Source organism: Amphibalanus amphitrite, unplaced genomic scaffold (genome assembly GCF_019059575.1).
Source record: "Amphibalanus amphitrite isolate SeventyFive unplaced genomic scaffold, NRLGWU_Aamphi_draft 000945F_arrow, whole genome shotgun sequence".
NCBI lineage: Eukaryota > Metazoa > Arthropoda > Thecostraca > Balanomorpha > Balanidae > Amphibalanus > Amphibalanus amphitrite.
Genome location: NW_024882439.1, coordinates 1 through 55,201, shown reverse-complemented (window position 1 = coordinate 55,201; position 55,201 = coordinate 1). Strand labels below are relative to the sequence as shown.

The 55,201-nt window shown below is 51.4% G+C and overlaps 3 protein-coding genes, 1 long non-coding RNA gene and 1 other non-coding gene across 13 annotated transcripts; 2 read left to right on the top strand and 3 right to left on the bottom strand.

The window, feature by feature from the left end:
- Positions 1-246: 246 nt before the first annotated feature.
- On the bottom strand, positions 247-319 carry Trnaa-agc. The gene has a single exon. It is a non-coding gene; the product is annotated as a tRNA-Ala (tRNA).
- A 15,474-nt stretch (positions 320-15,793) lies between these two features.
- LOC122368397 (serine/arginine repetitive matrix protein 1-like) lies at positions 15,794-36,139 on the top strand. Of its 2 annotated transcripts, none has more exons than XM_043342299.1 (3): positions 15,794-15,894; positions 29,010-32,713; positions 35,050-36,139. In XM_043342299.1, the coding sequence occupies exons 1-3, from the start codon at positions 15,881-15,883 to the stop codon at positions 35,265-35,267; spliced, it is 3,936 nt and encodes a 1,311-aa protein (XP_043198234.1). In that variant the 5' UTR covers positions 15,794-15,880; the 3' UTR covers positions 35,268-36,139. The 2 variants fall into 2 exon arrangements, with proteins under 2 accessions (XP_043198234.1, XP_043198233.1); XM_043342298.1 differs by having other exon boundaries at positions 29,010-33,025.
- A 498-nt stretch (positions 36,140-36,637) lies between these two features.
- Positions 36,638-43,941, bottom strand: LOC122368400 (pre-mRNA-processing factor 19-like). Of its 2 annotated transcripts, none has more exons than XM_043342309.1 (8): positions 43,668-43,941; positions 40,558-40,707; positions 39,755-40,251; positions 39,335-39,520; positions 38,729-38,929; positions 38,240-38,375; positions 37,829-38,033; positions 36,638-37,509 (listed from the first exon to the last, which is right to left on the bottom strand). In XM_043342309.1, the coding sequence occupies exons 3-8, from the start codon at positions 40,163-40,165 to the stop codon at positions 37,368-37,370; spliced, it is 1,281 nt and encodes a 426-aa protein (XP_043198244.1). In that variant the 5' UTR covers positions 40,166-40,251; positions 40,558-40,707; positions 43,668-43,941; the 3' UTR covers positions 36,638-37,367. The 2 variants fall into 2 exon arrangements, with proteins under 2 accessions (XP_043198244.1, XP_043198243.1); XM_043342308.1 differs by lacking the exon at positions 43,668-43,941 and adding an exon at positions 42,497-42,615.
- LOC122368399 (telomerase Cajal body protein 1-like) lies at positions 42,877-49,114 on the top strand. 7 transcript variants are annotated; one of them, XM_043342303.1, is made up of 9 exons: positions 42,877-42,936; positions 43,821-43,847; positions 44,567-45,039; positions 45,377-45,592; positions 45,818-45,904; positions 46,167-46,303; positions 46,686-47,030; positions 47,357-47,483; positions 47,680-49,114. In XM_043342303.1, exons 3-9 carry the CDS (start codon positions 44,570-44,572, stop codon positions 47,843-47,845), a joined length of 1,548 nt encoding a protein of 515 aa, XP_043198238.1. In that variant the 5' UTR covers positions 42,877-42,936; positions 43,821-43,847; positions 44,567-44,569; the 3' UTR covers positions 47,846-49,114. The 7 variants fall into 7 exon arrangements, with proteins under 7 accessions (XP_043198238.1, XP_043198236.1, XP_043198241.1 ...); XM_043342301.1 differs by lacking the exons at positions 42,877-42,936; positions 43,821-43,847 and adding an exon at positions 44,066-44,258; XM_043342306.1 differs by lacking the exons at positions 42,877-42,936; positions 43,821-43,847 and adding an exon at positions 44,248-44,298.
- A 67-nt stretch (positions 49,115-49,181) lies between these two features.
- On the bottom strand, positions 49,182-51,595 carry LOC122368402. Its single transcript, XR_006254237.1, has 2 exons — positions 51,250-51,595; positions 49,182-50,819 (listed from the first exon to the last, which is right to left on the bottom strand). It is a non-coding gene; the product is annotated as an uncharacterized LOC122368402 (long non-coding RNA).
- Positions 51,596-55,201: the final 3,606 nt, after the last annotated feature.

The following is a 55,201-nucleotide window of genomic DNA, read 5'->3' as shown; positions in this document are numbered from 1 at the left end:
AGCTATTTGAAGTTTGCGTCTGTGACGCCGAAGTTTGCCGTGCAGGGGTCTAGAAAAATGGACCTTGTGACGTCATAAAGGGGGCTAGGTCCAAATTTTTTACTTCGGAAGATGTCAAATTGATGGGAGAAAAGGTACTGAAAGTTTCGCTTTCCTATCCCTAAGCGTTCGGGAGCTATCGCAAATATTCGCCAGGGGGGGGGCGAAAAACGCCCCCCCGGGCCCGCGAGGGTTAAACCAAAGGGTTGGAGCTGCGGGGCATCGATCCCCGTACCTCTCACATGCTAAGCGAGCGCTCTACCACTTGAGCTACAGCCCCGCGTCTTGGTGCCACACTTTCACTTGGTTCCTTGCGCCCTGCCTTTAAGTTGGACGGGTGGGAACGCCCTTCAATGGGTCATTCAACGTCATACGAAGCCAGGTGCGCGCGCTGGGCGAGGTATAGGGCTACTATCTTTTGTTGTGTTCCAGTCGCACTTCCTAACACCTCTAAACTCCTCCAAGATTGCTTCCCTGTTCCAGTGGCAGCTCTTAGCTCTAGCCCCTACAAAGCCAAGGAGGGCCGTGCTCCAACCTCCTCTATCGTGCTCTTGGAGGAGTTTAGAGGTGTTAGGAAGTGCGACTGGAACAGACCCTATCTGAACCAACGCACCTGACTAAGCCTGCTTTAGCGACTCACTTGTCGGTATTATGTATTCTCGGAAGGTTCTATGAAATGAGTAGAGTGCCTTAACGTTTGTCATTCACCCTAGCTTTTTTAGACGACTACGAAGCGCACGGAGGCAAGTGCAGTTCGGCTAACGTGGGGATAAACTCAACGCAGAGGATTAGAAAGGCGCTTTTAATGCGTAAATGTCAAAAGTCTCCAATTTATAGTATACTTATTGGAGACGTTTGACATGATTATTGGAGCGCTGCAGTCAAGCGTTTACATTTAATTGTCGCGGTTCGGCCTCCTGAGTTTCCCGCTATATGACGACTGTAAATTAAGGCAAGGAATGTTGCAAAGGAATTATCAGTGCGCAATGTTGGGATTGTTTTGTCCTTTTGCTCTCGGCTGATCATTTAACTAAAGGTAGTTTTGGGCTATCTCAAAGGAAGGCCGAAGGATGCCTATATTTTCGCCAATTGCTAAATGCTAGTCACATTAAGGGGAGAGCGGGGAGAGTTGTATCATGTCCAAGTTGTATCAGGGCGAATTGTGCCAAACTTATCCAATAGATAGCGCTCGTGACACGACCAGCCGAAGAGGTTTTCCGGGCGCCATCTTTCCCTGTTCTGTCGTGTGGCTGGGTGGACGCGTCTCGAGGTGAGAACCGATTTTATGTTTTTTTAATGTCATTCTAAAAAAATAAGTTGCAAGAAAATGTGTGTTTTGGGCATTTAGATGTGCACGAATTTGAAAGATCTCCGTAGCGGTGGTGAGGGTAGGTTCTAAGGCTGCGTGAGTGAAAATGGATTTATCTAGCTGTCCGCTGTTTTTGAGCACGAGGATGTTTTTTTCCAAGATGGCGGCGAGGTACATGTTGTATCAGAGCCGGGTGGGGTATGTTGTAACATGTAGGTATATATGTATGTATGGGTATGTTGCTTTTGATCGCGAAAGCTAAGCCCTGGCTCGCGTTTGTAGGTAGCTAGTCAATACTCGTTCCATTTCGGCACAATGTGTTGGCTTCTTTGCTCTTAACGGGCCACTTTTGCGTCTAGTGTGTCGATGTTTCGTTCGGATTGCATGACCTAAGTTTGGTCAAATAAAAGTGAAGCCTTTGAGCATATACATTGTATTAACCTCATTTAATGTTGTTGTTATGTTCAAAACCAGTAGCAAGCACACTCCCTGAAACGTGAAATAGTGATACAAATTACCCCACCAATGTGATACAACTCACCCAAGCCACGGGGCAAGTTGTATCAAAAACATTGTTCTTTTCGGCAGACCGTAGAAAAAAAAACTGGTAGAGGTAGCGGAAAAGTTACTTTGCACAAAAAAGCAGAAGAATCAAGGAAGGAGATAGTATGGAAATAATGAGTTTATCACGGATAGTTACGAGGTTATGGGTCTCGGAGTAAAAACTGATACAACCCACCCCACTCTCCCCAATACCTTGTCGGTTTTATTTCCTTAGTAGGTAAGTGCACATCTAGATTTGTATTATAATTTCATCCATAAACCTCTGTATACCGAGACCTATGTTTAAAAGTTTATTTCATAGATGTTGATTGCAATTAATCAAGTGTTTGCACTTTGCACACATTTACAGTTGAAGCCTTATTACGGGTAACGTCAAATGTCACTGTCAGATCATCTTTTTCACTTCTCCTTGTTTGATTCATGGCGCTTAAATCAAGCTTCTTTTAGAGCGAAGAAATAGAGCTAAGAGTTTTTTTAAGAGCAAACATGTTGTGGGCGATTTAGGGAGGTGCCAAACTTATTGCTTATCTTTGACTCAAAATAACAAATATTTTTCACTGGTCTACTCCCCTTGCCTGACAAATTAGCACGAACGTAGTCTGTGTTTTAAGTCCATACTTTCCACCTCCTCGCGCCTTTGCGATTGCCCAATTTTCACAGAACCCTGCGACCGTCCCCAGCTCGCGTCTGGCTGATATTGTATGACGGTGCTAACGTTTTTAAACCGCTCCCGGTTTCCTTGGGGACGTGTGACCGCGCCACTTTCGTCACCGTCTGACCCTCAATCAGCGCGTGTTACTCCACTGGACTGGCGCCGTCCACCCGTATAGCTATCTCTCTGTCCTGAGAAGGGAGGGGCCGGGTGATCCCTGCCGAGCGACGGCCGGCGCACACTGTCCCCCGGCAAGGTCGTCAGGTTAGGTCAGAAAGGCGGTGGTTCGGTGGAGGGAGGTGGGAAAGGGTAGGGGGAGTGGGTTACGTCCTGACGATGTCGCTGGAGTAAATTGTAGGTTGTTGGGATCGGTCTTTCACCATTTACGATATATCTTAGCATTAGCCAAGCTACTCATTTAGCTTTGTCATCGAAAGGTTTACTGTTCCATGCTCGTCAGCATGTATTTTAATGATCAGCCACCCACGTCCTGTGTATCAGTTACCCACCAGCTCACCAGCTCAATCACTTCGACTGACGAGGAAAATTGCAAACACCATTCCATCTGTGTGAAAATCTCAGCAGTCCGCATGTCAAGGCCGCATTGACGGGATCGGAATGATTCAGGGAGCCACAGTTGTGTGTCGCTCCAAATATTTTGTGCCTTGCTGCCTTCCACTGTATTTCTCTCCTTCCCACTGTCTTTTCATTATGTGTAGGTATCTCTCTCACCACTCGGCTTATCTAGACCAACCTCCACTATACTGCTGCTGTTCATTTCCCTTGCCTATATAACAAACAGAAGAAAAAAACATGAGACCTGACGCCCAGGCCATGGCAGTCCCACCTCAATCCGATCAATCCCCTCAACCTCCCCCCCCCCCCTCGACCCCTACCCCCGTGCCCTCGCCGCCCTGCTCACGACGACACGCGCCAGTGGTCACGGCGGCCGGCGCTCAGCCATGATGACGTCACGGGCGCCTCATTGTTGTCGGCACGACTTTTCTCGGTTGCACAAGGTTCCACTCGCTGTGGATGGACAGGCTTCTCATCCGCGGTCTGGGCAGGCGGGAAATTCAGGCAGAAAGAGAATGGAAGCAGGTCTGACAGGGATGGATCAGGATGCTGCTGCTGCTGCTGCTGCTGCTATACTTATGCAGCAGCATCTCAATGATCTCAATGATAATATCACAAGAAAAATTGTTAAGTGGGAATACTGGTTTCGACGGTAAAAAGTGTTTATCGCTTACCGCAGGGGGCACACTAGAACTGCAAAATGCTTCATGCATGACTTTTGTATTAATTTGCGGTGTGCTTTCGTAAGATCTCTGCAAAATGCTCCTTCTGTTTTCCTCTACCCTCCGTCGATATCCGCGTCTCAGTTGGGTAACAGCTGAAAAGTTGCAAAGGAACGGTTGAATGACAATCTCCACTATTCAATCATCCGACATTTAAAGGTCAGAATCTTACCTTGCAAGAAATCGCGTCTCACATACTTGCCTCAAGACTTTAAGCCTATCTACCTGCAGCCTGCAGCAGTGAAACCCACGTCCCCTGCCTATCGGCGACTGCGACGCCGTATCTGACGGTAGCACTTAGACTATAGAGACTGCAATAGGGCATACGACAATAGCACCAATATTTATGGAGACTGCAGCAGCGAGCAACAAGCACACAACAGTAGCACCGCGGTCCGGAGACGCGGCTATATGGCCACTTACTGTGGTTTGAATACTATCACAGTGATACCAAAGCACCATACCAAGTACTGAGTCCCAAATACCACATCTGCTCGTCACGCATACCTAAAACCTTATCGCTCATCGCTCACGATTAACGTATATTTCAATTGCATAGTGTTGGCACCAATGGTCGTACCATATAGCCTAACAAGCTTAAAAAAGTGATCAATATAAGCTCCCAGTGACTCAACTTTCTCTGTTTCTCTCCCCCTCTCCCTTCTCATTATTCCCCTCGCTCCCCGTATCCCCACCTCTCCCCTGCACCCCTGCACCGCTGATCAACCTATTGAATCCCCTGAGTGCCAGCCCGGAACTCCATCGCCCTCCTCCCTGCCGCCCTTCCCCTCACACCACGCCTATGGCAGCATTCCTTGGCACTGCTGCAGTGGGCGAACCCCTCCCCCTGCAGTGAGCCTCCCCCTCCACCCAGCTAGCCAATCGAAATCCCGCGGAAGTTGCCTAGAGAGTGAAACCGGTGGGGCGACAAGCGGCGACGCAACTGATTTCGTCAGATGTCGTCAGCTGGTGACGCTGGTGTCATCTGGTGTCATTGATGTCGCCTGGTGTCATTGGTGTTACTTGACGTTGTCTGGTGTTATTGGTGTCGTCTGGTGTCGGTTGTTTTCGCTTGGTGTTGCTCGGTATCATCGGAGTCGGTAATGAAACGGCGGTGACTGCGCCTGTCGTGTTAACTTCCTTCCTGGTCCAACTTCCTCTTGCCAATTGCTGGTCTTGATGACCTTACGACCGGACCAGTCTGTCTGCACTTTGGGTCGTTTGCACAGCCTCCCTCTCTAATTCCGGCTAACTACAGCCACGGCATTGCTCGGCGTATGGTGACTCTGGAAAGGACTCTCTTTCTGGTGGCTTTAGAAGCCTAAAGGCTAAAATGGTGATGCTAGTTTGCCGTGGCCTTAGAAACGGTGCTCTGCTATGCAGTAGCATTCCAATTTGCGATGTCCTTGCCCATGACTTGACACCAAAGAAGCCTTGGCGCAGCCTTTAATACCATTAGTAACAAATCGTGACTGTGTGCATGACTCTAGGAACAGTGATTGTCTCAGTCGTGACGCCGATACTCGTGATACTCGGAACCGTGATTAAACTGAGCTTTGACGCCACTAGCCGACACTACTAACCATGCAGGCCAGGCGTCCATGACAGGGCGCCAATGATTTCAACTACCATCATCACACTGCACCAAACTAACGATCATATATGAACCAGAAAGCCCCCGCCTGTGAGATGACTCCACTCGTGACCCGAGCGATTACCCCTCCGTACGGTCAGGTCAGTATCGATGACAGGCTGTCATTAAGACGTCAATCACTACCCACCACCCCTCCGTCTGTCAATAAGCCATCTATCCCTCCTCTCTCCCTAGAGCAATCATCACGTATGTCACGAACACTCTGCGGCCGAACAAAAAGGCACCGGGCCGCGCGGGGCCGGCCCGCAGCTGGGGCTTGGTGAGACGGTGACGCGCGTGGTTGCGCCACGAGGGGAGGGGGAGGGAGGGGATGAGCGGCGCCGGTCTCTCGGCGACCCCCTGGAGACGGGCTGGTTCGGCTGCAGGGGGGGGGGGAGGGGGCAGGCGCGGCGCCGACGCATACGAATGCAGGGACGGAGGCACAGTAGCGCCGTGATGTATGACCAGCTGGCTGGGCTGAATGGGTGACCATAATCGGTCATGATGAGCAGTTGCGTGAGGTCCATAAAATCACACGAGTGATACTGCTTGAAGCAAATGGTGGGTATTACCCGACGCTCCTGAGGCTACATTGAGCATTAGTGATCCTCTTGTGCAATACGAAGCGAAGCATCATGAACTGAACGCCACATCAGAATGATAGGGCCGAGTGCGTGATTATTGAGAGAGAAATAATGCAATGCGCATATATCATCACATCAACAGGGCACGGTTCGCCGCTCTGGGCTGGTCGACTCCACCCTGGCCAACAACGGGCGGCCCGGAGATGGGGTAACGGAGGGTCAGCCGCCGGGTCAAACAGCCGGGGGCGCCGCTGCTGACCTCTGACCTCGCCGACCCCGCCCCGCCCTGCCCGGTGGCCCATGGAGGTCAGAGACTGGCAAGGTCACGGCTGGAAATATGAATATTTCAGTGTTTCGAAACTGGCTCGATTGTAATCTTGTGAAGGCGAGAATGAGATAGATATAGCTCACTCCCTGCGGCGACAGGGACTGCTTTGTTGGGACTGAAAAAAACTACGATTGCTGTGCTTGACTATAACGCCTGATTGACTGAAAAATACGTGTTCTACTGAAAAATAAATGTTCTCACGGCCCACGCAGTGTAGGGAAAACATCGTCGACACATTGCACGCGGTAATCGATCAACACGTCAGCCTCAGTTGCCATGCCCCCAATCCACAACACCCAACTTGGACCACATACTGCAGGTCACTCGACCACCATCGTAACCAAACTGGACCACAAGTGACCAACCCCCACCGCTCCTATGCGCGGCTGGCGGACACGGGCGCTCATATCCCGCCTATCCCAGACAGCTGACGCCCCCCCCCCCACCGAGCGCCGGGGGCGGGTGGTGCCGTTTACCAGGTGCCCTTGCCGGTGGCGGCGGCCCGGCGTCGACTGCATACTGACTAGTGATGTCAATTACGGAAAATCGGAATACTGATACCAAACCAAATACCAACCAAAACCACGGGAAAATACCGAAACCAAGCCAACTTGGGAAACTGAGGGAAATACCAACTTTTTACCGATTTCTTAGCCTCTTATACATTAGTGAGGGATGGTGAGGGCTTATGATACCAACAAAATACCAAACACATTACGATTGAAATACCAAATACCAAGTTGGTATCGGTTTGGTATCGGTATACCAAAAAGTTGGTATCCGATTGACATCTCTAATACTGACCCAGACTGGCGACCGGGGAGCCGTCGGTTCCGCCGCACAGACGGCCGCTCGGCCGACCGACTCCGGCCTTGCGGTCGGTCGGGCGGTCGGGCGGTCGGGCGGTCGGCCGACACCACGCTCCGGACTGGATAGTTCCAGCTGCGGTCCGGATATATCCAGCTCGACGACCGGACCGCGGCTCTCCATAGAGGTGCAGCCTCATCGGGCCGCTCACGTTCACTGTGGCTGCTGAAATGCTGTTGCTTATGTTTATGTGTTTTGATTATTCAGTTGGTGATGCAATCCGCTGTTTGCAACCACGTGAGCTAAGGCTCATGGAAAATACAATCGCGAATGTGAACATAGTTCAGGAATCGAGTTTCCTATCCAAGTGGGATTTTGACGGCGAATTTGTATTTCCTGGTCCACGCCCAGTTGTACCGCCCTGCCCTGCAATGAAATGTTTGCACCGTTCTCACGTGATTCAAGAGCACAGTGAAACAACGAAGGGAGTGTAGGAGGGCGTGTGCCGTGGTGGAAACGAGATATGCAGTAATCCGGTTCCGACAGACAGGAAAAGTGGAAATGCAGGAATATCAAAGTTAATTATAAAACGTCCGAAACGGCTGAAGTAATGGGAAACTGTCTGAATTGAAAAGAAAGCGCGATACTGATGAAACACAAATGGCATTGGGTTGTCAGTCAAGCACGTAATTTATATTTTAATCACGATCCGAGCAGTCGCAACACGACGCATTACCTATTCATGATTCATGTTTTTCTCGGCTACTCGTGAAGCTTTTAAGGGAGCGTCGTGACAAAAACTATGACAGTCGTGGAGCCGGTAAACGGGCTGTGATGCACGGATATACCCTTCAGTACCGACATAATGCCTTATGTAAATGCCCGTCGTGGCTAGGGATTTCGTATTATGTAAATACCGCATGATCTTGCGGTAAGGCGGTTCTGAAAGATGCGTTTTGGGGGGCTTTATGCTAAATCACCATGCAGAACCCTGAGAAGTGTTATTGCTCTTCCAGCCTGGTACTTTGAGGTGACCTTTTGCCTGTGATCCCTCTAGCAAAACAAGCGTGTCGAGTGTATTGTAAAAGTTTCCCCGGCTTGAAGACTGGAACCTTTGCTTTTGCCTTGTAGCATTTTCAGCTGCCGCGAAAAGCTCACAGCTCAATCTAATGCACACCCAGCTACCCGTTAAGCTTTCCGTCTCAGTCTGCACTTGTATGCCAACCAAAGCCAGCATCTGGGACCCTCCCGGGAGCCCCGAGCCCCCGCCGCCGGCAGCGACTACATCGTCCTCTCGTGTTCGACGTGGCCGAGCGGCAGCGAGATAGCCGAGCGGTCGCGGCGTCTTAGGACAGGCGTTGAGCCACCGGCGTGGGGCAACCAACCGGCTCCGGTGGAGGTCAGGCGGTGACTGGTGGGCAGGCCCGCTGTCTGACCGTCCAGCGCTGCTGAAGGCGGCACCTGGCGACCGCCCGGCACCCGGCACCGGCGACCCCCGGCACCCGGCACGGCGACCGCCCCGGAGGCACGGGGCCCGCTGGAGATGCGGGACAGTCGGACGGAGTTGTAACCAACGGGACCGATGGTGCTGCGGGATCTAAAATACCGGGTGGATCCCGGTCGATCACGACAATGAACATTTCGGGTGGATGCTGAATATCGTGAATGCAGACCTGATTTCTCTAAATTATGAAGTCATGGTGCTGATGACTCAAATGAGCTGACGACGCGATGGGTTTGAATTGTTGGCGGTGGTATAAGTAACAGTTTTAACCCATGGTTAGCAGACTATCTTGTAATGAAATTTGATACGATATTCGGCAAACAACATGACCTGTGCATGTCAAATGGAAAACACGGATACGCTAGTCAATTATTGAGGCTGTGAATGAATGCATTTTTTAACCAATTTACCTATAAAAATGGTATTGTTCATTGTGTTATTGTTTGAATAACCTTCAAACGTAACCCGTAACTTTCAATGAAAATATTGACGCACCGAACAAACCATTTTTGCCCTATCTGATCCCTGCCATCAAATTATTCACCATCCGCAACTCGGTCCTGTTGTGCTCAGAGTTGGCCGATGACCCTGAGGGAAGCTGCAATGTCACAGACCGCTTTCACTCGGCCTGTCCGGGAGGACACCGGTTATCAGACCAGCGGAGCCCGGCCTTTCAGTTTACTCGGCGGCGGATCTTGAGAAGGTCGAGGCATAGTGCAGAGGTATTCCGCTATTTTCCATATGAGGCGAACGAACGGTATTATTTATTTTGCAACAAGTTTGCAAGCAAATGAGTAAATACATAAAAGCGTTCGAGCTATGAATAATAAGCAGGTCTATTTCTTGACGCTTTCTTCGCAAAGAAAAAAAAATATTCGAGGAGCATTTTATCACATCAGGGGATCACAACGTCCAGTGACATCCCAACGCCAAGTGAATGATTCATCCATCTTTTTTTATTGAATACTTTAGGAACAGTTGATTTTATTTACTTCATGTAGCTCAACAGAATGCCTAAGGGCGAAGTTCCACAGATTACTACAGATTATAATTCCTGGGCGAGGCGATGTATGTAAGTAGGTATACACGAGATGCGTTAAGCCTACATCATCACCTATCCTTCGGAAGCGGCTGAAATTTCTCCACCACACCTTGCACGGCGAGATAAGAGCAGGACAACGCTGTTCTTCGCTGACAACCATTCCTCCCGGGCACACCTGCATGCTTTCTGTGAAAAATTATCCGTCCAGGGAGCGTCCGGAACCGCCGTGGCGCGACTCTAACCGAACGATACACCCCGAGGAAATGGTCGACGCGCCGCGGGCAGCAACTTTCCATCTCGTTCAAGGCCGGCCGGTCGGGGCTGAAGTGCCCCCGCCCGATCCGCCTGGTACGGCCGTCGACGGGCGCAGTGAATGGATGTCCTGTTCATTGTTCGCCCAACTCAAAAGTGTTCCATTGATTGGTGAACACTGACCGGACATCAGATGGGGTAAATGGAAGGCGGAGAGCGGCCGTGGCATGCCGGCAGGGCGGGTCGGGACTCCGAGGGGCAAGCAGTCACGATCTCACACCGATGAGAAACAAAGGATATTTCGTAAGCTCAGTGCATGCGTTCTGAGAAGTAGAAGAATGTCTAATATAAGTGTCGTCCAACTAATAAATGGATGGGGCTACGTTTATCAACATAACCGGGTGAATTTGAATGTAGTTACTGTGTGTTCACGCAGCAGAGTATAATGGCTCCAGTCCAGTCCAAATATGGCAATATGTATGGTGAATTTTAACCACTCCCGGATCCCAGACCCACATCTTGTCATGCCTTCCCGGCGGCAATGTCGGCCTGTGACCTGCGTTTGACCCGACCTGACCTGGCTGGCCGACCGTCACCCCGTGACGCAACCGTGACCGTCACGGCAAACAGCGATCGCGTCGTCACGGTCGCTCAGTCGTGACGCGCGTTACGATATAGTACCGTGCGCGGGCATAGATAGTAGATACGTCTGGATGAATGGAGCCCAAGGGCCATAGCACTAGGACAGAGTGACTTCCTGAATTGCCCTGGAGATCAGATGAAAGTGAGATGGTGAAGTGAGCTGGAATGTTGTTTTGACTGCTGAGAGATAAAGACACTCTAGATGCCGGATATAGAGACGGTGATTGGGGAAATAGAGTGATAACATAATGCATCCAGATGTGCTCACTATCATATCCTGATAGCATGAGCATTTGTGGTTGAATTGAAATGAATACCTATTGGGCAAGGCATTTGACGATGGAAGGAATTGCAACTGTCTGCGGGTTACTCAATTTATGCGTTTACTCACTCACGTAAGTGTCGGGTGCCGATTCCTCTGCTTGGCACATAGATTTCGATGACGAATCTCTCCAACATTGATCCTAAGTAATCTCAACCGGGTGCCAAGTGCCCCTCCCACCCCAATAGTGGCTTATCTCCATCAGTGCAGCGGGTGGGGACTTTCGCTGTCTGTCGGCGGGTCTCGTGAGGCAGCGGTCTGAGCTAAGCCGCCCGGATGTGTGGGGTAAGACCCGCAACACTCGTTCGATGGATGTTCCTTGCCATACTGGCGGCTCGATGGCAGACAATGCCGGCAGCGAGACGCACTAGCTACCCCATTTGCGTTTTCAGGCGGCCGCTGATGCCAACAGCGTCGTGGGTGGCGAAACAGCAGTGTTGTGAAATGTTGCCAGCTGACTGTGATGCTGGATATTTTGCACAGAAAATTATATAGATTTTAGGATTGATCGATTGTCGTGTCATTATTCAGCGGAAGGGTATTTTCCCAATTTGGGCTTACTTATGATTCATTTATATTTATTAACATCATATAAGTGGTCTATGCTATTTTATATAATTCATCACAAACCTGCACAGCTAAATGATATGTTCTCGTACGACAACTGCCACTTTTTATATCATGTCTAATGAACAAACTCCCGTGTCGGTGTCCTTCAGAAGGAATCATATCCCCTCAGCGCTGCACCATCCATCCGTGAGGGCACCTGTTCGATGCCCTCCGCCTGGCACGCGCTCACACCCGAGCTTCCACAGCACACCACCTCAGCCCGTGATACTCCCTGATTCATCTTTGTTTGCGGCTTCCGTGTGCACTGTGCGCGGAGATCAGGGTTTTTGTGGGCGGGACCGGCCTTCGCGGCGGGTCATTGTAGCGGAACTGATTCCACGATATGAGCTGATGATGGGAGGCGCAGTGCCGCTCTTTGAAGACTCGGGTCTTGTTATTGGCTGCAGGGACCGGAACAGTCTGAGCTAGGGTAGAACCGGAATCAGGGAAAAAAGAGTTACTTGCTGATGCTGATGATAGTGATGCCTCAAGTCCAGTCATTTTGCAAAATCATTACAATCATACAAAATCAGTCATTTTCATTTTACCCCTGCCCACCTGGCACCTACCGTCGATCAACAGAACGACTCGATCGCCACTCATTCTTCTTGCACATCCCGTCATTCCCATTTACCCGTGACCATGATGTCCAACGCTGTGGAACGTGCCGCCACCTGGTCTGATTCGGTAACCAGGCACGACTCACAGCTCAGCCGGAGTACGACTGGCAGCGACGTGTGTTCAATGCTTCGCTTGGTACATACTTGCCCAGTGTGCACCTACGGCCAAACACAATTGTGCACGCAATGCATATTTTCTTACTTTTGTTTCGCATGCTTCTGAACATCACTGGAGTAGCGTTGTATTTAATTTTGTTGTCTTCAAGGTAGGGAGTGTAAATTGAATGACCTGGTGTGAGTATTTCAGTGCCGTTCGGTCTTCGGTCGCTCGCTTTACGATCTCTCGTAAAGAGATGTCGTAAAGACGCGATGAAGCGGCGGTGATTGCTGAACGCTGATACGTCCTTTGATCGCAACTCTATTCCCTTATCTCCAGATTAGAGTGAATCGTTTGCTGAGGCTATCCTGCAGTCTCCGACGTGGGACAAGAAGAGGGGACAATGAAGCCGCCTCCCGTAAGAAGCTCGACAGGCTGGTAGCTTTTTCTCGACTTCGTGGCAGATTACGTGTAGGGGTCCTTGGAGCAAACTTACTTGTAGCTGGCGATCCGGCCTGAGGCTGCCGTGGCGGATTTTCTGATTACGTCGGGTCATGATGGGCTTAAGGCTCATGGATTAGTGTGCCGGGAAAACGAAAATAGCTCACGGCTGACTTTAGAGGCACACTCAACTTAAGTTATGGACGAAGGGCTACTGGTCTCCAAACATATGTCGCTTATCTTTAGCATTGATAATTGTTTTGATTGTCTTATAACAAACCATTTATATGGTGTGCTAACAGTAGTTTGTTTATCTATTGAAGTCTTGATAAAATGATTGTAAATTTTTACGATGTCTTTATGCAAGGGCAGTGCGCGGCGATGTTCGTGTCTCGTCGATTACATCTGTTCATGACGGTGGTAAATTTCACGCTATAGCTACTGGAGCCTAACACGCGACATTTACACCGTCCCATACAAGTCTTAACGATGTCAACCAAACGCCGCACACGCAATCGAACCTAATGGCGGCAGCCAGACTTTGCCACCACAGCCGCTCTGCAATCGGCCGCAGACCGCGCTCGCGTGCGTTCTGACCCCTGACACCTCCTGGGCGCCGGTCGGCGTGTCTCAGACCTGTAGCAATCGCCTCCCACGCCGTCGGCCCGCAGGGCTCGCCCAGCTAACGGCCGAGCCGACTCGGATGGGCAACACGTAGCTGCCCGAGGCGGGACCACCACAAAGGTCAGGGACAGCACGGCTGTGGCGCCCGCGGCTGTCGGCGGGCACGCTGACGGTTTGACGCCGCTCTGGCCTCTGCCGGCCCCGGGTCAGCCGGGTGACCGACTGCCTGCACGCTCGGGGTCGGACTTCGGCTGGCGGGTATAGGGTGGGCTGCAAGTGGTCGGGTCTGTCGCTGAGGCTGGCGCCTTTACAAGGAAGAGGGTGGCCTGCGGCCTGCGATGATAACTACGAAGGTTGATCGTTTTCCACATCGCGCAAAAAAATGGTACCGTTGCAGATGGGCGGGTGAATGCATGAACGAGAAAGGTGTTAAATAAAGATGCATCAGATAAAGCCACGCTTCGTGAGATGGGGTTTTGGTTGTTTGTAGCCAAGTAAATATCTGACTTTATATCGGTAGCTGAGCATTCATAGTTCATACTCTTCTTCTGTTAGTCCTTCCCGCCTCTCATCTAGTTACCTCAAATTTGTATGGGCTCTTTTCTAATGTATTCTTCATAAGATCTTCATAAGATCAGTGCAGTTATTTTGCGTGTATTTATAAAATCGAGTTTTGTTTCGGTGAGCAGGTTTGCTGAGCTTCAGCTAAGCAGCTTCAGCTGCTTCGGCTGCTTCGATGTCAGTCGGTCAAAACACAACCAACCTTATAGCATATCATCATTCTATACTACACCGAGTCTGCGTTCCTCACATTTCGGCGCGTAATGTAAACACTTTCACTGTCATTTGGCTGGCCGACGCGTTGATGTAAATCGCTCTCCGGTGCCGAATGACCCGTGAGCAGACGGTATGTTTTTGTTTGACGTGCAGGAATCCCGATGGTTGGTGCAGATGCGCTGCATAGGTGATGTAACAGATGTAGAAGCGCCGGCAATGCCGCTAAGCCCAGCTAGAAAGTATGATGGATTCCGAAGCATGTCCACAAAACACAAAAATCGCGCTGCTGAAGGGCTGTAAATACCTCAGCCAAGATAGAGATATCTGACTGATCTCGGCGTGGTGATTGGAATGTTACATAAGCTAAACGCAAAAATCGATTGCTGGTTACTGGTGGCTCACTACGGATACTATGCATGGATACTAGAAAAAAAAATGGATGGATACTGTGGTTTCTCGATGGGTTTGTCGTTCGTTTATAGAGCGTCCAGTATTGGTACGCGAATATTGCTATTGCACACCGAAGGATTACCTGAGGTCATGGATGCACCAGGCAACTGCTTGTGTTTGCCGAGAAACTAGTTTCCCTCGCTCGGGAATAGATAACTTTATCCGGTTATTGTCCGTGGACACACTTCATTGGAAGGTGGACAGGAAAGGATCGATTTCATTACGATGATATGCAACACAGAAGTTACTTATAGCAACTGGCTTAAACAGACGGTAACCAGTATTTATTGGAGCAACTTGGCTTGCATTGGACTTTTGCAGTGGATAAGGGCAAAAAGCAACCTACGTCACTCTCGATCAGATGTCCATTGCCAATCTATTGACTACAGGGCCCTAAGCAAGGACTAAACCGCACGCTGGATGCTATGCCTGTGATTTTCAATATCGCATTGTTTTCATTTTCGATAGGGAGGTCATTCATGCTTAGCATTACCGATAAAAGTCTTTAATGATGCACATTATTACATATTACACAGGCGTGCAAGCAAAAAACAATGTTGGTGTGCTAAACGCTATGTTCTAACTAGGATGTGATGTTTTATGTTTTAACTGAATGAATGTGGTAATGAAAGAACGTAAATTGGTTTAAAATTATTAAAATATATCCGTTGCTTACCTATTGCAATTTTATTTTCTTAGTTGAAATTTCGTTAATTTCATCCGGCATAATGACATTAATTGTAATTTAGGCTATAAAATTAAGACTTTCAAGCCTTTTAAACTGATAAATATTACACAGTATGAAAATGTTGAATGATAGTAACAGGCTTTAGGAATGAATATAATGTTTCTGTAACGAAACTCTTCCAGATTGTGCTAATCTTTTAAGCAATTAAAATATTTTACGTCGGCTGGAAATTTACATTGCAAACGCCAAATGCTTTTCCGATAAGTCAGTCCATCATAATCATGCTATGCAGAGCTAACCAGTATCAATTTTCCGACTTAGGAATGAAGAAAAAATCCCTGAATAACGGCGGGCGTAGCCCCGCGCAGACGGCCGATTCGCGGCGCTCGGGCGGCGGCTCTGGCTCTGACGCCGTGCGCTAGTGCCGGGAGCCGAGCCGGCGCGGTCGGCGGCGGCGGCGGCGGCGGGGCCTATAAAACTATGTGACCGGCCGGCGCTGCGACTCATTCGGGCAGGGACGCGAGACGTGCCGTTTGCTACACCGAGTGCTCGGTCGGTGCCGCTGGTGACAAAGGAGGTCCCCTCCAGGACACCGGCCATGATCCTGAAAAGGTGGGTCCACGAACGGAACAGGAACAGCCGGGAATCACACCGTCAATAAAAAATGGAGCGATGCAATCAAAGAACTTCATTACCTATGTAATTTCTCATGCATATCTAAATTTGTTTTCTATGAATACAAAATCGCTTTCTTTCACAACATGTCTGGTTATTTGTATTGTCATCATTATCACCATTCTTTATATTTTATCTTGAAATGTTTATGTGCATCGCAAACAAATGTTAACGTATTCTAACTGATGCCATTCAAATTGAGCCACTTACCTAACATATGCAACCGTTTAAAACACCTTCTAGTGTAACTGTCTACACAAAATTACTAAAAAAGAACTCGTCGGTTGATCATATCAGCATGTCCATCACCCTGAATCGGTTTGTTAATGTTACGTTGCGTATGAATTTATTCCCACGCCGACTATTTTGGAGCATATGTATCTTATGTTTACGCCCAGTCTCTTGACGTCCACGGAACATTTATAAAAATCGACAACCTTAAGATGCATGAAATCATAAGTCCAATTTGATCTTTATTATGTAATGAGGCCTCACAACTCATTTTAACATTTTAACAACTACGAAACAATGCGTTAAGCATTCCAGAGTGTTGAACAGATAAAACGCCAATGACAAAGTGTTGTGGGTGCAATCAGCCTAGATTCAATGATAAGATGATATGATTTTACACGATCAAACGAAATTGTCAGCCTAGACTTACGGTTCCGCGATGAAGAAACATTGCTGCTCGAAGCGTCGCGCGTGCTCCCCGACAATAATAACTTTCCGGTCCGCCGACCCTCCCTCCTCTCCCCTCCCCCGTCGGCGGGACCGGCAGACGGGGTTCGTGCGAGACGCTAGGTCAAATCGTGACCGGCTAGCTGGGTCGAGCGAGCCATTTGTGAGGTCAGAGTGAGCGCCACAAGACCGATGGCAATTTTCGGTCGTACTATATCAGGCGAGGAACCCTGGCACATGCCTTGGCCGTCAATCAGTGCAATGGAAAGTGGAAAACCGTCAATGGAAATCCCGGGAGAAGAGGCCTCTATGAGTGACAATTCGCTGGGAAACTGCAGAGAACATGTGGTTGACAGAAATCACTGGGAACTTTGGATGCATTCAACCGTGCCCAATGTTAAGGCTGCCTTGCTGATGGCACACGTATTGGCGACTCGACACTTTTGAAAGAAGCCTTGTTGATATTCACGCTCTTACTGGGCCCTAGAAGTCAGGCGACAGGTTGCGAAAGGCCGGGGAGTGTTTTCCCGTCCCATCTTTGGGGCTGCGCCAGGGACCGGGCGGTCGAGGCAGGGTCTGCATAGGTAACTATATTGGCCACCCGTGCTGACCCCAAATCCCTTCCCCATCCCCCGAACCTCATCTCGGGCCGGCCATAGGTCACCTCGGACGTAATCCGCCGTCTTGTGCGCCACAACCGGTTTCGGCGCTGCCGCCTTTCTATGCATTCACTTTTACTTGCGGCGCCGCGACCTTGGGCGAGACGGGAAGGTAGGCTGCGCCGCAGCACTCCCGTGCCGTCCGGCGCAGCCGCTCCGCTCATCTGCAGCTGAAGCCGGCCGGCCGGCGTGACGGGGCGGGGGCGGAGGGGTGGCGGCAGCCGCTGCCGGCAGCTCTGCGCGACTGTGGGCGACGCTTGGGCAACAGCGGCCAGTCTGGCGTGTGGCCCGGTGGCTTCTCGCACGCCCCCGCGCGCCAAGTCGCCTTCGGGTCGGCCGGTGCCGCAATCGGGGGTGAACGGGACGATTGCATGGCACGTGGAATGGAACCGGCTGTCCCATCGGCTACTGAGCCATTGTGCTGCAAACGTACCCAGATGACGAACAAGTGTTGTGAAAACGCGGAAATGCGCGGTGGCTGGTCACAGTTTGGCAGAGAGGATGGGCAGGCTTACGTGATAAAGAGCCATTGCAATATTAGGGAGAAACAAGCGTGATGAGGAGAGATTGTTGCATGCTCTTCTCATCTGAGCGCTGTAGAATCAAAGATAACGTGGCCCAAGAAAACGGATATGAACTTACATACAGTTACGCAGAATTGAAAATACTGCCTGCAAAGTGCATTCTGTAATTGGTTTCCCAGCCGGACTTTTGCGGTGGGATTTTCAGAAAAAGGCAGCGAGAAAAGTCTCGGCGCACGATGACCGCGATGGAGCAGAGAAACTAAGCATGCGCGGTGAACTAGCCGATCAGAGCCAGAACGCTGACGTTTCTCCAGAATAATGTAAGGAGTGGAGTGCCCAACTCAGTTTTGTGCTGCACGAACTATTCAATTCTCACGACGACAAACACGTAGCTGCACCCCAGTAAGTTCGGCATTATCCCACAGCCTCGGAGAGACTGGGTCAAGTCGAGACTTCTTTCACGACTCGGTTCTCCCCATTGTTTACCACTGGGGTGGAGCCCCCGCCCACACCACTCGCCCTAGTCCCCAGCGTGCGACCAATGCAAGGCCAAGCAGTGGGCGCGGCGGCCGGGGCAGCGGGCCCACAAAACCAACAGGCCACCGGACACCGCCCATCGGAACACAGGGGGGGGGGGCTGCCCAAACGGCCTCGAACACCGTGGAAGAATGTGAGGTGAATAAGCGGGCGTACCCCGAGACGGTGCAAGGTGCCTGGAAAATGGTCAAACCGCCAAGGGTAGAGGTCCGACTGAGTCAGGGTCACAAGAGCGTCACATGGGAAGCTTTGAAGCTGCGAATGTACATAATGTTTAATTGCTGATGTTGGTCTCAAGCGGATCTGTTGGGTTGATAGTCTCAGATCAGCCTCTTAGTTTTTTTACTGTCGTAATCTGAAACATTACGTGTCCAATGTAGTTAGTTTGGTAGTGTCGCACAGCTCCCCATTCAGGTCGAGATGGAAATTTATCTTTCATCTACCCATGATAGCTGTGTGCATGTGTGTGTTTTCGGGCGCCGTGAGTGGCGTAACCGGGCCGCCCCACCCCTCCCGCCGTGCCCGAGCCACGCCCATAGTTCGGCGTCGTGGCGCACGGCCCTGCCCAGACCACGGGGCGGGCCTGATCCCAAACGGGGAGAGTGGCTCGACGCTGCCTCTGGCCTATAGAGCTCATTTCATACGGCCAATGTTGCCCAACGCTGGGAGGACTTGCTCCATCCTTATTCACCGTTTGGTAAGCGCGATTTAATATCAGTCGCTGCAGTTGAGTTATGCGCCGAATCTTATTACGATAAGTGAGTTGCTATCCTGCTTAGACCAGTTGGCAAATTGTGCTTGCTTTGGAAGTCAAAGAGCCCTTTCTGATGTCACTCAATGCCAAAGTAATGCTTACAATATCAGGGCTCCTCTCAGCTCCCACTGGGTGGCGACTAGTGGTGCCAATTTCATGAAATTTCAATTCCAATTCCGATCCAATTCCAAGAAATTGCCAAGTAAATTTCCAATTTTGTCCAAAGCGGGGGCTATTCCAATTTTTAACGATTTTTGCATTTTTTGCGTAAATTTTAAAAGTGTTTAAAAGCGTTTTAAAGGCCTCCGTTTTAAAATTTTAAATTTTAAAGGCCTTGTGTTCCGATTAATTTCCAAAAAATGTTAAGAATTCCGTCCAAATTCCAAATTGGAATTGGACAAAAATTGGAATTCCAAGAAAAGAAATTCCGATTGGCACCAATAGTGGCGACCGACTATCGATCGTCAATGGATTGGAAAACTAGCGCGTCATTTTCTAAATTAGCGTCTAGGTATTTGCTTCCTTCCCTAGCAGTGCCGTCGCCCTCGGGCCTCCTATGACATCCCCGGCGGCTCCCGGAACTCCCTCGAGCCTCTGTTGACCTTTGTCCTGTGATGTAACTAGGTCAGCATAAATATCCTTACCGCTGCGAGGTCGCTGCAATAGATTCTCAGTAAGAAATGCCGCGCGCAATGGCCAGCCATCCAGCAAAAACGGAAACGTGCCACGGCTATTCAGTCGCAATTTATTTCCCCTTCATCTCGATCTCACTAAGAGACAATATTGTCGAGTGCGTTTTTAGTTGCACTGTTGATTTGCACACTAAGCCTACCTACAAAACAGTAAACACTGATGTCTTATCCAGGTATCACGGCTTGCAATGCAGCGTGAGGTCAGCTGTATTTAAATGGCAAAGGCTCGGTTTTTATCTCGACACTCCGGGACCAGCAACTTGCTATCTCAGATGTAATGCTACCTTTATCACTGTAAGGCCAGCGGAAGAAAACATCTCAAGGTCCTCACGCCGTCCACGTAGTAGTTCGCTGGGTCGTGATTTGTCAATTGGTCTTATGTCGTCACGTCCTGGGCAGATAACGTCCGACACGAGTCTAATGAGCGAAACACGAGCTAATCAGTCACCGATCTCACAAAACGGCGTCCAATCGCAGTAAATCTCCTTCTCGGCCGGCTCTGGGATACCGCGGGCGGTGCCCCACTTCGTTTGCCGTCGAGGACAGACCTTAGCCTTGCTCCAGGCCTTGTCCAACTGCTGATAATAGGGAGGGGAAACCGGGGAGGTCACGTGACTGACCACGCCCGATCGGCTGAGCGACGTGTTTCAGTGCTCTCCAAGCCAGAGAGTTTTCCTTCAGTGGAAGCGTGCGAAGTGTAGAGAATTCTGGCAGATTTCTGGGAAGTAATGCGCCTGATTTCTCACATCCTGTTCCGTAGGTGTTCAATATTTTTAGACTGTCGGCTGTTAACAAAATCAATAGTGTTGTGCCTACAAGAGCGTCTTTAAGAGGATGCCTTTTTATCGCGACAAATAACAGAACTCCGGTATTTGGTAACGTTAACCTTGGCTGCCTTGGCTCTATTATAAACCTATTACGTTATTCCTTGCGGCATTCTCTTCCTCGAGCAGTGTACTATTAAAGATGCCAGCTGGTGCCCAAATTGCCCCGGTGCTACAATTAGGCAGCCAAATAATAATTTTCCTAGCATCCTCCGGCACTAGCCCACGGCTGATCCCTCCCCATCGTTTTAAAATTAGAACGAGCCCCGGGCTTCAAGCTATCTGACCTTCCACTCTGGGGTAGGGCGGGGCGGAGGGCTGGGAGAGGGGGCACGCAGCTGAGGGGCCAGTCTGGGCGAGGTCACCTCCCCTCCCCAGCCCCACCCAGGTGGGAGATGTGGGGTAGGAGGACGGGACGGGCGCCGCGGACGGTAGACCTCTGTGCCTGGCACCGCCCGGCCCAGCTGCCGCGCTCAGGGAGGGGCGCGGTGGGTCACGGTGGAGAGGGTAGCCTCAGAGAGACCGCAGATCAGTGTGGGCAGGCGGAGAGCTTACTGAAATGGGCATTATCCGCGCGGCCGAGCCCCAACCTCGCACGCAAGGAGTCTCAACGACTCAAGAATTTTGACAAGGCCCTACCGTAAAGCTGATTATGGACTCTGACATTCCTTAGCGATGAGTGTTTTTGGTTCAGAACACACATTAAATAATTAAACGAATGAAACCAGTGGTATCCATGTGATACTTCAGCTCGTATACCGCAAGCCACTAATGTCCTTTTCTCCTTTTAGCGTGAGCAGATCCTGCTTCGCTCACGGCATTGTATCTAAGAGAGCGTAAAGTAATCATGCGAGGGAAGTTATCCGACTTCCAAGTTCCAACTTCCAACTCCAAGCGTGGTAAACGTGTGACAATTGTGAGATGCCCCTTCGCAGAGGGAGGAAAACATGCAGCTGTAGCACCATAGCCGACTGGGACATGCTTTCAACATGCCAAGGCTATTTCTAGCATAAGCGATGTGGAATATTGATATTCTAGGCCATTCTAGGCAAAAAGTGCATGGGTAAGTGCATGCAAGCAAGTGCAAGCATATTGTATGTACTGGATGCTCCATCAGTTATCGTTATGGTCCATCAGGCATGTCAAGGGATGTTTTTTTCAGTATACCTATAAGTAGCGTGGCGTGAGATCTCCAAAAAATTGCATGGACGACTGCAGGCTAGTGCAAGCATATCGCATTTATTTGATGCTCTTTTCAGAACATAAAATGTACGTAAAAATTCCACACGAGCTCGGCAGCACAAGCATGACAACACCCACCGTCTCCCTTCCCTTTTACATACGCAGTGGGTAGAAACGACATCCATGGCAAACCGATTTCCATGCAACTCGCGACAACATTGACATCTGTCGCCGAGACGTTGCCTAACCGAGTTTTCAAAAGGTGACAGTCATCCCCGTCTCTTCTCGGTGCGCAGAAGTTTGAGCTTCGCTCGACGGCATAGCGTGGCGATAGTAATGACAGTGAAAATGGGAGCTCGAGGGGTTTGGCGCATGTCGTGCGGTCGTTTGACACTCGGTTTTGACGGCGTGTGAAAGCGCTGTGGTTCTAGGCTCGGTAGTCGCCAGCCGCGTGGAAATGTATGCATGGAGACATGCGACGTTCCACCCGTATGAGGCAGTATGCGCTGCTCGGAATATTGAGTCATTAAACTCTAACCTGAGGTACTGCAGTGTTCATTGCATTGCATGCCTTTTCACCAAAATTAATGTCTATGCCTCAATATATCTTAAATAATAAGCGACAAATGGCATAAAAGGTAAATTGACTAAAGGACATGTGAATCGTGTCCTACTCATGCAATACTAAAATCGGCTCTAATGATTTCCGCATAACCTTTCAATTAAATCACCGATCGCAATACTCGATTTGGTCTAAAATTGGAAGGCCCATGATGCTTACTAGTTTCATGTCAGTGGTCTATTATGTCACTCACGCGGTCTTTATAGTGTGGCCGATCTCTGGTGCATATCTTATCACGCTAATACGTCACGGCTGGCTCGCCACAGTACGCGAATGGCCACGCCCTGTATCCGATTATAGCAGGTCACTAGTGCAGGAGGGGCGACCACACCCGCTGGGAGTTGCCTGGCTTCATACCATTGTTGTAGGATCGGCGATCGCCAAGGAATGCTCGTTGTTTGCGGTTCAATGGGAATCCCTTTGTGGTTAATCGTTCTTATCTGTCAGATTGCAAGAAACTGCCGTAGTATTTTTATGTTTTAGCTTTCTGGAGAATCAAACTATCAAACAATGAACTTTAACAGATGTAAGACAAGGTCCCGAGACCGAAGGGTTTTCTGACTCATTGAGCTGTCTATTTTGCCTGTGAAGCATGTCACGCATGTGTCTGGATACACATTCACCTTTCATGGGTCACAGTTGGGAACGGCTCGGCGGGTCGGTGGGTTTTTCGTACCGGCTGGCGCATCTCCTTTGAACCGGTCGACCTTAGCCGGGGCAGCCAACGAAAGTGAACGCACGGAGTGACCTGGATCGCCGGCCGGGCCGTTGAACGGTATTGATCGCATCCCGCTGTCTGAGAGATACCTGAGTGTTAGGTCACGTGGGGTCACGTGATGATCGAAAGGAGGTTGGGGAGACTAAATGGACCGTAAAAGGTCCTGATATGGAATTATAGCGAGTGAAGACGACTCAATACCATGGGAAAGAGGAAAAGCGGTTCGTAGTAGACGTCTAGTTTTCGTGTTGCTGTTGCTTTTTAGTGGAGAGTTGAAGGCTGTAGCTCTCGGTTCAATCGGTCAAGGGAAGATCTTTATGATGCCGTGACGTTTTATGATAAGCACTGTTAAAAAGCGATGAACTTGGATGTGAAGTCTATCACATCGCTTTTTATGGTCGTGTGAATGGCATCCCCGATCATTATCATTGCTCCTCTACAGTCGATTGAAGACATGCCATTTGGTTATCTGGCTTTTTTATTTATATTTTAAAAACAAAATATTAAAGCGTTCTCTCCTTCTTTGGCGTGCCTAATATGATCTTCAAATATAAACGACATAATTTCATAACCGTCACGACAAGGGCTGTGGGACGTCGTATCACTGATGTGATATCCCGGTTTTCAAGCTTATGCTCAAGTTCCTTTTGAGTCGGCACAGGCACGTGCCACGACAGGGCGTCACCCCAATCTCCAAACCATTGCCGGCTAGACCGGACACTCACAAAAACACCTCTCTGGCAGCGACACCCACAACATGGGGCCTGGGCCACAAAAACATCTCTGTGGGTGACAGTGTGGACGCAGTAAATTCCGCCCCAGTCAAACAAATCAGGAGACGGGTTTCGCCTCACTGTTTTTACGTTTCTTTCATTCAGAGAGCGTAGGTAAATATGCATAATTTATTGAAATTGTCTTCGCTTGAATCTGGTTGAGCCGATAACAGTGTTTTATTCGTAAAGAAATAGCACTACAGGTCCTTGAAAAGAACATTTCCCTTCGTCTTTCAACTATCAAAGATCCGTTCTTCTGATCCGATGTCGATGACGTAATCCACCATCAGCACCGAGACCTGCTGACCTCCTCCGCTCCTCTCCCCGCCCCTCCGCCCCTCTCTCCACCCTCCCCTACTTGTCGCCGTCTCCGTCCTTCGGGAAACAACTTTCTACGGCAGTTTTTGGCGGCGAGCTAATCCGGGGAGTGGAGACGCGTCTCGTCCAGGGGTGACCGTGACAGGGGCACCGGCACTGGGTGACCGACGCGGCCTTCGCGGCAGCCACCGCCGCCGGCACAGAGCCACCGAGATTATCACCGGCTTCGGGCGCTGGGGAGGGATGATTTGGGGAGGGATCAGTGTGACCCAATTATGTTTATCGTTAATCTCTTTTATGTGTAATCCAGAGGAGCTCTAGCTGAAACATGACAGTTTCGATAGATGTTTAATGTATCCATGGCGGCGAGAAAAGAAACAACCGAATTAGTGTTTAGTGTTTACCCTGAAGTCTGGCACCACTCTGATCCGTTAGTTTTTATGAGTTATCACTTCACGTGCGAAACTTTCCACAACAGTAGCCTTTGGTGTGAACTAAACGCATGCCGCGACAGCGCTGAAGTTTCCTCCCATACATTACCGAACATAGCCATAAATTGCTCAACCCTCACGGCCTGTTCACACCGTAACCATGCCGTTGGCTGCGGTGGCGTCCCGTGCGCGTGGTGCACCTTATACAGCTCCCCAGGGGCGCTCTCCCACGAGCCGAGGAGAAAAGACACGCCCATCGTGCTGCCGTATGTGGGAGAGATCGTACGGTATGCGGGAGTTTACGTTACGGAGCACGTCGGGACACTGGAAGCTTTGATGTGTCATTAAGCATGACACCGTACCACATGTTTATGCGCTATGTGTTTTAGGAGAGTTTTATGTGCGACATTCGCAACATGCTACGATAGCGGTATTGCAGCAACGCACGCCTATATTTGCTTTATTATTTCTTTACCTGTAAAACTTAGTTTGGTGTATGATATGCTTTCACTGGTCTCCAGCACACACACTCATTATTTTCAATGTGCCAATGTTAGCAATGAAAAGTGCTTTGCTCATTTTAATAAGCCATAATACAGTGCAACGGACAACGGCCGTCTATGCACTATGCAGGCGCAAGGTGGATATAATTGCTCACAAGCTGGTCTGCTTAACAGTGGTGTTCAGTGCTGCATGAGTGGGCAACACGCTACATAAAAGACACGTTATCACGGACCTATGATAATTTTCTCGCCAGGTAAATGCCTGTTTGATAGAATGGCGTACGAAATTAAAAAGGAATGCAGTAATGAGACTAGAGCAGCGCATTCGCACAACATAGTAAAAAGGACGAGAAAACGACAAAAAAGGACGCGTTACAGATATAAGATCTGAGTGCTATTTAAAACCAGCGATCACATTTAAGCAACTCAGTCGACAGTCAACACTAAGTCAACACGAACAAACATTATTTTCCAGGACCGAGACTGTGACCTGCGGCACCGGAAACCATTCAATAAAACATATCGATACCATTACTTCAACAGTAGCGCCCTGTCCAGTCCAGTTTTACCACCGCTCCTCCGCACCCGTTCCTTGCTGCTCTCGTCACCGCGTGTCCCGAGCCTCTCAACCTGACAGGGTACCAGGCACGACAATGTACCACCCTCATCCCTCTGCAATTCTGCAGCTTTGCAGACGGACTCTGCCACTGAATCAGCCGGCCCCGCGTGATCTCTAATCCTGTCACCGCCTCTCCCGACCTGTATTGAGCGACTCCCGGCCGCGCTTTGTGATCGGAAAGTGAGCTACCTCGCCGATCGGCCGAGCACGGTGACTGGCACGGTCTCCCGCGGCGCCAAGGTCGTGCATGGAGATTGTGGCTCACCTCCTCCTCATCTCATGGACATTTGCAGGGCGGAGAGAGACGGTGAGCTGGTCACCCGTTCGTCTTTGTGAGAGGGAAAGTTGGCTGCCGGTAGTCCGCCCGGTCACCGCTACTATTCGGTGGCCGTGAGACTGGGAACAGAGGAGCTCTAGAGCTGGAGATGGACAATGGATTTGGCTGTAGCGAGAAATGGCTCAGGTTTACATTGAACTGAGAAGCAAGGATAAGCTCATGCTGTGTCCGTGCTGGAGCTCGGAAGAACGCACGGGAGAACCTATTGGCGGTACAGCTGAACTATGGGGAAAGTGAAAGTGGTTTGGCCAGCAGGCTAGGTAGTCGCTTAAGTGGTTAATCGTCAATTCGTTAATTGGTTTATTGCTGGAGCGGCATTGTTGGCAATTATCTCGGTCAGTATGAACATGAAAGAAAGCGTTCACAGGAAGGTACGCCTTAACCCGCGCCCCACTGGGGGGGGGGGGGCTATTTATAGTCCCCCCTCCCGTTTTTCTGCAATAACTTCCAAACCGCTTGACGGATCGACGCCAAACTTTCAGTACCTTCGGCTGCATCAATTTGACACCTTGTGTCAAAATTTAAACTTCGTAGCTACCATAGGTCGGCCGGAAATGACGTCAGAGTGACGTCATGTTCGTCCGATTTCGACGCAAAACATTGAACCACGGCAATCGCTCCCAAGAGCTCAGTTTTTCAGCTAGATCCAATTTCTTTGCATGAAAGGACTCAGAATTGACCGCGCTATCAAACTGCTATCTCGGATTTTCAAAATTTTGAAAATTTCGAAAATTGTATATAATAATATTCAAAATTTATATTTTTATATTTTTTTTTTTCAAAAAGTTTTTGACTTTTCGATAAAAACCGGAATATATGTGACAGAATGCATGATTATGACTAACTCTAGCAAGTTTTAGCTAAATATCTTCAAAAATGGCCAAGTTATACGCATTATTGCAAAAAATTCACAATTATTAATTTTTCAAATCAATTTTTCAGTACGTATTTGACATCGTACACCAATATAAATGGCACCATCGTGTTCCTGAGCTCAAACTGCATCCAATAGACACCTTTTTTGTTGAAAAATTTTAACTTCAAAATTTGACCTTTTTTGACCTGAAAGTGACCTGACCTAAGCTAAATTCGACTCAAAATGACCTCGAATGACACAGACGACATCAAATTCGAAATCTATGGCCTAAATGGACCATAAAACATGTGTCACGTGACCGACGCATGATATAATATTTTCGTGACCTGTGATGACCTGACCCTGACCTGAAAATCAAAGTACAAGTTTGGTACCCTCAAGGTATCTACAGCATCTGTTCACGAGTGTGGAAACCAAAAATGAGCCTGATCTGACTTGTAAGACGGCGGCCAGAGCCCAAAATGTGAACAAGCAAAAATGCTAATAATTTTTACTTTGACCTGACCTGTGACGTCATCGGTGACCTCGAGGTCAATGAAATTAGGTTTCGCTCGACAGTTTTTCCGGGGCTATCAGACGCCGTTTGAATTTTGACGATCGGCCCAGTAGTTTCGGAGTTAGGAGGGGGGGCTATGAATAGCCCCCCCCCCCCCCCAGTAGGGCGTGTTATACACAGACCCCAGTGGGGCGCGGGTTAATGACAAATGTAAACGGCGAATTGCGTGAAGGTTATAGTAGTGAATGTCCAATGATTCACTGGCTCCGAGATAAAGGTCGGTTCCAGATAAAGCTTTCAAGTGTCCATTCACCCGCCTGACATATCAACGGCTGGCTCTGGCCTTCAGAATATGAAAGGATATTTCTATACTCGGCATTGAAGTCCCCGAAGACTTCAACGTTCGCTCGCTCACTGAAAGATACCGTTCTATGCATCGTTGCAGTCACGAGACCGCAACGCTCGGAAACAAAGCTATCCAGATTCAGAATATTTCTAGTAGAACCGTCATCTGTAACAATGAATCTGAGCCTTAATCTTGGTTTCAACGCTCTTTCATCTGTTACGATGATCGGCTCGTACCGATTGGTCCCCGATTCTCCCATTTTCACATAATCTCCGTGACACTGAACCCCTTCTTCTCTTTTTCTTTGTGCCAGTCTCCCTCCTCTCCATTCCACCACTCCTCCTCCAATCCCCCGCCGAACGCCGGGCCATCAGGGCGTGCCCCTCCTCCTTCCCTGCCCCCCTCTCCCCCCACTGTCGAGGTCAGACGCAGCCGTGACGCCACGTGAAAGGCGTGTCGGCCGCGCGGTCACAGGTCGCCGATACAAGGGGCGCGGTCCCGACTCGTAGCCCCAGGCCAGGGCGCAGGCGCAGACGCGGACGCGGCCACGGCGCTGTGGGGGACGGACAATGGAACCGCGTGAGCCGCTGTTGCTGGGGTAGAAATGAGGACTGGGGGCTAGAAAGAGTATGCACTAGAGAGGGTGAATAAATTCCACGTTTACCGAAGTGCTGGCACGGATTAGCTCTATTAAAAATGAAAGGTGTGATGGCCATCTTATCTTATCAGAATAAACGATTTGCATTTACCTACAAGTCAGACCGAAAGCGAATCATTGCAGCAATCAGCAGCGAATCCTTTCACCAATATCAATATTGAACAGCCCCTAGTAGCCCCCAGTCGCTGCCAAGTGGACAGGCACTATCGGGACGTTACGATCGAGACGGTTTAGCCCGCGGGGAGGCTGACTGTGTACGCTATGATATGGATGGATGGTAAATGGAAGATAAATGGATAGCGAAAGGTCGTAGACGGGTCGACACGATGTTTACTTGCAGCGTCTTCTCACGTCCTGCATATCAATGAACACCCACTTTCCTTTCTCTAGATTATGAAATTGGTCGAAGCACTTGGTCGAAGGTCTTGAGCTGCATTACCTTCACTGTCAAACCTATGCATCGATGTTCATGTTATTTATAGTTCCCCTCCGTCTGTGTTACAGGCTTCTGCCGTTGGCGGCGCTGCTGTCGCTGGCGGTGGGCCAGGAGGAGTTTTCCTCGGAGCCCGTATCCTCGCGGATCGTCCGCAAGGAGCTGGAGAACGGCACCATCCTCGAGTATGAATACGTCTACTATTACGACGACGAGGAGGGCACCAACTCGCTCGACTTTGAGGACGATTTCGCCGCTCCCTTTGTGACCACCGAGGCGCCCACTACCACTACCACTACGACTACCACCACGACCACCCAGGCGCCGCCGCCGCCTCCTAACAGCATCACCAATGAGGTGACCGAGCAGACGCTGCTCGGACGCGGCCGAGGACGGCCTCGCTTCGGCGGCCGCGGCGGTCTGCGCCCCAGCTCTTTCTCCACAGAGCCCGTGGCGATCCCCATCGTCCCGGAGCCTGAGCTGACCAGCACCTCCACCGGATCGTCCCGGTTCTTCGGCAGGACCTCGTCGCGAGGCCGCCGGCCGCCGACCGTCGCTGAGAACTCGGTCGATGAGGATGCTGAGGCCACGCGCTCCCGTCGGCCGCTTGGAGGTGGACGTCGCCGGCTGCAGCCCCAGGAGATTGCTGCCCAGAGCACCGAGAGCCGGTTCCAGAGCCGTGGGCGGAGCCGCGGCCGCGGTGGTCGGCCGACCGCCCCCGAGCTCCCCACTGAGTCTGCTGCAGTCAATGATGTCCTTGGAGGCGAGCCCGCCGCTGCCACCGCGCCCTCGCTGGGCCGCGGCCGTGGTAGCCGGTTCCCCCCTCAGGCGGGCGCTTCCCCCTTCTCCCGTTCCCGTGGCCGTTCCCGTGCCCCTGCGCCGGCCGCCCAGCCGGTACCGGAGGCCGTTCAGGCAGAGGAAGGCCGTCGCGGCCGCTTCTTCGGGTTCGGCAGCCGCGGCCGTTCGCAGCAGGACGTGACCGACACCCCGGCTGCCGCTGTTGACGAGGAGCGTCTGCCGGCGCAGACGCGCTTCCCGCCCCGTGACAGCACCACTCCGGCTCCGGAGACGGAGATTGTCACTGAGCAGCACGCCGTCACCAGCCTGTTCGCTCTCGGAGGCCTGGCCGTCGGCACCGCCGGCGAGCAGGCGACCACGAGTGGAGGCGCCGAGCAGCTGCTTCCCGCCACCGAGCCGGCTGCGGCCACCGAGGCCCTCGCTGCCGCCGGAGAGGCCGCCACGGAGACCACCCCGGAGGCCGAGGTCACCACAGAGATCGACTTCAGCCAGCTGCGCACGCGGCCCGACACCATCGTCAAGCTGACGCCGCTGCCGCCCCTGGAGGAGGTGACCGAGGCAGCGACCACGCCGGCCGCTGAGGAGACCACCACCACCGAGCAGCCGGGAGCGCGCCGGCCGCGGCCGCGCCTCTCGTTCGGCGGCGGCTTCCGTCGCCGGCCCGGTGGTTTCCGCGGACGGCAGAGCTCGGAGGAGGAGCAGAAGAAGGAGGTAACCAAGAAGCCGATCGGAGGCCGTCAGCCGGAGCCGCAGCCCGAGCAGGCAGTGGAGGCCGCAGAGGAGCCCGCACCCGGCAGGAGGTTCGGCGGACGCCAGAGCCGCCCGCGCCTGGGTGCTGGTCGCCGTGGACCCGCCAGAGGCCGTCAGGAGCCCGCTGAGAGCCAGGCCGAAGAGACTGATGCCGCTGCTGATGCTGCCCCTGCTGAGCAGGAGGCTGCCGCCCCGCCGCGCCGCCTGTCGCCCGGTGGCCGCCGTGGTCCTCGTCCCCGGTTCGGTGGTCGTTCCAGCCTGCGCGGCCGCTCCCGCCGCCCCGGACAGCCGGAGGTTGAGGAGCAGCCCGCCGAAGTCGAGCCGGAGGTCGCCGCCGAGGTCTCTGAGGAGGCCCAGGCCGAGGTTCAGACCGAGTCCCAGGCCGTGACGCAGACGGAGCAGGAGGTCCAGCCGGCCCCTGAGGCTGTCGCTGAGGAGGAGGTTGCCCCGACGGAAGCCCCGCAGCGGCTGGGCCGCCCGGGACTGCGCGGCAGGGGTGGACGCGGCCGCCGCCCGAGGCCCCGCCCCGGCGCCAGGGCCGAACCCGAGCCTGAGACCACTGATGCCGCCGAGGAGGCCGCCCCTGAAGCCGAAGAGAAGCGGCGCGGGCCCACCGGCCGCAGAGGGTCCCGTTTCCGCCCCAAGGCCACGTTCCGCAGCCGTGGAGGACTCCGCACGCGCGGCCGCCCCTCGCGCCCCTCGGCGGAAGAGGAGCCGGAGGTGACCGAAGCGCCCGCCGCCGCCGTCGAGGAGCCCGCCGCCGAAGTCGCCGTCGAGACCGCTGCCCCTGAGGCTGCCGTTGAGGCTGTCGAAGCCCCCGCCGCCGCTGAGCCGGAAACTCCCGCTGAGAGCCAGGAGCAGCCCACTGACGCCCCGGCTGCCGCCGCCGTTGAGGAGGAAGAGACTGCCGTAGCTGAGGAGCCGAGCAGGCCTTTCGGACGCACCCGCGGCCGCGCTCCCCTGAGGTCATCACGCCTCGGAGGCCGCCGGCGCCCCCGCCCTGGCAGGCGCCAGGAGGAGACGAGCACAGACGCAGAGGCAGTTGAGGAGGCCCCCGCCGCTGAGGCCGCACCCGCACCGGCGCCGGGCCGCCGTTTCGGTGGCTCCCGGCGCGGCCTGGCCTCACGGAGGCCCGGAGGTCGGCGCGCAGAGGCGCAGGCCTCGGAGGAAGAAACGGAAGTGAACAGCATTACCGACTCGACCGCTGAGAAGGAGATCGTCAGGCCCGGCCGCGGCCGCGGCCGCCTCGGTCTCGGTCGTCGTCGCCGTCCCGGCCTCGGCAGGCGCCCGTCCCTCGCCGCCGCCGCCGCCGCTGCTGCTGCTGAGGAAGAACAGAAGAGCGAAGAGCCGGCTGAAGCTGAGACCATCGAGGCCGCTGCCGATGCCCCCGCTGATGTTGCCACTGATGCCGTCGCTGCCGAGGCCGACGCCTCCTCCGAGGCTGAGACCCAGGTCGCGGAGGAGACTCCCGAGCCGGCGCCGGTCGCCCGGGGCCGCTCACTGTTCGGTCGCGGTGGACGGAGGCTCGGACGGGGTCGTGTAGAGGCTGACGACGAGACTGCCGCTGCATCGTCCCGCTCGGAGACCAGCGGAAGGCCGGCTTTGGGCCGCAACCGCAGCCTCCGTCGCCGCCCCGAGCCGACCGAGGACGCCGCCGGTGACGCCGCCCCTGCTGCGGAAGAAGAAGCAACCACCGGCTCTCGGCGCAGCTTCCGAGGCCGCGCTGGCCGCCCTGGCCGCCGCCCGAGCACCCGTGGTTTCCTGGCCAGCCGTGCCCGCGGAGAGGCCGCTGGTGTTGTGGGATTCGCCAGCCAGGAGGGCCGCACTGACAGGAGGGCCGGACCCGCCGCCGCGGAGGCCCCCGCTGCCGAGGAGGCGGCGGTGAAGGCCGCCGAGCCGGCGGAGACGGCTGAGCCTGCCGCCGCTGACGCCGCCCCTGAGGTTGCCGAGGAGCAGCCGGCCGCCGCGGAGGAGGAGGCCCCTGCGCCGCCGGTGGCCGGCCTCCGGTTCCGACAGCGTGGAGCTGCCGGCGGCCGCCGTAACCTGCCTCCCCTGCCGCGCGCCCGTAGCGTCACCCGGCCGGGCGGCCGGCGCAGCTCGCTGTTCAGCCGCCCGCCGGCGCCGGTGCCCGCTGCCGAGGAGCCGGAGGTCACCACCGTCACTGTCGCAGCCGAGGAGACGCCCGAGGAGGAGCCGGCCGCCGCCGAGGAGCCCGCCGCGCCCCAGGGTGAGCCCGAGGAGCCGCAGGTCCCCCAGGAGCAGGAGCAGGAGGTCCCACAGGAGCAGGAGGAGCCCGCGCCGGCGCCGTTGCGGCGTCCGTTCAGCGGCCGCCGCCGCGGGCCGACCGGGGAGCGCCGGGCCTTTATCCCCGGTCTGAGGCGGGGTAGGACCGGGGGCCGGCCGGGCGGTCGGCGACTCGCCTCTCTATTCCAGCGGCCAGGCGCGCCCGCCGCCCCCACCCCCGTCCCAGAACAGCAGGCTGACGAGTCAGAGAGCGAGCGACAGGAGGCGCAACAGGCCATCGAGCTCTTGGTTCAGGGTGAGACCTAGCTTGGCGATCCGGGATGCTGACGCAGGTAATCGGGCTTACGGAGAATGGGCGGCAGGACGCCAGGCGCTTCAGTGCACTGACTGTTTGGGCGTGTAAATTCAAATTGAGTGTTTGAATGTGTGCAATGCTGACATGTGGTGAGCAGTCGCACTGAATGCCCGTGTCCTCCCCACGCTGTGCTTCCCATGAAAACGCTTTCAGCCAGGTAGTGAACGAGACCATTTCCCGTGCATCATGCTTGTTGCCAAATTGTGACTAACTTGAGCATTATCTATGCCTATTTCGAGTCTCTGTTTCTGCACAACGTTCATCAAATGCCTACGACCCACGATGGTCGTCCTTCTCGGCAGCTTCACTGCGCTATCAGAAAACTAGAAAACTTCACTGGTCTGTCCCTTTTCGCATTGGCTTTATTGGAATGCAAGTGTATTGTATGCTATGTATTTGTTATCATTGGCGGATCCATGAATGGCAAGCTGAAAGAAATTCGCTCATTTTGCTTGGTTTGGGGTAATTTTTCACCGATTTCTGACATATTTCGGACATTTCGGCTAATCTCCTCCCCACCCTGGATCCGCCAGCATGAAAGTTGAATGTTGTAAATATGAATCGTAGGGGAGAGTGGGGAAAGATGCCCAGGGTTTTACTATGTCATATATTATTCGAAAATGACGATGGGAAAGCAAAAACTTGGAGTTTCAACGGAAGCCGACATCATTTTTCTCCAAAAATATCACACTTTCGTGCCTGAAATATTATTACTATTTTTGCTATTAAGCATTTTCCTGAAGAAGTGAAAGGGGGCATCTTACCCCACAGGGTGGGAAAGACGCCCCCTGACGTTGGGAAAGATGCCCCCTGCACTATAAGTGACATAAATGGGCACGTGAATCGCCTGAACGAATCAGTAGTCCCTTCGAGCCTGCAGTAGACACCAAACGTCATCATAAGGGCCCTCAAAAGTAGTCGTAAGGGGCTTCAGAGGTCATCGTTAGGGCCATCATAGTCCAGCGCGGCCAAACAAGCCTACGTGGTGGCGTTCGGAGACCACCGTGGGGCTCTTATAGGTCTTCATGATGCTTGAGGGCCCTCGAGCCCATCGTGGGAACCTCCGATGCCAGTGCGGCCCGTGGGGCCAACGTGGGAGCCCTCAAAGGATGTCGTGAGGGGCCCTGGAGCCAGTAATTGGGCCCACAGAGGCCGTCGTGAGGGCTCTCAGAGTCAGATGCCGCCCAAAAAGTCGCTATGTGGGCCGAGAGACCGGCATGGGGAGCACCCGACCGTACTGGACTCTCAATAGTCCCAGATCGGCTTTTGTCTACATCACAAGTATGTAATAAATGATTTGACGGGCTGTTTGAAGGACAGCCTACGGATTTAGGGGGGCGTCTTTCCCCATCAGGACAGGGGGCATCTTACCCCAAGGTACCGAAGTAACATTAAATCAGTACAATTTGTTAGCCATAAAACTACACCATGAAACAAACTGTTTGGGACACAGTACACGCATGCTAATGTATCACGACTATAGCAAGGGACGCAAAAATTATTTACCTTCTTTGATATTTACAATGTTCTGACACCAAAATATTTTTTGAAAGCAGCAAATAAAAACATGCAGTCATCAGCCAGCCGTTGCCCAACTGAGCTTCGCAATTTTTTGTGCCGTTAACAGGGCAGGCTTCCGCTTTACGCTAAGAACATTAATTTCCAGGTCCGATTCTTTGTTTCATCGCTAGAGGGGGTGGGGCGTCTTTCCCACCCTGGGCATCTTACCCCACTCTCCCCTATCTGTTTGTTTTCGCATATCGACTTTAAAGTCTCGCGCGTCACAGGTAGATAAGAATATATCTGTTAATCAATGCCAATCAACAGATTCTTCCACTGCGCTTGCTGCGCTCCTCCCGCCCCCTAACAAAATACCGAGATCGCCCTCATCGTTGACTACTGTTTCCCCCCTTCCATCTCCGCGCTCTCTCTCCCTCTCTGACCCTGTGCTCTCTCCACCACAGAGGAGCTGGCCGCGGTGACCGAGGCCGCCCCTGCTGCTGAAGAGAGCGCCCCGGCCGAGCCAGAGGCGCCCACTGAGGCACCCACTGAGGCGCCCACCGAGGAGCCCACGGAGGCGCCCGGCCCGCGGCGGCGGAACAGGATCCGCCCCCAGCGGCGGGACCGCAAGCCGCGGCCCTCGCTGTTCGAGAAGCTGCGCAGTCAGACGGCGTCCGTCTAACGCCGTGACCTGAGTGACCCGGTGACGTGAGCAGGGAACACGCTGACAGCTGTCGAGGACCTAGGAGATCGTCTTGGGGGCAGCTAAGTCTGCCTATTTCAGTAGGTTCAGTAGAAACCTGCTAAGGTAGACGCCAGCGATGATTCTCATCAACGCAGTGGTCTCCGATAGTTCACGACAGAGCTGGTGTCGCCGAGCTCAGATAAATCGGTATCCCGCGCAGTGTGACGTCACACTTACGTCACAGGCGGCAGGTGGCGTTACAATCACCAACAGAGGCGCAGAACTCTCGGCGCCTCCCCAGTCCTCAATGCAGGCAATCGACAAACTATCGCCAGTGTTTCGAGCGCCACGCGCGCCACTCCAGTGCGATTTGGATGCAGGGCTAGTCAGTGGTCTGCAACATTAGACTGAACGTTCCTAGGCCCGCGAGCCTCGGATTTCACCCGCAACGTGTTGTGAACTCTCATCGCGTCTCTTCGCGGGAAAGGCCTTCTTTTTGTAGTTTCTACGCCCCCGCCTATTTAATAAAACGACGATCGATCCGCGCTAAGTTATCCAACATCGACTGCCAGGCTGATGTCATCAAAGTGACGTCATCATGTTCCAGGCCCGGTCGAGTGTGTGGTACAACGTAGCTCATCATGTTGTTACGTACCGGTTTTAATCGCGACGCGCACACTGCTGGCGGTATATAGGGATAGTGCCATGATTTGTAGTGTCGTGTGGGCGAGCGTGTGTGTGCATTGACGTTATGTGTTGGCGTGCGGTCGGGAGTGAACGATTATGAGCGCTGTGATGTGGTTTTGATTTCCATTCGCCGACAATGTTTGATATTTCAGTCGCATTGAATACACTATCTCCCGCGAAAACGGACTCTCAAAGATAATTGCAGTGTAATGTCGGTGAGTGGGTGACGCCAGGAACACAAATGAATTTCACACCGCGCGGTATTACAGTTCCTTCGCTCTTCAAAGTGGCCAAAGATTGAAAGGACTTAAGGAGACGATTGGTATTTCACCGGTAAACCCATGGAACATCCCTGAGGAGCCCACTGGGTCAGTTTGGAAGCCTCCAGAATACCGGTTGCCGCAGAGACTTTCTTTCACCTTGGGATTCCCACCGGCTTCTGGCCGGGAGTATTTACCGACCGCAGATTAAAAATTGTTCGGCTCACAAAACAGGAAAACTCTGAAAGCTCACCTATTGAAGCTGAAAACAATCAGAATGTTTCAATGCATCAGAACGACTCCGACCTTAACAATCGAAACACGCGAGCCTGAGATACGAGCACAATATCAGCCATGATTGCACTATTCAATTTGGCCGGCATCAGTATGTCTCACTTTCCAACTCCTATTACACAGCAGTTATCGCATCTTTCCTGATGTATTGTGATGAAAAATGACACCCGCCGCACGTCAGACCACTCGGCAAAACTGTTCACAAGCGATCTGTCTCCACCAGTTTCCATCTCACTGTCCGCGTACACATTTATCCACTTCTGTCACAGACACTCACACGCACTCATTCACCGCTCTTCAGTGAAGTATGCACATCAGCCGCTCCCACACACAGCCAAGAGAACCAGGGGGTCTCTCGGAATGATGGAACCCTCATGAAAATTGTCCGGTAAGAGGACCGGGCTAGTTCAGCCGCGAACTGGAGTTCATTAATGTGAGCGACGGAAACTTAGAGCCTTGGGTAGTAGAGATGAAAACCAGCCTTTTCAGGTACCCAAAATTTTAAGCGAAATTGGATGGATCGGCATCGTACATGTGCCTCAGAAAACATTCAGACTGCTGTTGCTGGTAGGTAGCAAACGCAGAGCTTCAGTTTCATGCTTTGACTACACCCATCTCTGAGCAATTCATAGAGCCCCTTCGGCGGCTCAAGAATGCCGCACTTTTTTACCACTGCCAGGCCAGCAAATCAATTTCAGGCCCTTTTAGGAGTCCATTAAACCACAGCATAGATTACATCGACATGAACTGCGCTCAGTCACGTCGTGCCTTGCCTTTGTAAACCGGCCTTCAGCCGCCTCACCCCCAGCCGGCCGCAGCAGGAAGTTTTAGTTACCGCCAGCGCCGACAGGTGTCACTAGATGGAGTACACCTTGAGCGTGCGGTCCATGCTGGCGGAGGCGATGTAGGAACCGTGCTGACCGAACCGCACGCCGGTGGCCAGTGCCGTGTGGTCGGTGAACGTCACCAGCTCCAGCCACTGCTTGCACATGTACACCCTGGGGGAGCGCGGGGGGACGGGGGTCAGATGGGCACGGAAACATTTTAGTCGACACGACAAGGAAGAGAAAGAGCAAACAGACGAGCCACCATGCGGTTAGTTTAACTAATCACCAGTCTTTTACCATTTACAAACCTCAGGACTCAAAGATGCTCATCTGATCACAACACCTTCCTCCGGGCTGGTGGTCACCCCATCACGCACGTCCGCAAACCTAGACAAGTCCGCGTCACGCCCAACTCAAACGATACGCCCGTCTTCCTTCCCCACGATCCTTCAGCCCTGTTCCATTCGTCCTTTCCACTCCCTAGTCTCACCTGACGTCGGTTCCTGCCACGGCCAGGTAGGTTCCGCTCTGGTCGAAGCACAGATCCTTCACCTCGTAACCATCGTCCAGCTGGATCGTCTTGAAGTTTTTCAGTTTGCGCAGATCCCACAGTTTGACGGACGAGTCATCGGTCGATGTGGCCAGGTAGTAGCCGTTCTCAGAGAACGAGATGGCCGTGATAGGGCCCGAGTGACCTGCAGGGGCGGGGCGGGGACGCATGTCAGCAAGGTGCGTCAAGGGCTGGATGATTCTTTCTGTGATTGAAATCAGTGCCGAGTCCCTTATTTAATTAGTACGTGATACAATATGAGTAGCTTGAAATGAGACAAAGCCTCAGTTAATTGTACGATCCTTCACAGCTTAGGTATCATGTAAAAGATCCCCCACACTGCCGCCTTACTGGGGAAGTTGGCGACGTTGCTGCGCTCCTTGAGATCCCAGATTTTGATCTGCGAGCCGGAGGTGCCAGTGCCAAAGATGAGACCGTCCGGATGGAACTGAGCGGTGGTGAAGCCGCTGGAGCTGTTGTCAGCCACCTGGATCCAGACAGAAGGGCCAGAGAGGGTAGGAGTCACACTCGGGGCACGGTCGGTTGACAAAGTATAGGTCAGGACATATGCAACAAATTCATAATTATTTCTGGCGACGAGCAATTCAGGAAAGTTACCATATACCATTATATTCGTCCTGCGTCTGGACGTGTCACATTGTGCTACCACCATCCAGAGATCACTTATTCGAAAGACGAAAATATTTACATCCACAATGCCATTCTCTTCCCTTCCACGCCACTCTTCGGATAAACGAAATCTAAACCACTTGATCAGCCTAGTGAACCCAGGGAAACTGCGTCTCTCTCTTCCTATCTCCCGGTCCCTCTGCCACTTACCTTGGTGAGCACGCGGCCGGTTCGCACGTCGGTGAAGGCCCAGTTCTCGTCGCTAGAGCAGCTGAGCACGTAGTCTCCGGTGGCGTGCAGTGACAGACCGGTCACGGGGCCGTCGTGAGCGCGGATCAGCTGCACGGTCTGGGAGGTGGGCACGTTCCACACGCGGATCGTGGCGTCCGGGGAGGCGCTGAGTACCGTGTCCTGGGAAGGGGCGGAGGGCAACGGGGTCAGATAGAGTCGCAAATGATAGTGGTGTTGATGCGTGGGTAGTGTTGGTAGGGCTGAGCTAGTTTCTAAACGTAATCATGCACACAGGAAACGTTAAGATCCGGCATGCAGCAATAAAAACGAAAATGTAGGTTCAGCGCTAAGGCAAACTCGTAAATATATGGGGCACTAGGCAGTAGGCACTACAAACTGCGTAAACTGTAATAACAAAAGTAGACCGTTTAATGACGGTTCGCCATATTTGGTTGTAGAAATCTTTCAAATTTAATTCATTGGCTATCGAGCATCGCATCCAGTTCCTTCCTTGCCAATCCAAAGCACCCCCGCTCCTCACCAGCCACCCCTCTCTCCGACGGCCCCTCTCGGCGGCTCTCTTACCTCCTCCGGATGATAGATGACCTTTGTGACCTTCTTGGTGTGACCCTTGAGTATGCAGACCACCTGTTCGGTGTCCTTGTTGAAGACGGTGCAGTTTCGGTCGCTGCCGGCCGTGACAATCTTGCTGGTGTCCTCCTGGTGCACGTCCAAAGACAGGATACCCGGCACAGAGGCGCTGTGCAGACCCTATCGGCATGAGGGGCGGGGCAAGGGTTAATACATGGGGGTATGATGGTAATGACAAAAACAAACTGCTGACACAAAGTGGTGACCACAAGCGGCCATACTAGCAATATAAGAGACATTACAGGACCGACACGTGGGTCGTTAGAAAAGCATTTAACGTCGCAGATAGTTTAAACCCAGACATCCAAGACATAATTACCCTCTCTCCGAAACGTTAGTTATTTTTGCACTGACCGGGTTGCTGCTGACTGTCCTGTAGCTGCGCAGGGTCTCCGGCGTCACCAGGTCCTCTGGCACCGTCTTGCCGCGCTTCTTCCGCTCCTGCGTCAGCACCGTGGCCTTGTCCTGCAGCTGCTTGATGACCTCGGCCGTCATGCCGGCCTCCGGCTGCGCCTGCTCGGGCTTGGCGGCCGTGTCGACAGCCGCCGCCGGCTGGGGTGTGTGCGCGCCCACCGCCACCGCCGCCGCCGCCGCCGACGGCACGCCCGCCTGCGGTTTGAGCGTGGCCAGCGCCTCGCGGGCGGCAGTCACCTCCTTGGTGAGGCGCGCGATGACGCGGCAGGCGGCGTCGTGCTGGTAGAGCGCGTGACTGAGCTCCTGACGGGCGGTCTGCAGCTGCTGCCGCAGTGTGAAGCTGTGCAGCATCACGGCGTCCCACTCGTCCTGCAGCGACTTGAGGATGGCCGGGATACTGGTGGCCGACGGCGCCTTGGGCTTCACCAGCGCCGACACTGCGGAAAGGTGGGGATGCGGTTAGACCTTAGATGGGTAGACGGCTAATATGCCTATGAGAGTCAGATGTTTTATGCTTGCTAACAAAAAACAATCGAGGACTCACGTTAACTCATTCAAATCACGAGGACTCACCCATATTCGACTCGTCGTAACTGAAGAATAAAATAGGCCAAAAATTGAAGCAGCCAAATAAGACAACAATACAGCAATGGTTTTGCCTGAAAACCATTCCCTAATGACGGACACACTACCGGCGGTTCATGTCACCGGCGACAAATGCTGTCATTGTCATCGTCGGTTACCTTTGATATCGATGAGGTCGTCTGCCGAGAGCGGCTTGTTGGCCACCGGATCGACGCCATTATCGGTGATGTATTTCTCGATGAGGCGGCGCTCGAACACGGCTCCGGACACGGGCGAGACGCACGGGTGTTCTGGCGCCTCGTTACTGACTGTGAGTGAGCATTAATGGAGTGAGAGACTGATTGAGGGAGAAAATAGGGTGGCGGGGGGGGGGGGGGATGGGGCAGACGCCTATGTCTACTAGAATCATTATGTTTCATGCCTGTAAAACATGCATGAAAAGGCAAATAATGAGAGACATTTGAGTCACACAACAATATATTAATACAGTTAATTTCTAATTACAGAACCGATGAGTTGCCATTTACTAGTTAGCGATCAATCAAATAGGCAGTGTGGAAACACAGAAATAAAAGAAATGTTTTTGGCAGGAAGTTTTAACAGCTAGAAGTCAAATGCTATTGACAGTTGGCATTGGCATCAAATTATTACCTACACATATTATTTTCTTACTAAAATACTGATCATATAAAACAAACTAAGAGTGTGCATTCAAAGAAAAACATAAATAGTGACTGATTAACACAGGAATATAGCAACAGTGAAACAGCCAAATATCATTGGCTGTTGGACGTTGGTATTTTCATTTCCAAAAGCTCCCCATAAGCTTAACCAGCCAAGCATTACAAATTGATTAGGTACTGAAACATATCAAGTAGGCTGTTATTCACTGATATATCAGTGTTTATTTTCTTGTGTACAGCTGGTGAAATTTAATGCAAATAAGGGCAAAAATAACTGCAGCTGATCATTCTTCTGTTGGTAAGACTAGTCTAAGGAAAAAAATGGTAGGGTAAGCTTATAGATAAATAGGTATTCTTATAGCGAAACTGCTGCCACCCATCTGTGAAAAGTCGCTAGACTAGAGATATTTACACAAATTTTACTTATCAAAGTCACTCAACAAATGGTCTTCATCAACCAGGTAAGAGTCTTACAGGGCAAAATATATTTGATCTAACTTGAACTAACCTTACCTACTAACCTACAACCTAACAATCTACAACCTACAACTACCAATGTGCAACCTACAACAAAATTCGTGTAAATATCTCAATCTCAAGAACTAGTCTAACAACTTTCCACAAACAGGTGACAGCATGTGATATGCCTGGTATAAAATGCCCAGAAATATTTCAGATGGTATAAGTAAGCCTGGCATCCCAGGAAGATGCTAGATATCGTTGTAGGTTGTAGGTTTGTAGGGTAGGTTGTAGGTAAGGTTTGGTCAGGTCAGAGGCCTCTTGCACCAAAATCCTCTTGCACCAATGCTTGGATTATTTTGCATCATATACCCAGTCCAAGTCTCAATGTAACAATTTCCATGCAAAATTTAGCAAGCACATATAGGATTATGCATTGGGCTATTGCAAACAAATTTACCACCGCTAGATTAGCTTATTCTGAAGCCGGTTTTTCGATTTTACCTAGCTGGGTAGTTTGGTGCAAGAGGCCTCAGGGCTCAGGTTAGTTTTTTTTTGTCTTTATATCTCTGTCATCCCAATCTGCCATCTTCCTGGGATGCCAGGCTTACTAATACCTTTCTATTATACTTATATCTTTCTATTATACCTTTCAGACTTCAATCAAACGTGCTAAGGGATGGACGTCGAACAATAGGCATAAATTACGACATAATGATGCAATTTAAATATAAAATATGGACGGTAAAATAAATGATGAATAAAATACGCAAGAAATTACAAGAAGTCGATCAAAATATCACTTTAAAATCAAATTACCCAAATCAATCAGCATATTCAATGCTGAAACAAAAAGAGGCAATCATAACGCAGAGGAATCCGTATTTATTCTCGCGAAAACATGACGATATAATTTACCAATTACTGGATAGAATATATTGAAATATGCACTTACTTGCGCATACAAAAGCCATTACGCACAACCAGAAATATCAAATAATATATCGATTTTCACGCAATCACCCGGCAGAAACACGCGCTACCTGCCGTCGCACGATCAATGCTTCTGAATAAGAATCTTAAATAAAAATATAGGTTTCAAAAATGACGTCATCAAATCTTACGCCTGATGCTTTGATTGGCTAATATTCTTCTTTTATTGCAGTTGATTGGTCACTTACCATGACGTCATAAAAACGTACATGAATATAGGCGGCGTTCGATGTCTCCCGGACGCAAATTTACAAACTGTATACACGTCTTCGGAGACCGAGCCGTGACGTCATGCCAATGGGCGGAGCGAAGGGCTGTAGCGGCGCTTGGCAGGTGACGTCAAGTGCAGGGGCGGAGTGGAAGACTCGCGGATCGTGGAGCTTACCTACTCGATGAGAAATTGTAATGTTGTGTTGAATATTTACAACTAGCTAAAACCCCTGATCTTGTTTGGGAAAATAGTTCATCCGAAAGACTATAAGCCTATAAGTAATATAAAGCAAACCCCTCTTATTGACGAACGCGGTTAGAGTGGGTGGTATGAAACGACGCGTCTCGACCGTCTCCGTGTTGTTTGCTAGGTTTGCACGCTGTCAGTGCACGGGTTTTGTGCATTTCGCCGAAAATCATTCTGGATTCTAATGAAATCGGACGTCTAAATAGGCCGACTCGGCGGCGCTCTGAACGGCAGACGGCTTAAAAGATCAACTTGAAACTTAAACGCCCGTCTAGCGGCATCGATTTTGGCGAGGCACTTTTCGGATCTCTAACTATGCTCCAAAATGCCGAAGATCTCTAACTATGCTCCAAAATGCCGAAGATCCGAAAAGTGCCTCGCCAAAATCGATGCCGCTAGACGGGCGTATAAGTTTCAAGTTGATCTTTTAAGCCGTCTGCCGTTCAGAGCGCCGCCGAGTCGGCCTATTTAGACGTCCGATTTCATTAGAATCCAGAATGATTTTCGGCGAAATGCACAAAACCCGTGCACTGACAGCGTGCACACCTAGCAAACAACACGGAGACGGTCGAGACGCGCCGTTTCATACCACCCACTCTGACCTGCAACATGCGTGTGAGCCGCCAACCGCGTTTGTCAATAAGAGGGGTTTGCTTTATATTACTTATAGGCTTACGTAAAACCGTCCAATTAGACGTCGGAGCTCATGAGAGAAGCTCGCCGTTCCGAGATTCGAACTCGGCTCCTCTAGGTAATATGCGAGGACCATAGCCACTTGGCCACAGGCGCTTGGTGGACGGTCGGTCTGATTGACATTTAAACTTTGCAGGCAACTGTGTTTACCAATTATGCTATCGTAAGTATTCTCATCCATGATACTCGTCGCATCACATCAATCAAACAATCAAAATCAATCACGCTGCAACCATCTATACCAATACGGCCTTGGCAACGATTGTTTACAAACAAAATCGCGCGCTCGCCGCACTGCGCCGCCCGCCGCGCTGTAAAAACAGCTGGCTAACCAACTTCGCTCCGCCCCTTCTCTGACGTCATGGCCGACGTCACGCCAGCGGCTGGTGCAATATGATTGGCGCTCCGAAGGCGTGTATACAGTTTGTAAATGCGCCTCCCGGACGGCAAAGATTCTTTGCCGTCCAGCCAATTCCGTCCAAGGTCAGCGGGGGCTCGGCTGCGGTTATGAAACGTGATTGGCCGGATGGCGTAGAATCTTCGCCGTCCGAGAGACATCGAACGCGGTGATAATGTAAGCTGCACAAGCAAAAGGCGCTTCAGTTGTAAAAATTGTAAATATGTAATGTAAACACGTGTTTTTGGTGTTTGTCATGTTGTGGTCAATATAATGTTATGGGTGTGTCGGATTGCGCTTTCTGATAATTAACTGACACATATATTATATGCTGATCACAAATCACTAAAAGATGCCTTGATTCAATGGCATAGCTTTGAACCTGATCAGTCTAGGACTAGCACAGTGTCTTTGAGCTATTTTGTTCTGAGCTCAAACTTGATTCTGATTTGGACTGCTAAATGTTTTCACTATTCTTATTTCAGACAATGGATGAGCCATATCCAACTGATGACCTACCAGCAAAGGATATCTCAGTATGTGATGGATCGGATGGATCCATCCTTGCAGCAGTCAATCCAACTGAACCAGCTAAGCAGGAGGGGCTGGAACCAATGGCAGTGGACATTATCACTGGCAATCCTGTACAAAGTAAAATGCTGATGGCTGCTAATGAAACCAGCAGCCAGGCCACAGGTTCTGCTCAGAATGCGGGTGATCCTGTATGCGAGCCATCTGATCCTGTTTTGGAACACCCTGAGCCACCCACTGAGGCTGCTGATCTGTCTCTGGAGGCTGGAGAGGCTGTACCAGAGGTGACAGGTGACAGCACAGTGTCCCAGCAGCCTGAGGGCATGGTCACAGACAGGGGTTCCCTCAGCTACACTGGTGAGCCACAGCTCCTCACTACTGTGACTGCACCATTCTCGGCCAGCAACTTCACCAAGGGCTGCAAATGGTGAGCCCAGAGGATTACCAGTCTCACTTCTCATCTTGTCTTCATCCTTTTGGGTGCAAAATGGCCTCGCAGTCGGCGCGCCCCTAACCCCCAACAAACAAGGAGAGCCCTTTCAAAGGAACAAGGGACTTTTCCTCATTCACTCAATTAATGAATATGGCTTGGGGTTTCAGATTTAAGTAAAGCTTAGCATCAGCAATATTTAATCATTAAGGTCTGGTAGCTGCCACTTTTAGGCTGGGTGCTTATTCACTTTATCACCAAAGTAAATCCCACCATTCAATGCACACATGACTATCACAGTAACCCTTCTCACCAATGACCTCTCTCCTCTCAGGTCACCAGATGGCACCTGTCTGCTGGTGTGCAGCGAGGACGGTTGTCTGCGGGTGCTGAACCTCCCGGAGTCGCTGTACAGCTCCGCGGCCACCGGCGCCGCGCCCGAGACGCCCCTACCACCGCCCCCGGTGGCGCTCCAGTCGCGAGAGGGGGAGCTCATCTACGACTATACGTGGTTCCCGCTGATGAGGAGTGACGACCCTGCCACCTGCTGGTGAGGTTATGGCATCTAATGGTTACTGGAAGGGAGGTTTTGTGGTTTTGTGACGGGGAGGACGATGGGTATTTGGATCAGATATCGAGACTCCTATTTTGACTTATAAATTTAACTTACATGTACCCGGTTGAAATGTCCAAAGGCCCAGTTTTGACTGTGTTGTTAACGCTCTCTTCCGATGCTTATCTATGAAATACCAACAGAAGTTGCTTCTTCCCGCAGCTACGCGTCCACGAGTCGGGCTCACCCGATACACCTGTTTGACGCCTTTGACGGAGGGCTGCGCTGCTCCTATCGTGCCTACAACAGGTGGGAATAGTGAGGTCGGCAACACGAGCAGAACGGAGCTTCGAGTTTCGACAGCATCGTAACGCACGTTTCTGTCTTTACGATGTAGATATTTACGACATCCGTGTATGACACGCAGTTCAATATATTATCTCTGCTCTTATTCTACGGCGCAAATACATTTTAATGAAGTCGTCGCTAGACGCTATAAATATCTGCTTTGTCGTGATCACGCTGCAGTTCTCGTAACCCTGACGAGCTGCCTCCCCCTCTGCCCCCTCAGCGTGGACGAGGTGGCGGCAGCGTACAGCGTCGCCTTTGACCCGTGTGGGGAGCGGCTCTTTGCCGGTCTGGACGGCTGTGTCAGCGTGTTTGACGTCAATCGGCCTGGGAGACAGATGGAGACGCGGAAAATGAAAGGTGCGTAGTTATAAGATTCATGGCGCTGTAATATTCGTGTTCCGTACCTATTATGAAGCGGTTACAATCAACAATGAATGCGTATTTGTTTGATGTCCTGAAAACATGGATTACGCTCCTGCACTTGACAAGTGCCAGCGAATAGTTGCTATTTTTTGTTTTGCATTAGGAAGTCGAATAATAATGCTAAATAATTTTGTCTGCATCTAAGAACGAAAACTCTGAACACTTTGTCGTTCTTTTTTACTTTGGATAAGTCTTACTGACGGTAACATTTTTATGTCATTAGCTTGTCATTTATAACAACACTTGATGACCCTAATTATCAGATATTTTCGTGGCAGCGAAATATCTGACCCCTCTCGTTCTGCTGTGTCCACAGACAAGCAGAGCCTGACCTCCCAGCCGGGCCTGGTCTCCTGTATACGGTTCTGCGCCGCCGCACCGGACGTGTACGCCACCGGCTCCTATCTCCGCTCTATCGGCCTGTACGGCACGGAGGACGGCGCGCCTCTGTGCGTGCTACAGGGACAGACGGGCGGCGTCACCCACCTCCAGTTCAGCCAGGACGGCCGGCGACTGTACTCGGGAGGACGGAAGGACCCGGAAGTACTCTGCTGGGACCTGCGGAACCTGGGGAGGATTCTGTTCTCCATGCAGCGGAATGTGACCACGAACCAGCGGGTGTATTTTGACACCGACTGGAGCGGGAGGTATCTGTTCAGTGGTGAGTAGCTGCGTCGCCTGGGGCGGTGGGGGGAGTGTTGGGAAGGCACTCTGAGCAAGATTACTTTATTATTATTAACTGAGAAGGCTGTGTTGTGTGTTAGATAGGAATGCGTGGGAAGTCAGACGTGGACTACCTTTCAAGTTCGGGTCAAACTCGGCGATCTTGGCTTTGACGGCTTTTAAGCTACATTTCATTTAGCATTTTATTGCACCTTTCTTCTGCATTTCGTATTTGTTGAAGTGGAACGTTTCCTTAGCATTGTTAGTGATCGTTCGTCGCATAAGTATCGTTCACTGACACCAACTCCCGCTCCCCGCCGGCAGGTGACTGTGACGGCTGTGTCCAGGTGTGGGATACCATGGAGGACCCGGCCTCTGACCTCAGCGAAACACTCTTGCTGCCCAGCGTCCGCAAGTTTGGGGCGCACCGGGACTGCTGCAACGGAATAAGGTAAGACGTGCTGGCGACTGGCCGACTGGAGAAACACTGGACTGATAACTGCAGACGGGCGTGTTGTGAAAACGTACGATGTAGCGGAAATGTTATACATTCCGAGACTGGCTTTCCTCGATCATCTGGTATTGTCAGCTGGTATGGTCAGTCCCCACTCTCCTTAACCCGACCTAAACCGACCCGTGTTTTTCAGCGTGCACCCGTGGCTGCCGGTACTGGCCACCTCCTCTGGCCAGCGGCACCTGTCCGATCTGCTGGACTCCAGTGACGAGGAGGAGGAGGAGGAGGAGGAGGAGGACGGTGATCCGCCCCACCGCCGTCAGGAGAGCTCCGTTAAACTGTGGTGGGTAGGTGACTGATGGACCGAGAGATCCCTCAATATGTGTTAACTTATGGACCTGATCGTGCCGTCAATATGTAGTGGCTGAGGCACTGACAGTACCTTCATCAAGTGTGTGAAGAACGGGAACTTCCATGCTTCCCTTTCTCACCGGCTCAAGGAACCTTGGCAAATTTTGTCACATCAACGCTTAAATGAAGGCCGTCATTCACTCAGCATCAACATCATACCCGGCCTGAGTAACACTTGTGAACACGAGGTCCCGGGGCTGCACCAGCTACGACAGCGAGCTGTCCGACGTGAGGCGGAGCAGGAGCTGGCCGCCGTCAAGATGCTCTCACTTGGAGGGGACAGCACAGGTCATTGGCGCTGTGTGAGCAGGATGTGTTAGGCCGGCGCCATTTCCGTTTTCGCGACTCGCGACTTGACGCAGGACCCACAGCTCATGTGTCTGCTGGAGTTCCCACGTGAGGATCTGATAAAGGTGTATCGGTAACAACCGCTCGAAAGGCAGGGACATGACGGTGTCCCAGGCGGCCAGACTGACCCTGGACGACTTCAAGGGTAGCAACCGTGCTCTCACAATATGGGGCCAGTACAAGTCCACGCTGCGCTGCATCAGCTGCGGGACCCAGTCGGTGAAGTTCGAGGCGTTTTCACACCTCTCCGTGCCGATGCCAGCCAGGTCCAGTCAGTGCTCGCTGCACGAGTGCATCCAGCCTTTTGTGGCGGGCGACACAATCAGCGGCTGGGCTTGCCCGGAGTGTCAAAGCAGCGACGGGGCCACCAAGCGGCTGAATATCTGGCGTCTTCCATCAGTACTGATCATCCACGTACATCGCTTTTTCAACGATGGCGCATGGGGGGGGGGGGTAAGAGAAGCAGTGTAACGTCCAGTTCCCTTAAGAAAATCAGGACATGTGCTGACTGAACTTGAATGTGTTAACAGCGCCGTTCTTTGTGTTCCTCAGAGGAAAGGGCTGTGATGTCATTTCGCCTCATTTTGTATACCTCTGGGGCCGTATTCACGTCGACTTCTTAAGTCGATTTTCTTTCGTAAGTATAATTTGGTATTCACGTCGTCACTTCTTAAGTTTTTATCGACGGAGTTCACGTGAATAAAAAAAATTTACTTAAGAAGTAGGTCAAACTTAAGAAAATTCTTACGAAAATGATGGACGTGAATACGGCCCCTGGTCACGAATCAGGTGTTAGTGTAATTAGTTGGAAAGAATTATGATGAAATGTCTACGTTTTGTATGGTTTTTAATATATCAGTCATTGTCGAGTATGTCGAACGCCAGTTCAAGTAATGCCATTTCCCATATTGCGGCTTCAGGTAGCCAGAAAACACGTCTCGTCTCTTGCCGTATATTTGACACGACTCTTCCAAATAGCCATGACCAGACCACACGCCGCATCTCTCGGCGTGTATTTCACTGGCGGCCGCACACTGCACAGCCCGAGGCCAGGCATTTTCCATATACAATCACCTATGACATTTGTCTCTCGGCTCCGTTCCGACACTCGCCGTGTAACAATCCGGCCACGGCCGCCGTTATTGAATACGGCTCTGAATTACATAGCGGTACCGTGTAATACGGTAGAAATACAGTGATTGCACAAATATAACCAGGGTTTGAGGAGAGCCACGCTACACTGCATCACAAAACCTTCCGGTCTACAGCTTTCTAATGTGCGAGTGACTGCTAGAGAGACCTCGAGCACAATCTCAGCCACTAAACACAACAGCCAGCGCGATAGGTGAAAGAGTTGACGAAATACGGTACTCTAACCTGTTCCCTCCCTTCATCAGACTACCGGCAGTGGGTGCAGGCACTTTCCGGCACAGAACATACACAGCACAGCGCACAGTCCTATGCCAAACTCAGCAAGCTCAAACGATGAATACTCCCCTCGCAGCGGCTCTGCCTGCCACACACCTCAACAGCCATGCCATACAATACCCTTCTTTTGAATCTCCAACCATTGCGACTCTGATCAACAGGAATGTGTAGAAAACGGAACGCGTCATTACAACGGCAAGCTCTGTGTGAACGATTACTACGAATCTGCATCAAACATTGCATTGAAGAATCATCAAGAAGTGGCAAGAGGATAAACAGTACACATTGCATTTGTAACGCTGCCACCAGCTCATTGCTAGGGAATGATATACATATTAACTATAATTGAATCCAGGATATTATTTTGCAGCAACGCATATCCCCTACATTTAGAATGACGAGGCGTGCTCAACCCGCTATCATACCTATTCCATTAATTATTTCGAATCTCCGGTTTTTTTTGGCACCCATAAAAACGTAAAGCAGTATGAATTTTGCGCCGACGATCCAACACCTAAGGCTGCTGTCCAACGGTTAAAACCTATTTGTAAAAACGTGTTGATAAACATACCTCGGGTCAAGATTGAAGCGCTAGGCCAGAACGAAGAACCTATACAGCGATACGCGACGAAAAAGTTCAACGCAAGTACACAGAAAATTAACTACAAGTCCCGGATGAACAGTATTTTGCTAAGAACAAGTTGAATATTATAATACAAACAGAGCATATGAACACAAATGAGTCAAGTCATCTACAATCTTGCATTGTTTATCGAGCTCTGAAACATGACATTCAAGTCATTCATTAGCTGACATTCCGATTGTTGCGGGTATCGGCATCCGCATAAAACTCCGTCCACAACCCTGGAAACCGTGATCGATCCTCGCATACATACCTATCCATTCCCGCCAGCGTCTCCGTAAACAGTGGGCACTTTCCACGTCCAGGCAAGTCAGACAACTGTTCAGCTCGGTTCTCCCACCTCGGCGTTGTGCACTGGTCTTAGTGTCTCGAGCAGAGCTCAGAGGTTACTCCTGGACAGCATCAGCTGCTGCATGCCGTCCAGGCTGGAGGCCACCGAGTCGTAGAACTTGTTGACGTCACACTCCTCGCTGCTCACGAAGCCCGAGATGTTGATGTTGAGCCTAAAGAAGACACGAGAGAAGAAGCCATTGCAGACGGAAAGACAATCCACACCGAACTTGATTACACTAACAAATCGACGCGGAAGCCTTCCGGTTGGAGACCTCATCAAATGCCCTTCGTAAGTCTTTCGCAACTAAATCCGCCCATTACCGGATAAAAAAAAAACGACATGCACATCAAAAGTGACCGACCTCCCAGCATATTTCATATCCACGGAATGCCGTGAATGTCACAACCATTTCCCCAGCTCCTTAGCACGCGTCTCTTGACCTTGCTGACTCATCCCTCTACATTTCTACCCATCCCCCTCCTTCATCTCACCGGTCCGGCTCGATCGAGTAGAAGCAGCCGCAGCCCTCCCGTACATTGGCCCACCTCACTACCCAGTCCCTCTGTATTCCCCGCCTCTCCCAGTTTCCCTTGTCTCACCGATCTGGCTCGATCGAGTAGAAGCACCCGTAGCCGTCTCGAACCATGGCGGCCGTCACACCAAAACACGGCGTGTAGCCTGTGGTGCTCGTCGAGAGCACGAAGTTGCCGCTGCCGCCGCTGCAGGAAAACCAGTGGTGGGCTCAATAACGGACAGATCATGATGATATGGGCTTTGAATATGGAACTTCAGATCTTGTGGTAAAAAGCTAAAATATGACCTTTGTATTTAGTGCACACCAGTGGGCTGCATTCCACTTCAATATTGAATACAGGTCACGATATTACTATAAATGTTAACGATACGATACTTTTCATTAGGTACAGTCACCAGCACTTGCTACTAATCACCTCGTTTTTGCTCAGTAGTTTGAAGACCGATCAATTCTCAGTCGAGCAAGATACGTCAAACGATCGGTTTGGTCCTCCGATTTTCGAATATCTAATTTGTTTTTGTATGTTCGAAGCATTTTGGGATGAGGAGCCAAAAAACGTCTTTTCTGCCCTAAAGTTGCCCCAAGAAGTCGTAGAACTTAGCCCCGCCTCTGATCCACAGACCACTAGTGCCATCTCTTGTCAGCCGAACAAACCGCAGAAGTAAATAATGTCACGTGACCTTTGCACACGCTACAATTACTACGCAGTTGTAGTGGGGGAAGCGGGGCGGAGGCGTGGAGAGGGACGCGACCGGTCGGCTGGGGTCAGGTCGCCGAGGTCAGAGGTCATCCGCCGGAGGGTGTTTGGGCGGTTGGGCCGTGTGGGTTGGGGCCTGCGGAGTGGGGAGCGCCTGGACCTGTCTGGAAACAAGTTCTACAGCGCTGTGGCAGTCGAGAATATTGTGAGAAAAGAGAGAGAGAGTAAGAGAGAGAGGAGAGAGAGGGAGAGGGAGAGAGGATGAGGGAGAGAGGGAGAGGGAGAGAGGGAGGGAGAGAGGGAGAGAGAATGAAAAAGGGAGAGAGATAGAGGGGGAGAGAGAGAGAGGGAGAGAGAGAGAGGGGGAGAGAGAGAGAGAGAGAGAGAGAGAGAGAGAGAGAGAGAGAGAGAGAGAGAGAGAGAGAGAGAGAGAGAGAGAGAGAGAGAGAGAGAGAGAGAGAGAGAGGAGAGAGAGAGAGAGAGAGAGAGAGAGAGAGAGAGAGAGAAGAAAGACTGGAGGGAAGGGATAAGGACGGGAGGAGAGAAAACAGAGACAGAAAAGGAAAACCAGGGAGGGTAAAATGAGAGAGAGGGTAATGGGTAAATCAGTGAGTGGGAGCGAGAGAGAAAATATTTAAATGTGTCAGCTCTTGTTTCGTATGTAAAATGTTAATTTGCTTTCCATCATTTCAGCTTCGGATTGGAAATTAAATCTTAGCATCCTTATGATAAACAAACGCTGACGGGATGGGGACGTTTTTATGGTCGTCGTTGGCAGCTCGGCACTAATGGGGATGATGTTGAGGGTTTCGCAAATATTTCATAAAAGAGATGCTATTTTTTGCATCACCTATTAAACATTTTTTTACGTTTGCTATGAAAATGTTACGCCCAGTTCCTTCAAGATCAGCTCCACGACTCCACAGCTTACAACAGGAGTTAGCTAACATAACAATTCACCCGAGCCGTGTTGATGGCATGAACTTTCCGTCGAGTGCTGAGGGGGGGGGGGGGTGTTTCACGCCCCTCCGTCTAACTCAGCTCCTGGGCCACGTTGCGACACGCGGTAAGCGGCAATCGAAAGAGCGTCAAAAATAAGAAGGAAAACACTCGGTCATTTTAAGGTCAGGGCAAAGGTCAGGTCACCAGAGTTCATCAAAGGTCAAATTTTGTCGATTTCAACGATTTTAAACAACCGACGACTAACTCTGGAACCAATAGACTACAGCGCCTTGGAAAAGCGCATTCGATAGCTCTTTTAACGCTTTTTCGCCAACATATCCTCAAATTTGACCTCAGATCAACGGTTTGGCCCCCAGAGGGCACCGCTCTGATTGACTTCAAATTTGACCTCAGATCAACGGTTTAGCCCCCGTGTTTTCACCGCTCTAGCACGTCTCTATCAAATCAAAAGTTATAGTAAAAAACTGCTGAAGACCTTTCATGACCTGAGATGACCTCAGGGGCACACAAAGGGGGCACAGGTGCAATTTCCCGATTCAGAGTGTCATGTTTACATATGAACCGATGTTTGAGAGGGTGTAGAACGACATTCGGCCAAAAGCGGCTCATTTCAATTTTCTCCCATTGATTTATATGGAGCAGTCGTAAAATTGAACTGACCTTAGGTCACAACTCACAGATATAGAAAAAAAATCCGAGATATCCATTTTATACATACTGTTACCCTAAGCAAGTACTGAAAGTTTAAAAGTGATCGCTCAGTCGGGGTAGCCACAGCGAGCTTTCGAACTTTTTCTGAGGTAAGGTCACTTAACGTTACCTGGTGACCTGACCTTGAATGACCGGGATCTGAAATTTTCATAGCATGTGCGAAAAAGATGTCGGAGGGAGCGGGTGTATCTAAAACAGCGGCGCTACGCGTCGCCGTTTTTTAGATATTCGCGAAAAACCTAGGGGGGGGGGGCGTAAAAACTCCCCCCAGGACGGCGCGGATCAAACGGCCCCTGAGACCTCGGGATGGTGCCCCTGAGACCTCGGGATGGTGCCCCTGAGACCTTAGGATGGTGCCCCTGAGACTTCGAGATGGTGCCCCCTCAGACCCGGGGAGAGTGCTCCTTCAGACCTCGGATTTCGGAAAAGTGCCGCTGGAAACTTGGAATGGTGCCCCCGGAGACTTCGAGATGGTGCCCCCAGACCTCGCGATGGTGCCGCTGGAGACCTCGGGATGGTGCCCCGGACCCTCAAGATGGTGCCCTCTCCGACCTTGGGATGGTGCTCGCGGAGAACTCGGGATATTGCCAGCTGAGAACTCGAGATGGTGCCCCGCGGACCTCGCGATGGAAATAAATGGACAATATTAAACTAAAAACTAAAAAACTAAACTTAACTAAAAAAAAAAACGAGGCGAGGGACAGAAATGGGCCTCCGGGAGACCCCGAAAACGGTACCCTATTCCGATAGACCTGGATGGTACCCCCTTAGGAGACCTCTGGGTTAAAGCTCCCGTCGGTAACCTCCGTGATGAATTTAAAAAAAAAACAACTCCGTGATGGGCCCCGGGAGACCCAAGGGGGGGGGGGAGAATGGCCCCCATGCCCCCCTCTGGATCCGCCACTGAAATGATCTGACCCAAGACCTTACCTAAAAACGACCAAAAGCCTTCCTTCATTGTCCGAAAACCGCTGACAGTTGATAGCTCAATGACACTAGAGCCGTGCATAAGGAGGCGTGAAAACACTCTCCTCATCTCGATCTATTACGAGAGGACCATGTCAGGGCGTGAGAAAGGTGTTCTCAAAATAGATGACACTGTATGAATGAGTAAATAATTCGCGCCCCGTTGTGTTATTGGCGGACCCTACCACCTGATGGGTGGTGCAGCCGTTTCGTCCTCCACCTGAGATCTCGGAAAGTTACCGACCGATTTTGAAAATTCGAAGAACGTTCGATAGCCCCACCAGGGAACTACCTTGTTACCAGGTTTCGTTGACCTAGGTGCAACCCATGATGTCACAGGTCAGGTCAAATGTTGCATTTTTCACCGATTTAGTCTAAGGAATGCGTTTGCAGTCAGTTAACACATCAAATAAAAGGCATGCTATCGAAAAAAAAATCGATGGAGCGTGGTTGCCCAATACATATGTTGCCTAAAGAGGTCACTGATGCCAGGTCAGGTCACAGAGGTCAGGTCACTAAGGGTCACAATATGAACCCAACTATGCTAATTGCTAGGGTCACGTGATACATGTTTTATGGTCAATTTTGCATTTAAAATTCAATGGTGTGGCTAGACGCCATTGGGGGTTTAGATTGCGTTCTGGTGGAGGTCAGGTCAAGGTCAGGTCAAAAAGTAAAA

Excerpts from the sequence above, each read along its gene's own strand:
- LOC122368397 (XM_043342298.1), top strand. Across the intron at positions 33,026-35,049 it reads CATCGAGCTCTTGGTTCAGG|AGGAGCTGGCCGCGGTGACC; the intron begins GTGAGACCTAGC and ends TCTCCACCACAG.
- LOC122368400 (XM_043342308.1), bottom strand. Across the intron at positions 38,034-38,239 it reads CAACGTCGCCAACTTCCCCA|GTCACTCGGGCCCTATCACG; the intron begins GTAAGGCGGCAG and ends CCGCCCCTGCAG. Across the intron at positions 37,510-37,828 it reads GTGGCAGGAACCGACGTCAG|GGTGTACATGTGCAAGCAGT; the intron begins GTGAGACTAGGG and ends GCGCTCCCCCAG.
- LOC122368399 (XM_043342305.1), top strand. The coding sequence starts at position 44,543 with ATGTTTTCACTATTCTTATTTCAGACAATGGATGAGCCATATCCAACT. Across the intron at positions 46,304-46,685 it reads GGAGACGCGGAAAATGAAAG|ACAAGCAGAGCCTGACCTCC; the intron begins GTGCGTAGTTAT and ends CTGTGTCCACAG. Across the intron at positions 47,484-47,679 it reads GACTGCTGCAACGGAATAAG|CGTGCACCCGTGGCTGCCGG; the intron begins GTAAGACGTGCT and ends CGTGTTTTTCAG.